Source organism: Oncorhynchus gorbuscha, unplaced genomic scaffold (assembly GCF_021184085.1).
Source record: "Oncorhynchus gorbuscha isolate QuinsamMale2020 ecotype Even-year unplaced genomic scaffold, OgorEven_v1.0 Un_scaffold_2063, whole genome shotgun sequence".
Lineage (NCBI taxonomy): Eukaryota > Metazoa > Chordata > Actinopteri > Salmoniformes > Salmonidae > Oncorhynchus > Oncorhynchus gorbuscha.
The window spans coordinates 1-72,089 of record NW_025746662.1 but is presented as its reverse complement, the minus strand read 5'-3'; the positions used below and the strand labels follow the sequence as shown (position 1 = coordinate 72,089).

Genomic DNA, 72,089 nt, shown 5'->3' with positions numbered 1-72,089 from the left:
GGCGCTACAGAGTGTGTGCGTATGGCCCAATACATTACTGGGGCCAAGCTTCCTGACATCCAGGACCTATATACTGGGCGGTGTCAGAGGAAAGCCCAACAAATTGTCAAAGACTCCAATCACCCAAGTCTGAGACTGTACTTTTATTTATTTTTTTCACCTTTATTTAACCAGGTAGGCCAGTTGAGAACAAGTTCTCATTTACAACTGTGACCTGGCCGCCCAGGCCACCCTGGCCGCAAGAGAAATGGTAGAGTGCCAACTCTAGGTCCAAAAGGCTCCTTAACATCTTCTACCCCCAAGCCATAAGATTGCTGAACAATGAATCAAATGGCCACCCAGACTATTTGCATTGACCCCCCCCCACCTTTGTTTTCACACTGATGCTACTCGCTGTTGTCATGACGTTGGCCTGGGGGGTAGGTTTATGACAGTCATAAATACCTCTTCCCCACTTTTTCCTTTAACATAGAGATTCTGGGAACATCAGAAGGTGGGGGAAAATTAACTATATTCTGGTAATCCGATCAATTGAGTTTATGCGGTGGTACTTAATGAATATGATGTCATGAATATGATGTCGTTATGGGATGAAATGTGATTTTAGCTTCTAAAATGTGAGATTTGGGGTTTCATAAGATTGGCCTCTGCTCAATCAGTGGCCCGCCCCTGTGAAGGGACATGGGCTATAAAACTTTTCAAACACGCCCTCCTCTCCCTTCCTATATAAGCCCTTGATGACAATATAACCTCCTGTTCCGAGGACGTGAGTACGACGGTCCGATGTCAGAATGGTTCAGATAATAACTACAAAACGAAGCCAACATCAGCGTGAGCTTTGGTTGCGAATGGTATGAACTTTGAACTCTTATTCACAACAGAAGGGATGCCTCCTAGCCGCTGAGTTAGCAACAGCAGCTGCAAACGAGGGCAAGGAAAGAACAGACAGTATCCCGTCTATCACCCAACGACGTTACTACAATGTATCCAATTGACAACCAGAGACATTCTTTAAAGGACTCGGTTGCGCAACACGGCCTTCCATCTACCACCAACCTACCGAAGCGCAGCTCAGAGTAATTATTTATTGCATTTTCCTTTTCCAAATGGCCTGTAATTTAGAATGCATATGATACTGTATTTACGATAGCACAGCTTCTTCCCTTTGTTCCTCAGTCTTCCCGCTCTTTCACTCAAACCCAGCCCCTTTGTGTAACAAGCTGTCATATCTGTTCCGCCTGCTAGGGACGTTTTCCTTTATGATGTAATTTGTAATCAAGTTATGATTTAATTATGTGTATGTGTAATTCTGTGTGATTAGTTAGGTATTTAGTAAATAAATAATTAAACCCAATTTTGTTCTTTATAGCTGATTCAAATTGTTAGCCAGGGTTCGTGCAGATAACCAAGAATTTACAACTTTCAGATGAGACTGAATTAAGATGACGATTGATATTGACTGCTATTGATGTAAAATATTACCAGGTTTATTCGGAAGATAACAGCTCTATAAATATTATTTTGTGGTGCCCGACTCTCTAGTTAATTACATTTACATGATTATCTCAATCAGGTAATATTAATTAGGGAGAAATTATTTTATAGAATAGCATGTCATATCACTTAATCCGGCATGTTTATTATCTATGCATAATCATTTTACCCCTACCTACAAATGACCTTAACTAACCTGGACCCCTGCACATTGACTCAGTACCTGTACCCCCTGTATATAGCATCATTATTGTTATTTTATTGTGCTACTTTTTGTATTTTTGTATTTTTTACTTTAGTTTACTTAGTAAATATTTTCTTAACTCTATCTTCTTAAAACTGTATTGTTGGTTAAGAGTTGTAAGTAAGCATTTCACTGTTAGGTCTACACCTGTTGTATTCGGCGCATGTGACAAATAACATTTTATTTTATTTGACTAAACACGGTAAAACTCTTCCTGAACCATGACATGAAAACTATAGGCTACCATGGTGTTGAGGGACCAACGTCTTATATCACCCTGAACAAGCTGGAATAGTGGAAACAACAGACAGTGGTGCAAACACTCCACAGACTGATCCTGAAACAGTCTATGATTCTGAGAAAATATGTTGCTTTAATTCTGATGCTTCTCTGGGTACGATATTCTGTTGCCAAACAGTATACTTAGCAAAACAAAATGTAGGAGGTGAATTAAACAGAATCTAAAATATTTATCTGATTATACTGTGGAACTGGATACTTGTTTTGTTGGCATTTTGCATCATTTCCTTTCCCATTGTGCTTGTATGCATGCAGGTATTTTCTATTCAATTGCATACCTCACATTAATAAAACCATCATTATCATTACCCCAACACTGAAATATATATGGTATCCACTCAACCACATATCTTAATGGGTGTATTCAGACAAATTATTTTGATATTTGGGAGTGGTAATATGGAGTGTAGTCTCTGGGGTAGTTAATCCACCATTTTAAAAAGTACAGTATAACCATGGCAACCTAAGGTGATTTTCGATGATCTTTTTCTCAGTCCTTGTATTTGTTGTTCCCCTGTGGTGATAGTTTAGGTTCACTGAAAGATCGCGGTAACAAAAAGACTGGTGAGCTATTTTAGGTAATTGTCTGGTGACGTATCCCTCATTCAACCATCTCATCACAGACACCACCTACAGTAAGGGTCATTCATATCGCTAAGAGGAGCTCAACTTTCAGTCATGTGCAAAGAAAGCCAGAAGCAATTAAGCACAGGAATATAAATGTTGTTTATCACATGGAATAAAATGACCAGTTAGAGCTAGGGTTAGGGTTAAGGTTAGGGTTAGGGTTGAGGCTAAGGTTAGGGTTGAACCAGGATATGAATATGAAGCTAGGGTTAGGGTTGAGGCTAAGGTTAGGGTTGAACCAGGATATGGATATGAAGCTAGGGTTAGGGTTGAGGCTAAGGTTAGGGTTGAACCAGGATATGGATATGAAGCTAGGGTTAGGGTTGAGGCTAAGGTTAGGGTTGAACCAGGATATGAATATGAAGCTAGGGTTAGGGTTAGGTTTGAGGCTAAGGTTAGGGTTGAACCAGGATATGAATATGAAGCTAGGGTTAGGGTTGAGGCTAAGGTTAGGGTTGAACCAGGATATGGATATGAAGCTAGGGTTAGGGTTAGGGTTGAGGCTAAGGTTAGGGTTGAACCAGGATATGGATATGAAGCTAGGGTTAGGGTTAGGGTTGAGGCTAAGGTTAGGGTTGAACCAGGATATGGATATGAAGCTAGGGTTAGGTTTGAGGCTAAGGTTAGGGTTGAACCAGGATATGAATATGAAGCTAGGGTTGGGTTAGGTTTGAGGCTAGGGTTAGGGATGAACCAGGATATGGATATGAAGCTAGGGTTAGGGTTGAGGCTAAGGTTAGGGATGAACCAGGATATGGATATGAAGCTAGGGTTAGGGTTGAGGCTAAGGTTAGGGTTGAACCAGGATATGGATATGAAACTCGGGTTAGGGTTAGGTTTGAGGCTAAGGTTAGGGTTGAACCAGGATATGGATATGAAGCTAGGGTTAGGGTTGAGGCTAAGGTTAGGGATGAACCAGGATATGGATATGAAGCTAGGGTTAGGATTGAGGCTAAGGTTAGGGTTGAACCAGGATATGGATATGAAGCTAGGGTTAGGGTTGAGGCTAAGGTTAGGGATGAACCAGGATATGGATATGAAGCTAGGGTTAGGGTTGAGGCTAAGGTTAGGGATGAACCAGGATATGGATATGAAGCTAGGGTTAGGGTTGAGGCTAAGGTTAGGGATGAACCAGGATGATGGATATGAAGCTAGGGTTAGGGTTGAGGCTAAGGTTAGGGATGAACCAGGATATGGATATGAAGCTAGGGTTAGGATTGAGGCTACGGTTAGGGATGAACCAGGATATGGATATGAAGCTAGGGTTAGGGTTATTATTGAGGCTAAGGTTAGGGTTGAACCAGGATATGGATATGAAGCTAGGGTTAGGGTTAGGGTTGAGGCTAAGGTTAGGGTTGAGCCAGGATATGCATATGAAGCTAGGGTTAGGGTTAGGGTTGAGGCTAAGGTTAGGGATGAACCAGGATATGGATATGAAGCTAGGGTTAGGTTTGAGGCTAAGGTTAGGGATGAACCAGGATATGGATATGAAGCTAGGGTTAGGGTTAGGATGGAGGCTAAAGTTAGGGTTGAACCAGGATATGGATATGAAGCTCGGGTTAGGATTAGTTGATCCCAAGTTTTATTTCTCAAGCCTTATGACAGACCTCGGGTGGAAAGCGCAAGTGGAAGTTATTAGCCCTCAGGATTCTGTACCCTTATGTCTTCCTGGTTGGGGACAGTCTATGGAGAAGACCCGTTCATAATTATACATATTTGAAATCCATCAAAACGCCTCAGCAGCACAAAGCATTTATTTACCCTTTCTCTCTACAAACATTAAACCCATTAAATCCAGCCACAGTCCAGAGCATCACATTTTCCATTTACCAGCTTTCTCTCTAGGAGCAACATTTACCCCCAAACTGTAAACCTCAACATTAAACCCATTAAATCCAGCCACCAGTCAGAGAATGAAGTGGCCCATCTCAGCGTCTGAGATGACACCTCCAAGGGAGGCCGTCATCATTAACTCTACTTGTCTCTCCCTGGCTCGGTGGTCTCTCTCCCACTCATCTGTTCTCTTAGCCTGTAATTAATAACATTACGCTAACATGGCCTCGCATGTTCCCATCCATCACTGTCTCCAGACTCAACCACCCAGCCACCCTCAAACCACGGCTCAATAGGACACCTACAAGAAATCCTGTTGGAGGAGAAAGGAATGGAGAAAAGGACCTCCTAACACACGTACACATTCTCATTCATCATCACACACACCCACACACAGCCAGCCAGTCGGCGGTCGTTGGAGAAGGGGATGGATGAAGTGTGTGTGTGTGTCAACCTGACACCTCTTCACGTGGTTGTGGCGCCTTGCTTCACCACAGAGAAACCCGATAGATGACACCTCCTAACACACTGAAACTCAACCTGGGTGCTGATTAGAAAGAACAATATCAACGCCTGTAGTGGCGGTGGTCTGAGATGACACAAACCACTAATGTGAACCAGCACTAACACACTGAGGAAACTCAACCTGACACCTCTTCAACGTCTGAGATGACACCTCCTAACACACTGAGGAAACTCAACCTGACACCTCTTCAACGTCTGAGATGACACCTCCTAACACACTGAGGAAACTCAACCTGACACCTCTTCAACGTCTGAGATGACACCTCCTAACACACTGAGGAAACTCAACCTGACATCTCTTCAACGTCTGAGATGACACCTCCTAACACACTGAGGAAACTCAACCTTCAACGACATCTCTGAGGAAACTCAACGACATCTCTTCAACGTCTGAGATGACACCTCCTAACACACTGAGGAAACTCAACCTGACACCTCTTCAACGTCTGAGATGACACCTCCTAACACACTGAGGAAACTCAACCTGACACCTCTTCAACGTCTGAGATGACACCTCCTAACACACTGAGGAAACTCAACCTGACACCTCTTCAACGTCTAAGATGACACCTCCTAACACACTGAGGAAACTCAACCTGACACCTCTTCATCGTCTGAGATGACACCTCCTAACACACTGAGGAAACTCAACCTGACACCTCTTCAACGTCTGAGATGACACCTCCTAACACACTGAGGAAACTCAACCTGACACCTCTTCAACGTCTGAGATGACACCTCCTAACACACTGAGGAAACTCAACCTGACACCTCTTCAACGTCTGAGATGACACCTCCTAACACACTGAGGAAACTCAACCTGACACCTCTTCAACGTCTGAGATGACACCTCCTAACACACTGAGGAAACTCAACCTGACACCTCTTCAACGTCTGAGATGACACCTCCTAACACACTGAGGAAACTCAACCTGACATCTCTTCATCGTCTGAGATGACACCTCCTAACACACTGAGGAAACTCAACCTGACATCTCTTCATCGTCTGAGATGACACCTCCTAACACACTGAGGAAACTCAACCTGACATCTCTTCATCGTCTGAGATGACACCTCCTAACACACTGAGGAAACTCAACCTGACACCTCTTCAACGTCTGAGATGACACCTCCTAACACACTGAGATGAAACTCAACCTGACACCTCTTCAACGTCTGAGATGACACCTCCTAACACACTGAGGAAACTCACACCTCTTCAACGTCTGCACCACACTCTTGACATCTCTTCAACGTCTGAGATGACACCTCCTAACACACTGAGGAAACTCAACCCAAATCTCTTCAACGTCTGAGATGACACCTCCTAACACACTGAGGAAACTCAACCTGACACCTCTTCAACGTCTGAGATGACACCTCCTAACACACTGAGGAAACTCAACCTGACACCTCTTCAACGTCTGAGATGACACCTCTGAGATGACACCTTCAACGTCTAACACCTCCTAACACACTGAGGAAACTCAACCTGACATCTCTTCAACGTCTGAGATGACACCTCCTAACACACTGAGGAAACTCAACCTGACACCTCTTCAACGTCTGAGATGACACCTCCTAACACACTTCAACATCTCTTCAACGACCTCCTAACACACTGATCAACCTGACACCTCTTCAACGTCTGAACACACTGAGGAAACTCAATCCGATACACACTGAGGAACTCAACATCTGAGATGACACCTCCTAACACACTGAGGAAACTCAACCACTCACCTCTTCAACGTCTGAGATGACACCTCTTCAACATCTGAGATGACACCTCCTAACACACTGAGGAAACTCAATCCGACACCTCTTCAACATCTGAGATGACACCTCCTAACACACTAAGGAAACTCAATCCGACACCTCTTCAACATCTGAGATGACACCTCCTAACACTTGCCACAAGGAACTTTCTCTGAACTTTCTCTGGTTCAGACTGATTGGCTGAAGGGGATGTGTGGGGCTCCAAGCCCGTTGAGGAAGCTATTGTTCAGATATTCTATATAATCTAACTGGTATTTGAGACTGTCTGGACTTTCAGTTGACTATCATTAACACCACTCAGGTGGTGTAGAATACGGCCAGTCCAACTACATCTGCCAGTTGTAAAGACCAGTCTCTATTCAGCCCCATGCCACTGATCAATCCCATGTCACTGTGGCAACCATGCTACTACAGTGTCTAAATAGAGGGCTCTGTGTCTGTAAACACAGAGTGGAGCCAGGCTGTCAGTCCAAGTACCATTAATGGTGTGCTAGCCATTGGTTATTGGTTTCTATACTGCTGCCACTACGCATGAACTACCAAAGACACTTCAATGACCAGGTTAGACCAGGGGCATTAACTACCATAGACACTTCAATGACCAGGTTAGACCAGGGGTATTAACTACCATAGACACTTCAATGACCAGGTTAGACCAGGGGTATTAACTACCATAGACACTTCAATGACCAGGTTAGACCAGGGGTATTAACTACCATAGACACTTCAATGACCAGGTTAGACCAGGGGTATTAACTACCATAGACACTTCAATGACCAGGGGTATTAACTACCATAGACACTTCAATGACCAGGGGTATTAACTACCATAGACACTTCAATGACCAGGTTAGACCAGGGGTATTAACTACCATAGACACTTCAATGACCAGGTTAGACCAGGGGTATTAACTACCATAGACACTTCAATGACCAGGGGTATTAACTACCATAGACACTTCAATGACCAGGTTAGACCAGGGGTATTAACTACCATAGACACTTCAATGACCAGGGGTATTAACTACCATAGACACTTCAATGACCAGGTTAGACCAGGGGTATTAACTACCATAGACACTTCAATGACCAGGTTAGACCAGGGGTATTAACTACCATAGACACTTCAATGACCAGGTTAGACCAGGGGTATTAACTACCATAGACACTTCAATGACCAGGTTAGACCAGGGTATTAACTACCATAGACACTTCAATGACCAGGTTAGACCAGGGGTATTAACTACCATAGACACTTCAATGACCAGGTTAGACCAGGGGCATTAACTACCATAGACACTTCAATGACCAGGTTAGACCAGGGGTATTAACTACCATGGACACTTCAATGACCAGGTTAGACCAGGGGTATTAACTACCATGGACACTTCAATGACCAGGTTAGACCAGGGGTATTAACTACTACCATAGACACTTCAATGACCAGGGGTATTAACTACCATAAACACTTCAATGACCAGGGGTATTAACTACCATAAACACTTCAATGACCAGGGGTATTAACTACCATGGACACTTCAATGACCAGGTTAGACCAGGGGTATTAACTACCATGGACACTTCAATGACCAGTTTAGACCAGGGGTATTAACTACCATAGACACTTCAATGACCAGGGGTATTAACTACCATGGACACTTCAATGACCAGGTTAGACCAGGGGTATTAACTACCATGGACACTTCAATGACCAGGTTAGACCAGGGGTATTAACTACCATGGACACTTCAATGACCAGGTTAGACCAGGGGTATTAACTACCATAGACACTTCAATGACCAGGGGTATTAACTACCATAAACACTTCAATGACCAGGTTAGACCAGGGTATTAACTACCATAGACACTTCAATGACCAGGGGTATTAACTACCATGGACACTTCAATGACCAGGGGTATTAACTACCATGGACACTTCAATGACCAGGGGTATTAACTACCATGGACACTTCAATGACCAGGGTATTAACTACCATAAACACTTCAATGACCAGGTTAGACCAGGGGTATTAACTACCATAGACACTTCAATGACCAGGTTAGACCAGGGGTATTAACTACCATAGACACTTCAATGACCAGGGGTATTAACTACCATGGACACTTCAATGACCAGGGGTATAACTACCATGGACACTTCAATGACATGGGGTATTAACTACCATGGACACTTCAATGACCAGGGGTATTAACTACCATAGACACTTCAATGACCAGGGGTATTAACTACCATGGACACTTCAATGACCAGGGGTATTAACTACCATAAACACTTCAATGACCAGGTTAGACCAGGGGTATTAACTACCATGGACACTTCAATGACCAGGGGTATTAACTACCATAGACACTTCAATGACCAGGGGTATTAACTACCATAAACACTTCAATGACCAGGTTAGACCAGGGGTATTAACTACCATAGACACTTCAATGACCAGGTTAGACCAGGGGTATTAACTACCATAGACACTTCAATGACCAGGTTAGACCAGGGGTATTAACTACCATAGACACTTCAATGACCAGGTTAGACCAGGGCATTAACTACCATAGACACTTCAATGACCAGGGGCATTAACTACCATAGACACTTCAATGACCAGGTTAGACCAGGGGCATTAACTACCATAGACACTTCAATGACCAGGTTAGACCAGGGGCATTAACTACCATAGACACTTCAATGACCAGGTTAGACCAGGGGCATTAACTACCATAGACACTTCAATGACCAGGTTAGACCAGGGTATTAACTACCATAGACACTTCAATGACCAGGGGTATTAACTACCATAGACACTTCAATGACCAGGTTAACCAGGGGCATTAACTACCATAGACTTCAATGACCAGGGGCATTAACTACCATAGACACTTCAATGACCAGGTTAGACCAGGGGTATTAACTACCATGGACACTTCAATGACCAGGTTAGACCAGGGGCATTAACTACCATAGACACTTCAATGACCAGGTTAGACCAGGGGTATTAACTACCATAGACACTTCAATGACCAGGTAAGACCAGGGGCATTAACTACCATAGACACTTCAATGACCAGGGGTATTAACTACCATGGACACTTCAATGACCAGGGGTATTAACTACCATAGGCACTTCAATGACCAGGGGTATTAACTACCATAGACACTTCAATGACCAGGTTAGACCAGGGGTATTAACTACCATGGACACTTCAATGACCAGGGGTATTAACTACCATGGACACTTCAATGACCAGGGGTATTAACTACCATAGACACTTCAATGACCAGGGTATTAACTACCATAGACACTTCAATGACCAGGTTAGACCAGGGTATTAACTACCATAGACACTTCAATGACCAGGGGTATTAACTACCATGGACACTTCAATGACCAGGTTAGACCAGGGGTATTAACTACCATAGACACTTCAATGACCAGGTTAGACCAGGGGTATTAACTACCATAGACACTTCAATGACCAGGTTAGACCAGGGGTATTAACTACCATAGACACTTCAATGACCAGGTTAGTGAGTGTTAGTGAGTGTTTCCTATAGCTGTCAGTCTGTCAGGGATTTACTGCCAGAGGAAACATCTGAACAAGGGGGTGTATTTGGGAGGTTGATTGGCCCATAGAGTGGGGTATTGGTTAGCAGTGGGGTATTGGTTAGCTTACTTGACATATAGTCATGATTGCACTTAAATGTAATGTGTTATTATGACATAGTTCTAATAGATATAATGGACATATGGAGATATACTGTTATATACGTATATAACAGATATACGGATATAACATTTATTTGTCACATCCCCTTTTGAGAGTTGAGAGGTGGCTTGAATAGGATCAAAATACATGCACTAATGCTGGCAATGTGCCTGATTGTCTGAAGAAATTATGAAATGTGTTCATTATGTTGCTACAAAAGCAATATTTCATTTCCTCATTTGTCCAGACATATTCTCTCATCGCCTAATGTATCGAGCTCTTATCTCAAAGCCAGGCATGGTCAGTGTTGTGTTTCTACCAGTGCTGAAAGCTATTAAGCTTTCCCAAATGAACTCCTTCCGTCTATTTCTTTACGGGCCGTTACGGTGTTCAAACATATAAAACCAACTGTTTAAAGATGTTTACAGACCTTACAGACAATATCAGTAGAACGAAAAGACAGGAAAAGTCAATGGTTTAAGATTGTAAAAACAGTATATTTAACAAATATAAGTAGAGGATGTGTACATGTTTTATGTAATGGTTTGGTCACACACAGTGCAGTTGATTAGTGGTTCGCTGACAGACACACATTTCAACAGCCAAGTATAGAACCTCTAATTGTTGCCACTTTCTAAAAAGGAAGGGAAATAAATATGGGAAAATATGGGAAAAATACATTGTGGTCAGTTCATTCACTCACAGTTAAACTTATTTGCTCCACTCTGGACCCAAAAGTTCCACTAAATCAAAAATCCAAGTTCCAGGAAGGAATTTCCAGAGGAGGCAGTTTGGTTTCTGGACCAACTAATAAATAGAAACATCAGCTCCCCTGGCTTGTTGGCCCTGGGTGGTTTCATCACAGGTCTCTGCAGTGTGCACCCCAGGACTGGCAGACCCTCATACAGCATGCCTCTAGAGGACAGTTCAGATCAGTTCAGACCAGTTCCATCCACCCAGTCCTGGCTTGTTGGCCCTGGGTGGTTTCATCACTGCTCTCTGCAGTGTGCACCCCAGGACTGGCAGACCCTCATACAGCATGCCTCTAGAGGACAGTTCAGATCAGTTCAGACCAGTTCCATCCACCCAGTCCTGGCTTGTTGGCTCTGGGTGGTCTCATCACAGCTCTCTGCAGTGTGCACCCCAGGACTGGCAGACCCTCATACAGCATGACTCTAGAGGACAGTTCAGATCAGTTCAGACCAGTTCCATCCACCCAGTCCTGGCTTGTTGGTCCTGGGTGGTCTCATCACAGCTCTCTGCAGTGTGCACCCCAGGACTAGCAGACCCTCATACAGCATGCCTCTAGAGGACAGTTCAGATCAGTTCAGACCAGTTCCATCCACCCAGTCCTGGCTTGTTGGTCCTGGGTGGTCTCATCACAGCTCTCTGCAGTGTGCACCCCAGGACTAGCAGACCCTCATACAGCATGCCTCTAGAGGACAGTTCAGATCAGTTCAGACCAGTTCCATCCACCCAGTCCTGGCTTGTTGGTCCTGGGTGGTCTCATCACAGCTCTCTGCAGTGTGCACCCCAGGACTGGCAGACCCTCATACAGCATGCCTCTAGAGGACAGTTCAGATCAGTTCAGACCCGTTCCATCCACCCAGTCCTGGCTTGTTGGCCCTGGGTGGTTTCATCACAGGTCTCTGCAGTGTGCACCCCAGGACTGGCAGACCCTCATACAGCATGCCTCTAGAGGACAGTTGCGAGAGGAAGGAGAGGAAGGGAGATGAAGGGAGAGGAAGGAGAGGAAGAGAGAGGAAGGGACAGGAAGGAGAGGAATGGAGAGGAAGGAGAGGAAGAGAGAGGAAGGGACAGGAAGGAGAGGAAGGGAGATGAAGGGAGAGGATGGAGAGGAATGGAGATGAAGGGAGATGAAGGGAGAGGACGCGAGAGGAAATCAAATCAAATCAAATTGTATTTGTCACATACACATGGTTAGCAGATGTTAATGCGAGTGTAGCGAACTGCTTGTGCTTCTAGTTCCGACAATGCAGTAATGACCAACAAGTAATCTAGCTAACAAGGAGAGGAAGAGAGAAAGGAACAGGAAGGAGGGGAAGGAGATGAAGGAGAGGAAGGGAGATGAAGAGAGAGGAAGGAGAGGAAGGGAGAGGAAGGAGAGGAAGGAGAGGTAGGAGAGGAAGAGAGAGGAAGAGAGAGGAAGGGATGGTAAGGAGTGGAATGGAGATGAAGGGAGAGGAAGCGAGAGGAAGGAGAAGGAAGGAAGATGAAGGGAGAGGAAGGAGAGGAATGGAGATGAAGGGAGAGGAAGCGAGAGGAAGGAGAGAAAGAGAGAGGAAGGGACAGGAAGGAGAGGAAGAGAGAGGAAGGGACAGGAAGGAGAGGAATGGAGAGGAAGGAGAGGAAGAGAGAGGAAGGGACAGGAAGGAGAGGAAGGAGAGAAAGGAAGATGAAGGAGAGGATGAAAGAGGAAGGAGAGGAAGAGAGAGGAAGGGAGAGGCAGGGACAGGAAGGAGAGGAAGGGAGAGGAAGGGACAGGAAGGAGAGGAAGGAGAGGAAGGGGGAGGAAGGGAGAGGAAGGGACAGGAAGGAGAGGAAGGAAAGGAAGGGAGAGGAAGGAGAGGAAGAGAGAGGAAGGAAGAGGAAGGAGAGGAAGAGAGAGGAAGGGACAGGAAGGAGAGGAAGGGAGATGAAGGAGAGGAAGGGAGAGGAAGGAGAGGAAGGGAGATGAAGGGACAGGAATGAGAGGAAGAGAGAGGAAGGAGAGGAAGGGAGATGAAGAGAGAGGAAGGAGAGGAAGGAGAGGAAGGAGAGGAAGGGAGATGAAGAGAGAGGAAGGAGAGGAAGGAGAGGAAGGGAGAGGAAGGAGATGAAGGAGATGAAGGAGAGGAAGAGAGAGGAAGGAGATGAAGGAGAGGAAGGGAGATGAAGGGAGATGAAGTGAGATGAAGGGAGAGGACCTTCACACAGTCATCCTTCTGTGTTTGATCTCCTTAATGAAGTCACTGGAACCTTACTGTCACACAGAGGCTAAAATCAACCCAAACATAAACCCACCACAGTCCATCAGTCTTCCTTTCAATCACATTTGGAGCCAGACAGGACAGGTTAGGGCAGTGCTTCGGTGGTTCTGACACATTTCACAGACATTTCTGTCACGTCCTGACATTAGTTCCTTTTTTATGTCTCTATTTTGGTTTGGTCAGGGCGTGAGTTGGGGTGGGCATTCTATGTGTTTTTTCTATGTTTTCTATTTCTATGTGTTTGGCCTGGTATGGTTCCCAATCAGAGGTAGCTGTCAATCGTTGTCTCTGACTGAGAACCATACTTAGGTAGCCTTTTCCCACCTGTGTTTTGAGGGTAATATTTTTCTGTGTCAGTGTTTGTTCCACACGGGACTGTGTCGGTTTTCATTTATTTCTCTTGCTCCTTTTGTTTTCTGTGTCCAGTGATATTTCATTAAAATATATCATGATCACAAACCACGCTGCACTTTGGTCCTCCTCTCCTTCCACCGAAGACAACCGTTACAATTTCATAGAACTTCAAATAAGCCAATTGTTCATGTGCTCAACTCAAGAAGCATTTCCTTTTCTTCTTTTTCTAATTACTCTGCTTTTTGACCCTGCAGTGACCCGTAGAAGCTGCAAAACGTTCCAATTAAGGGAGTTCCTACGATGGATTCATCAAAGATTTACTAAGATTTACTTCAGAAAGTAAGACGGCTTTAAACCCCTGACAATTAGCACTGAACTCTTTTGGCTCATTACCAGTCAGCTTCTGATGAGAGGGTCAAGTGTGTTCTGATATTAACCTGCAGACAAGGGAAAATAAAATCACATTATCAAATCAACTTTCACAGACAGGTAGAAGGAGAAAACAATCCACTCTGTTTCTCTGAATATGTTCTTCTGCCACACATTGTATTGTGTCTGATTCACAAAAGAAGAATGAAGCATTGCAGTAAGAAAACAATGATTCATTAAGCATATTCTGAACACCTTTGGTTTTAGCAAGCATCCAAAATATCAACAGGGCAGTGACAAAGGAGAGGTTAAGGAAACATTAAGAGAGAGAGAGACAGAGAGAGAGAGAGAGAGAGAGGGGAGAGAGAGAGAGAGAGGAGAGAGAGAGAGAGGGGGAGAGAGAGAGAGAGAGAGAGAGAGAGAGAGAGAGAGAGAGAGAGAGAGAGAGAGAGAGAGAGAGAGAGAGAGAGAGGGAGGAAGGGCACGGACATCTAGTCTCCATCTTTGATCTCCCCAAATGAACTACAGAGGGACGGAGATACTTGGGCTAATATATTTCAGTACCAGTATGAGGTCCCCCTTGGCAACAACAAGGCAAAACAATAAGTCAGAATGCCGCTGTCTCCCTACTGGAGGCCAGAGGACAGAAATGACAAGGTATAATAAATCAAACAAATATAGCCTACTAACTTCAGCTAAAGTGGAGAAATAACTAATAACAAAAAATTATCTAAATATGAGGTTCCTGTTTTGATCATACACCGTATAATATCTAACCTGTGTTTTGACCATAGACCGTATAATATATAACCTGTGTTTTGACCATAGACCGTATAATATATAACCTGTGTTTTAATATATAACCTGTGTTTTGACCATAGACTGTATAATATATAACCTGTGTTTTGACCATAGACTGTATAATATATCACCTGTGTTTTGACCATAGACTGTATAATATATCACCTGTGTTTTGACCATAGACCGTATAATATATAACCTGTGTTTTGACCATAGACTGTATAATATATCACCTGTGTTTTGACACCTGTGTTTTGACCATAGACTGTATAATATATAACCTGTGTTTTGACCATAGACTGTATAATATATAACCTGTGTTTTGACCATAGACTGTATAATATATAACCTGTGTTTTGACCATGGACCGTATAATATATAACCTGTGTTTTGACCATAGACCGTATAATATATCACCTGTGTTTTGACCATAGACTGTATAATATATAACCTGTGTTTTGACCATAGACTGTATAATATATAACCTGTGTTTTGACCATAGACCGTATAATATATCACCTGTGTTTTGACCATAGACTGTATAATATATAACCTGTGTTTTGACCATAGACCGTATAATATATCACCTGTGTTTTGACCATAGACTGTATAATATATAACCTGTGTTTTGACCATAGACCGTATAATAAATAACCTGTGCTTTGACCATAGACCGTATAATATATAACCTGTGTTTTGACCATAGACCGTATAATATATCACCTGTGTTTTGACCATAGACTGTATAATATATCACCTGTGTTTTGACCATAGACTGTATAATATATAACCTGTGTTTTGACCATAGACCGTATAATAAATAACCCGTGCTTTGACCATAGACCGTATAATATATAACCTGTGTTTTGACCATAGACCGTATAATATATAACCTGTGTTTTGACCATAGACTGTATAATATATCACCTGTGTTTTGACCATAGACTGTATAATATATAACCTGTGTTTTGACCATAGACCGTATAATATATCACCTGTGTTTTGACCATAGACTGTATAATATATCACCTGTGTTTTGACCTGAGTTTCAACACATTGGCCATGCTCCAGACTCTATGAGAGAACTGACGTGGTCTCAGTGTATATTTCTCCCTGATCTGATCTAATCAGGGAGAGATGTGACCTGGGTAAGCAGCATGGAGGTTATACACTAGCATTCAGGCAGGGTCACGGCGTTTCAACATATATCACATCCTACAGCTGTCCCTCTGAGGGAGATTTGCTAATGTCTTTTAGAAAGTTCATGGGAAAATATGGTTAGGTCAGTTGGAGAGACACTGGCCCATTTTAGCTTATCCAAAGACACACAGATCATCTTACTAAATTAGGTTTTGTCTACATGTTTAGAATATGTCAATTAACATTAATTTGGTTAAATAAAAAACATACAATATATAAATAACCAGAAGGAACTATTTTTCTCTCGGGTTGAAATTCCTCTCCCCAAATGTTGCCAGTAACAGACACTTTTAGATTACATCAACATCCGTTCAAACGTTGTAAAATACTTTGTTGTACCAATCCATCATTATAAATCTCTGAGAAGAGTCTCAACTGAGGACATTTTTACTCCGTAAACCCAAACACTGTGGCCACCAAAATAAATAATGTGACTTCCTCAATGGTCAGCAACCAGATTTTCTGTCAGCCAGTCAGTCAGTCAGTCAGTCAGTCAGTCACTCAGTCAGTCAGTCAGTCAGTCAGTCAGTCAGTCAGTCAGTCAGTCAGTCACTCACTCAGTCAGGCAGGCAGGCAGTCAGTCAGTCACTCAGCCAGTCACTCAGTCAGCCAGTCAGTCAGTCAGTCAGTCACTCAGTCAGTCAGTCAGTCAGTCAGTCAGTCAGTCAGTCAGTCAGTCAGTCAGTCAGTCAGTCAGTCAGTCAGTCACGCAGTCAGTCATTCAGTCACTCAGTCAGTCAGTCAGTCACTCACTCACTCACTCACTCACTCACTCACTCACTCACTCACTCACTCACTCACTCACTCACTCACTCACTCACTCACTCACTCACTCACTCACTCACTCAGTCAGTCAGTCAGTCAGTCAGTCAGTCAGTCAGTCAGTCAGTCACTCAGCCAGTCACTCAGTCAGCCAGTCACTCAGTCAGCCAGTCAGTCAGCCAGTCAGCCAGTCAGCCAGTCAGTCAGTCAGTCAGTCAGTCAGTCAGTCAGTCAGTCAGTCAGTCAGTCAGTCAGTCAGTCAGTCAGTCAGTCAGTCAATGCTGATCTTCTTTGCTCTGTGTACTATCTGCTTAAGTATATTACCCAAAACCCACCCGTCTTTCACCATCACCGCTGAGAAAAGAGAGGAACCCATGAGAACAGGCAACATGGCGGACATACGCAAATATCCCTTTTGTTTATCGGTTCAACATGTTTGAGCATTAATTCCATTAGTCGAGGATACAGCATGATTGTCTAATCTCGTGTGTGCCCAGTGGTGGATCCTGTGTGACTCTGCCTGATGGATGTTAAGGCACAAAATCATTTATAGTCAAACTGCCTCCACACATCATGTTCTGTGTGACTCTGCCTGATGGACGTTAAGGCACAACATCATTTATAGTCAAACTGCCTCCACACATCATGTTCTGTGTGACTCTGCCTGATGGACGTTAAGGCACAACATCATTTATAGTCAAACTGCCTCCACACATCATGTTCTGTGTGACTCTGCCTGATGGACGTTAAGGCACAACATCATTTATAGTCAAACTGCCTCCACACATCATGTTCTGTGTGACTCTGCCTGATGGACGTTAAGGCACAACATCATTTATAGTCAAACTGCCTCCACACATCATGTTCTGTGTGACTCTGCCTGATGGACGTTAAGGCACAACATCATTTATAGTCAAACTGCCTCCACACATCATGTTCTGTGTGACTCTGCCTGATGGACGTTAAGGCACAACATCATTTATAGTCAAACTGCCTCCACACATCATGTTCTGTGTGACTCTGCCTGATGGACGTTAAGGCACAACATCATTTATAGTCAAACTGCCTCCACACATCATGTTCTGTGTGACTCTGCCTGATGGACGTTAAGGCACAACATAATTTATAGTCAAACTGCCTCCACACATCATGTTCTGTGTGACTCTGCCTGATGGACGTTAAGGCACAACATCATTTATAGTCAAACTGCCTCCACACATCATGTTCTGTGTGACTCTGCCTGATGGACGTTAAGGCACAACATAATTTATAGTCAAACTGCCTCCACACATCATGTTCTGTGTGACTCGGACGGTTTCTTTACCTACTTTCCAAAACATGTCATATGGAAAATCTTCAACAATACAATAGTCTTCTGTTTTTAAAGGCTTGGTAGGAAAATGCTGCAGTATCTTTTCAGATGGTGTTTTGTTCTCAGGGCCCCTAGGCTGCTTATAGGAGGAGATCCCACAATCTGAACAGATCTGTTTTGTTCTCAAGGCCCCTAGGCTGCTTATAGGAGGAGATCCCACAATCTGAACAGATCTGTTTTGTTCTCAAGGCCCCTAGGCTGCTTATAGGAGGAGATCCCACAATCTGAACAGATCTGTTTCGTTCTCAAGGCCCCTAGGCTGCTTATAGGAGGAGATCCCACAATCTGAACAGATCTGTTTCGTTCTCAAGGCCCCTAGGCTGCTTATAGCAGGAGATCCCACAATCTGAACAGATCTGTTTTTTAAAAAGAGGCCCTCTGACTTAAAACACTTAAAGCCACAGAGCTGTTTGAGGTATACAGACTCAAACAGAGACAGCAGTTTAGGGCCAGGCGACACAGCAATATGTGAGAGGAGGAAGTACCAGTGAGCTCTATCTATTAAGCCAAACATCCTTCCATCTCTAAATGGATCAACGCTGTTTCTGGAGTGCGATGGACATGCCATTATGGTCTATATATATTTGTCTGTGTATCAAAATAAAAAGAAGGGAGAAAAAGGACAGGCATGGGGATGAATGACTCTGTAAACTGACACACAATAAATGAACACAATAAAAATCCCAGTGAGAGCCTGGTAAAACCAACCTCAATCAAAGTTGAGAGATCTAGGCTGGCATCACTCTGGCGCCAGGGAGGCCCCTGGATGGAAACTCCATTCCCGGGGACTGAGGGGACGCCAGTGGCTCCAGGCGGGCACAGTGTGGGCCAGGGCCTCACAAGCAGGGGTGAGGGCTCACACGCTGGGGCTGGCACAGTAAACAATGACACTACTAGGCAACCACATTCTCACGCCTTCCGCCCAGCAAGGCAGGCAGGCAGGCAGGCAGAGTAGGGGCATGGGAATAATAACTGGACTGGGCAACCTGGACTCAGGGGTAGACATAACATAGTAAATGTAAATCCAGTCATTTATTTGTGACTGTCCATCATCCATTTTGTATGATCTGTTACTTTTACAATTCATATGATATGTTATGAATTCCAATGTGTTGTGGCTAACACTAATTAGGGCTCATGGTTCCACCTGTCACCAGAGGATGGCAGAGACCGTCCTAGAGACATTAACGCCACTCAGGTGTGTCCAATTTACTCATTATGAATTCCCTGTGTTTTCTGTTGTCCTTTGCAGAAGCTTGAAATATTTCCTGAGTGAGTTTGAGACTTAGTGTTTGCTTTTTTTCCCTTTCCAGTGTACTGTGAAATATTATGTTTATCCTTAAATACTGATTACTCATCTGGACTCTTTGCACCTGGGTCTAACCTTACCACGTCACATTAGGAGGCTAGGTGGCTAACGTTAGCTAGGTGGCTAACGTTAACTAGGTGGCCTAATGTTAGCTAGGTGGCCTAATGTTAGCTAGGTGGCTAACATTAGCTAGGCTAGGAGTTAGGGTTAGGGTTAAGGTTAGGAGTTAGGTTAAGGGTTAAGGTTAGGGTTAGGGTTAGCTAACATGCTAAGTAGTTGCGAAGTAGCTAAAAAGTAGTAAGTTGTTGCAACATTGCTAATTAGCTAAAGTTAGCTAATCTCAACCGAGATCAGATTTGAACACTCAACATCTAGGTTGCTAAATGTTCTCATAATACGCCTACCTATTCACCCTGACCAACCACCCTACTTTTGTTTTAGCCTTTAGCCTTCTTAAGTAACCTTCAGTCTTATGTAACCATATCAATCGTAACATATCATACAATTTTGAGTGTTTACTATGTTACGTCTAGTTTATGAGACCAGGCTGGACTGGGAGTACTCCTTCATGTTCAGTATTTTTAGAGCCAACCTCAATGCTCTAGAAGTGTTTAACCTGGAAACAAACCACCACTGAATAAAAAACGGTTTATTTTGACAGCTAGTCTAGTAAATAAAGGATGTTGCTGAAAAGATTAGATAGGGGCTTCCTGAAAGACCTTGGAGGGTTGTGAACTTGTGACCTAACATTGTGTCATGAGCGTTATGTAATGCCCAAAGGACATTTTCAAGCAGACAGAACAGAAAGTCATATTCAATAGTCCAGAAGCTTTTCATGATTCAAGTGTGAGTCCTGCAAACATGAAACTCGTCAGGATTGAGGGACGAGAACCACCGTATTCCTTCCGAAGGGATTACTGAGCCATAAAGGTTGGTAGAGAGATCACTACTAATTTGATGCCTCCTTTACCCCTGTTGGGTTGGGAGTCAACTATTTGTCTTTTAACTGTCTAATGAATATACACATTTATTTGGGAGATTCATGATTCAACTGACTTCAGCCGGCTGAAATGGGAGCTGTAGTGTAATATTCCGTTTCAGACATCTGAAAGAGTAACTGCTGTGACAAGATTCTACAGTATGTTGTGTCTTCTCTGGGAAATAAAACAACCATTTCTCAAGAAGTAACGGGACAACAAATAACACTCTGTTGCTACGTCTGTTGGGTATCAAGATAACATCTAAAAATTATTTTTAAAATGATCTTCGTAATGACGTAACATTTTAGTACTGCCAAATACACACTCCATCCACCCTCCATCATGAATGTCATACCAGTTTGATAAATGAACACCAAAGCCATGTTAAAATAACATAACATGTACATGTGTCCAGAGGCAAGAGAGAAAGGTCAGGCTAGAGAAGGAAGCTAACCTTTAACCTGACTGGTGTGAGAACAGAGAGATAAGACTTTAACCCTCTTCTCTCCATGGCCATGGTCTGTGGGAATGGCCACAGTAAGATCACATCCCTGCATTGTCCTCTACCACACGATACACACACACACACACACACACACACACACACACACACACACACACACACACACACACACACACACACACACACACACACACACACACACACACACACACACACACACACACACACACACACACACACACACACACACACACACACACACACACACACACACACACACACACACACACACACACACACACACACACAGACACAGACACAGACACAGACACACGCCAGGTCGCAGTTGTAAATGTGAACTTGTTCTCAACTGGCGTACCTTGTTAAATAAAGGTGAAATAAATCTAAATAAAACACAGTCGGTAGAAGGACTTTGGTGAAAGGGCAGTTTACTGTCAGGGCCGTATACACAAAGTGTCTCAGGGTAGGAGTGGGGATCTAGGATCTGTTCATATAATATTATTAATTATGATCTAAAAGGCTACACTGAACCTAGATCAGCACTCTGAGACGGTTTGTGGACAAGGGCCCAGGTTTCCACGTTTCAATCACTTCTATTTCTCTTGATGAGTGGCAACGTTGATGTCCTCCTCTTCTCTCTCCCATTATAAAACCAACATGGAAACGTTCTGACATGTATATTAATTGACCGTGGGATAAGCACTGAGAACAGAGCTGAACAGAACAAAACAGGGTAGGACCCTCAGAATGGCATAATGTCTCAAAGTGGACCTGGATTTACAGGGAATTAAACACAGTCTCAGAGACAGAAAGGGTGTTTATACAAGATGGCGGGCTAAGGCTGACCTTTCCTGCTGCCCAGTTCCTGTTCCTGCCCAAGTCCTGTGCCTGGGCTGAGGCCTAGGATCCTGTTGCTGCCCATATTGGTAGTCCTGTGCCTGGGCTGAGGCCTAGGATCCTGTTCCTGCCCATATTGGTAGTCCTGTGCCTGGGCTGAGGCCTAGGATCCTGTTCCTGCCCATATTGGTAGTCCTGTGCCTGGGCTGAGGCCTTCCTGTTCCTGCCCATATTGGTAGTCCTGTGCCTGGGCTGAGGCCTAGGATCCTGTTGCTGACCATATTGGTAGTCCTGTGCCTGGGCTGAGGCCTAGGATCCTGTTGCTGCCCATATTGGTAGTCCTGTGCCTGGGCTGAGGCCTAGGATCCTGTTGCTGCCCATATTGGTAGTCCTGTGCCTGGGCTGAGGCCTAGGATCCTGTTCCTGCCCATATTGGTAGTCCTGTGCCTGGGCTGAGGCCTAGGATCCTGTTCCTGCCCATATTGGTAGTCCTGTGCCTGGGCTGAGGCCTAGGATCCTGTTCCTGCCCATATTGGTAGTCCTGTGCCTGGGCTGAGGCCTAGGATCCTGTTCCTGCCCATATTGGTAGTCCTGTGCCTGGGCTGAGGCCTAGGATCCTGTTGCTGCCCATATTGGTAGTCCTGTGCCTGGGCTGAGGCCTAGGATCCTGTTCCTGCCCATATTGGTAGTCCTGTGCCTGGGCTGAGGCCTAGGATCCTGTTGCTGCCCACATTGGCAGTCCTGTGCCTGGGCTGAGGCCTAGGATCCTGTTCCTGCCCATATTGGTAGTCCTGTGCCTGGGCTGAGGCCTAGGATCCTGTTCCTGCCCATATTGGTAGTCCTGTGCCTAGGCTGAGGCCTAGGATCCTGTTGCTGCCCATATTGGTAGTCCTGTGCCTGGGCTGAGGCCTAGGATCCTGTTCCTGCCCATATTGGTAGTCCTGTGCCTGGGCTGGGGCCTAGGATCCTGTTGCTGCCCATATTGGTAGTCCTGTGCCTGGGCTGAGGCCTAGGATCCTGTTGCTGCCCATATTGGTAGTCCTGTGCCTGGGCTGAGGCCTCCTGTTGCTGCCCATATTGGTAGTCCTGTGCCTGGGCTGAGGCCTAGGATCTTAATTTGATCCAGTTTGCTACAGCAGGAAAATAATCTTGCCTCAACAGGAAATGTGAATTATTATGTGAATGACAATTAATGGACATTCTTTGTAGGGGCTGATACATTTTTCATTGGGGCGAATCAAGTCTGACATATTAAAGTGGAAATCACAAACTTTACAATCTTTTTCAAACCTCAAAATACACTATAGGTTTGCATTTCCTTCTGTACAGGAACATTCTCAAAACAAAAGTGTGATCAAATGAAGATCCTCTGCCAGTAGGTCCTGGGCCTCCTTCAGCCACTTATCCTCCCCACGTCAGTCCCCATCATTGTGTTTCCACACACAACAGCACAATGGATCATTCATTTTGTCAGGGCTCTGACACGGCGATGGGACAGCTGATATGTATCTGAGTGGCACCACAGAGGAAACATACATTTCATTGTTTATCTTTGATTGTCACAAGAACACAAACATCCTCTCAGCTTACTGAGTCTCATTGGATATGTCATTGTTCCATAGGGGGGGAAACAAATTCATTTAGTTTCCAAACAACTGACATTTAAGGGTGTGTTTGTTTATGTGTCTGCATCTGTCTGTCTCTGTGCATATGTCTGTGTGGAAAAAAGTAGTCAGTCTCTCAGACCCAGTCACGCATCATGCCAGTAAGGCGGTCAATGCTACAACTTGTCTCATCAGATAAATAAATGGTAAGGTTCGCCATCTAGTGGTTCGTTTCATGACTGACTATTTACCTTGGTAACCCGGGACACACTGATGATGTCATAGAAGAGTTGACACAATGTTTTTAGCAATGTGTACATAAGGCTCTCATGACACACTGTTAAAGCAACTGTCAACTAATCGAGTAGTTGTCCACCGCATTCAACAGTTGGTCCTGGGTTCCCAGATAAAACAAATAGAATTCAGTGATAAAGTGATCAACAAGAAACAGAAACAAACACAAACAACAACAACATGCATATTACATAACCACATTCTCGGTCTAGCCTGGAGTTTGTTCTGTTTCATCCATATACGTTTGGATTCCAGGCTAGGTTTCATTATTAGTGCCAGTCAGTGGAGGCTGGTGGAAGGAGCTATAGGAGGACGGACTCATTGTAATGGATAGAATGGAATCGATGGAATGGAGTCAAACATGTGGTTTCCAAACTTTTGATGTGTTTGATACCGTTCCATGTATTCCATTCCAGACATTACAATGAGCCCGTCCTCCCGTAGCTCCTCCCTCCCTCATCCACTGGTGCCAGTGGCCTTGGCCTGTGATGCGCCTGCTGACATTTTGAGGAGTGTGACCCTTCACCCCGCCACTGGTCTCCTGGAACCACACATGTATATCTCTCTGAAGTACACTGTCTACCCTGTCTGCTCCCTTCCACCAGTCCCATAGCACCACCCACTGCAGGACCAGGCAGCACATGACTCTGTCTCTCAACATTACTGGAAGGGCTGGGACAGGCAGGTTCAGAGAAGTCTTGCATCACCACAACCTCATGCGTTTGTTGTGGTACTCTAGGGATGCTGGAGTGGTCAGTTACATGGCTGTTGATATACTCAAACTGTGAATGTATATTTTATGAGTGTTTTCTGGGGTGAACAGATGAAAGGATGGATGATCTATTCATGATTCAACATCAAATGTTGTGTACTAGAAAGCACCATTCAGTGATGATATCATATGCACAAGATAATAAGGAAGGTGTGATATCGGGCACAGCATCCACAGGTGAGCTATCTGGGCTACAGGTGAACTAAACTACAGTACCTGTGAACCAGTGCAGGTAGAGATGACAGTCAGTATACTGTGTGTCTGTCCTAAACTACAGTACCTGTGAACCAGTGCAGGTAGAGATGACAGTCAGTATACTGTGTGTCTGTCCTAAACTACAGTACCTGTGAACCAGTGCAGGTAGAGATGACCGTCAGTATACTGTGTGTCTGTCCTAAACTACAGTACCTGTGAACCAGTGCAGATAGGATGACAGTCAGTATACTGTGTGTCTGTCCTAAACTACAGTACCTGTGAACCAGTGCAGGTAGAGATGACAGTCAGTATACTGTGTGTCTGTCCTAAACTACAGTACCTGTGAACCAGTGCAGGTAGGATGACAGTCAGTATACTGTGTGTCTGTCCTAAACTACAGTACCTGTGAACCAGTGCAGGTAGGGATGACAGTCAGTATACTGTGTGTCTGTCCTAAACTACAGTACCTGTGAACCAGTGCAGGTAGGGATGACAGTCAGTATACTGTGTGTCTGTCCTAAACTACAGTACCTGTGAACCAGTGCAGGTAGGGATGACAGAGTATACTGTGTGTCTGTCCTAAACTACAGTACCTGTAACCAGTGCTGTGACAGTGTCTGTCTGTCCTAAACTACAGTACCTGTGAACCAGTGCAGGTAGGGATGACAGTCAGTATACTGTGTGTCTGTCCTAAACTACAGTACCTGTGAACCAGTGCAGGTAGAGATGACAGTCAGTATGCTGTGTGTCTGTCCTAAACTACAGACCTGTGAACCAGTGCAGGTAGGGATGACAGTCAGTATACTGTGTGTCTGTCCCATCCATCTTCTTCTCTACGCCATATCCAGCATGTTGACATGATTACACCCACGTGACTAATGTCCCCCTACACCTCCAACGTGGCACAACCTGACACAACACTCCTCCATGGTGGAAATGTTTGGGATACCACCCCTGCAACCAAGCCCATGTGCATGAGTACACCCCCCTGTGTACAGCACCTGTTATTTTGTTGTTGCTGGTTTTCAGAGCGGCTCAATGAGTACCATGGATGTTCTTTGTTGTGGTGTGTGATGTGGACAGTGTTGCACAAGCTGCTGTGATCACCCGGACTGGGTCGACCGTGTCCTACTGGGGTGTCAATGAGGGCACATAACTTTTAATGTTTACAACCCCCAAACTTTCCAGAGTTGTGCAACACACACACACACACACACACACACACACACACACACACACACACACACACACACACACACACACACACACACACACACACACACACACACACACACACACACACACACACACACACACACACACACACACACACACACACACACACACACACACACACAATCTGTCTTTTAGGCTATGCAGGGGTACAGGGTAAAGGAAGAGGGGGAGGGGAACCTGGCAGAGGATAGGACATGACATTCTATTTCTATAATGTACTACCAGCTCACTACATATAGTAGAGCAATATGGCAGCTCAAACTATGTCTACAACTTGTGTTCATTCTATTTCTATAATGTGTACTACCAGCTCAGTCACTAGACATATAGTAGAGCAATATGGCACATTCTACCTGCTCTATTACAAACTATGTGGATTCTACAACTTGTGTTCATTCTATTTCTACGTTGTTTACTCTGTCAAATCTGTATTTTTTCTGTCAGCCACGGATTACATTTACAGTCTGCTAGAGCATCTTCAAGAAAACCAGCATGTTTACAATTTCTCTGTATAACAGCAGAATGTGGACATGTTTATGTTATTACTAATCTCCATTAACCCAGAAGCATAATTTGGTCAGATGCTTATTTTTATGTTGACGTAGTCTGTCCACGAGAGATGAATTTATAACATACCTGATGTCTGGCTATGAGAAGGCATATGCATTACGTCTGACCTATTTCTGCAGAGGCCGAAAGGGGTCAATCTAAGATGTAAACAGATGTGAACGACCCTAATCGTGTTTTGTGGTGTGGTGGGTGACCTGTTGTTATTGGGGGTTGTTTGGCCAGTTGTCTATTGATTTAGCCCCTCCCACAGAAAGAGAGAGAGAGGGGAGGGCGGGACGGTGGGTGTTGCTAAGTATGACGTGCCGGGGCCAGAAGGGGTTAATTATCTCAGAATTGAGCCTTGCAAACAAGCAAAGGGTGGGACCCGTGCCTCAGACCGCGTGGAGGCTCGGGTGTCACGGCCAGCCCAGCAGTATAAATTGTCAGCTGTGGCCCGGAGAGTGGCTAGATCAAAATAAACCAAGTGGAGAAAGCAGTCACTATACCAGACTGCAACAGAAGGAGAGACAGACAGAGAAAGAGCCACACCACCTAAGACAAAGCGCCTAGGCCACCCACTCAGAACATTAAGGACTTATACCTTGTAAGAACAGAGAAACACATCTATCCAGACATGGATATCCAGACCGGCCAGGTGACGCACCAGCCCAGCCCCAGGGAGAGCCTGGAGAGCCAGCTGAGCTGCCCCATCTGCCTGGAGATGTTCCAGAAGCCCGTAGTCATCCTGCCCTGCCAACACAACCTGTGCCGCGGCTGCGCCAGCGACCTCTACGACTCCCGCAACCCTTACCACTACTCCGGGGGGCATCTTCCGCTGCCCCACCTGCCGCTTTCGAGGTCGTCCTGGACCGCCACGGCGTCTACGGCCTTCAGAGGAACCTGCTAGTGGAGAACATCATTGATATCTACAAGCAGCAGCCGGAGAGCGGCGGCGGAGAAGTAGGAAGTAACGTTGCAGACCCACCGCTGAAGGACAAAGACACCAAGGAGCCCATGTGTACGGAGCACGAGGACGAGCGCATTAATATTTACTGTGTGACCTGCCAGACGCCCACCTGCTCCATGTGCAAAGTGTTCGGCCAGCACAAGGACTGTGAGGTGTCACCCCTGCAGAGCATCTACGATACCCAGAAGGCCGAGCTGCGGAACGCCGTAGATCTCCTTGCGGCGGGTAACAGCTGTGTCCAGGCCGTGATGGCTCAGATGGAGGACACATGCAAGAGCATCGAGGAGAACAGCCAGCTTCAGAAGAGACGTCTGGGGGAGAGCTTCGACTTGCTCTATGCCATCCTGGAGGAACGTAAGGGCCAGCTCCTGGAAAAGATCACCCAGGAGGAGGAGAGGAAGCTGGGGTTGCTGAGGTCCCTGGTGGAGAGGTACACGGAGCAGCTCCAGGCTAGTATCAACCTAAAGGAGAAGGCGGCCCAGACCATGGAGAAGGGCAATGCAGCCGAGTTCCTGATTAGTGGGAAGGAGCTGATTGCACAGGCCAAAGAGGCAGCTAAAGGCTCCAACTTAGAAAGGCCCGAGCCTGGGTTCGAGAACATGGAGCACCTTACACTGTGCACAGAAGAAGTGGAGGTCATCTTGTACCAAATGGGCTTTGGACTGGGGGATGATGATGATGATGATGTGGTGACAGAGGAAGAAGAAGGGGAGGAGGAAGAAGAAGAGGAGGAAGAAGAGGAGGAATAGTAAAACTCTAACTCAAGACTGTATTAGAAGTACTGTATTATTGCAGTTGAGGAGAGGTTTGGGCTAAGAGATAAGGATTGGTTTGATGAACAAGCTGCTTTTTAGAAAGAGTAACTAGTTATTTATCAACTAGTTATAACTAGGATATTCACTGTGGTGAATACACAATTTAGAGCCAAGGTGGAAAGTGCAATTCTGAAACGTAGATTTTTTTCACTAACAAAATGCAACATTTTGTTTAGACTTGTTCTTTTTTTTATACTTTTGTATTTCTCCGTTTAACCGGTACTGTTTGTTGATATCTACTGAAATCTCATGGAAATAACTAAGTTTACACTTGAACTCTTTTCACATAATGTACATTGCTCAAGTCTAGACTAGATTGAAAAATAAAATCAAAAAATATAGCAAAGCATTATTCATGTTGTGTATAATAATATATCGTTGTCTGTCAAACTATTGAAAACTTGAATTGCTGCAAAATGCACTTAATTCACTTGGTGTTGTTTTTTTAACACAACTGTAATTTTTCTAATGTAATTAACAGTTTAAATAAATAAAGTGTTGTGGAAATACTTTGCTCGTCCTGTCAATATCCCACACCTCACCGACAGGGCTTTATTTAGATCTACACATTTACATGGCTCATGAATTTAGACCGTAGCCTTACTTAGTGTTCTTGCTAGTGAAAAATAGGGTCTATTTTTACAGGGCTAGAATGGGAGAGGTGGTGAAGGGCCTTAAAGGTCTGGAATAGATCAGTGTAGGGTGGGTAGAGGATTGGTGGGGGTCTCATGTTTCCCTCTCTGACCTAGCCTCTTTTCCACTTGTCTTGATCATTCCAGTTGCTGTCTGACTCTGTCTGGTATGCCTATAGGTCAGAGGTCAAGCCTGATACCATTATCGGACATGAATGGAAAATAAAAGGGTAGCAGCAGCACTTCACACAAACGGTCTGCGAGTCGAGACCACTTTGACCAGGGGTTATTTCTGATGGACAACGTACATGTTAAGCTGGTCACATGAATCCTTTGGTACATGCTCTGCATGCTAGTGCGATGACAATGTATTGAGTCAATAGGAGATGTTTGTGGTTTCGAAGCAATGTACTGTAATCCGTTATCACTGTGGATCCTCTTCTGCAGATCGTCTATAAAACGATGACTTCAAATGATAGACGATGTTTAATCCATTCGCCATTCAACACCAACGACACATTTCTCTACAGTACAGTTCCCAGCGTGTGAATAGACTTGTGGGTCGTTCCATTTGACTCCAATCCCTTTTTGACACAGCCCTTTAGTTTGGATGTAACTTCCCAGACATATTTACCCCTGTTAGAAGTGTCCGAAAGGGGCCTTTTGAACCAGAATGACTCAACATTTAGGAGATAGAGGTGCTTGAAGTTGAGCCATTTTGCAGACGCCTCCCTACCATGAGACATCCATGTCTATATTCTAGAGTCTACTGTGTCTCAACCGATGACTGGAACAACACAAACACATCAGATGACGTAAAATAGGATCTAAGCTACAACATGAAAATGAAAAGAATCGGAGTTTACGTGTTTTTAGATATTTGATGTTAAAGGAAAAATCATTTTAATAAAAACATTGTTTTTTAAAGAAAATTATTACATTTTTTGACAACCCTGTTTGTAAGCTTTTAAATTATATTAAACTCAACAGTTTATATTTTCCAGTGATGAAGACATGGATGTCTCATGGCATAGTGGAGTATGAGACATGAGTCAACTTTGAGCACCTCTTATCTCCTAAATGCTTTGGCATTCAGGTCTGAAAGTTGCAAATATGTAGAGAAAATTGAGTTCAAATCAAAAAGGGTGCAGTCAAAAAGTGATTGAAATCAAATGGAACGACCCTTTTATGTAAGTAGCTGACATCAACATCAACAGCAGTGAAACTGTGTGGAACCAAAGCCTGTATCACCATCTCTAGTGGAACTAGAATTCATTTCTCTGACGTTGGTAGGGCTGTATCTTTATGGGAACGACCTGACTGCCCTCTGCTCTGGAGCCATCCATCTGACTGCTATCAGCCTCTCACTGACCCTGTGGTGCTGGTGAAGAACTGATAAAGACAGTCAACAGGCTGTCAGGCTGCACTCACTGAGAGAGCACAGAAACCTCACCACCACCACTCACTGAGAGCACAGAAACCTCACCACCACCACTCACTGAGAGAGCACAGAAACCTCACCACCACCACCACTCACTGAGAGAGCACAGAAACCTCACCACCACCACTCACTGAGAGAGCACAGAGCACCTCACCACCACTCACTGAGAGAGCACAGAAACCTCACCACCACTCACTGAGAGAGCACAGAAACCTCACCACCACTCACTGAGAGAGCACAGAAACCTCACCACCACTCACTGAGAGAGCACAGAAACCTCACCACCACCACTCACTGAGAGAGCACAGACACCTCACCACCACTCACTGAGAGAGCACAGAGCACAGAAACCTCACCACCACCACTCACTGAGAGAGCACAGACACCTCACCACCACTCACTGAGAGAGCACAGAAACCTCACCACCACCACTCACTGAGAGAGCACAGAAACCTCACCACCACCACTCACTGAGAGAGCACAGAAACCTCACCACCACTCACTGAGAGAGCACAGAAACCTCACCACCACTCACTGAGAGAGCACAGAAACCTCACCACCACCACTCACTGAGAGAGCACAGAAACCTCACCACCACCACTCACTGAGAGACCTCACCACCACTCACTGAGAAAAACCTCACCACCACCACTCACTGAGAGAGCACAGAAACCTCACCACCACTCACTGAGAGAGCACAGAGCACAGAAACCTCACCACCACTCACTGAGAGAGCACAGAAACCTCACCACCACCACTCACTGAGAGAGCACAGAAACCTCACCACCACCACTCACTGAGAGAGCACAGAAACCTCACCACCACTCACTGAGAGAGCACAGAGCACAGAAACCTCACCACCACTCACTGAGAGAGCACAGAAACCTCACCACCACCACTCACTGAGAGAGCACAGAAACCTCACCACCACTCACTGAGAGAGCACAGAGCACAGAAACCTCACCACCACCACTCACTGAGAGAGCACAGAAACCTCACCACCACCACTCACTGAGAGAGCACAGAAACCTCACCACCACCACTCACTGAGAGAGCACAGAAACCTCACCACCACTCACTGAGAGAGCACAGAAACCTCACCACCACTCACTGAGAGAGCACAGAAACCTCACCACCACTCACTGAGAGAGCACAGAAACCTCACCACCACTCACTGAGAGAGCACAGAAACCTCACCACCACCACTCACTGAGAGAGCACAGAAACCTCACCACCACCACTCACTGAGAGAGCACAGAAACCTCACCACCACCACTCACTGAGACAGCACAGAGCACAGAAACCTCACCACCACTCACTGAGAGAGCACAGAAACCTCACCACCACTCACTGAGAGAGCACAGAAACCTCACCACCACCACTCACTCACTGAGAGCACAGAAACCTCACCACCACCACTCACTGAGAGAGCACAGAAACCTCACCACCACTCACTGAGAGAGCACAGAAACCTCACCACCACTCACTGAGAGAGCACAGAAACCTCACCACCACTCACTGAGAGAGCACAGAAACCTCACCACCACCACTCACTGAGAGAGAAACACAGAGAGAGCACCTCACCACCACTCACTGAGAGAGCACAGAAACCTCACCACCACTCACTGAGAGAGCACAGAAACCTCACCACCACTCACTGAGAGAGCACAGAAACCTCACCACTCACTGAGAGAGCACAGAAACCTCACCACCACTCACTGAGAGAGCACAGAAACCTCACCACCACCACTCACTGAGAGCACAGAAACCTCACCGCCACTCACTGTAGTGACTGTACAGTACCAGCCAATGTAGGCAGAGCCCAGAACCCCCCCCACCACCATCACCACCACCACAACCACTCTACTCTACCATGCAGCTACTGAGCCAGGAGGCACACAGTGTTATGTAGGGAACCAAATATTTTGTGTGTTGCCGCTGGCTAGCAGTTTATGTTAAATGTCTGTCACCAAAGACTATGTACGGTTAGTTATGTCCTACCACATTAGACTGCAGGCTACTGTAAAACAACCCATACTGTCCTACCATATTAGACTGCAGGCTACTGTAAAACAACCCATACTGTCCTACCATATTAGACTGCAGGCTACTGTAAAACAACCCATACTGTCCTACCATATTAGACTGCAGGCTACTGTAAAACAACCCATACTGTCCTACCATATTAGACTGCAGGCTACTGTAAAACAACCCATACTGTCCTACCATATTAGACTGCAGGCTACTGTAAAACAACCCATACTGTCCTACCATATTAGACTGCAGGCTACTGTAAAACAACCCATACTGTCCTACCATATTAGACTGCAGGCTACTGTAAAACAACCCATACTGTCCTACCATATTAGACTGCAGGCTACTGTAAAACAACCCATACTGTCCTACCATATTAGACTGCAGGCTACTGTAAAACAACCCATACTGTCCTACCATATTAGACTGCAGGCTACTGTAAAACAACCCATACTGTTCTGCCGTATTAGACTGCAGGCTACTGTAAAACAACCCATACTGTCCTACCATATTAGACTGCAGGCTACTGTAAAACAACCCATAATGTCCTACTGTATTAGACGGTAGTCTACTGTAAAAAAAAAGAACTGTACTACCGTATAAGACTAAAGTCTACTGTAAACCAACCCATACAGTCCTACTGTATTAGATGTTAGGCTTCTGTAAAACAACCCATACTATACTGCCATATTTGATGGTGGGCAAAAAAAAGACATACTGTCCTACCGTATTATACAGTAGACTACTGTAAAACAACCCATACTGTTTTACCGTATTAGATGGTAAGCTACTGTAAAACAACCCATACTGTATTACCGTATTATACAGTAGACTACTGTAAAACAACCCATATATTGTGTATTAGACAGTAGGCTACTGTAAAGCAACCCATACTGTAATACAGTATCATATGTAGGCTACTTAAACAAACCCATGCTTTACTCTCATATTACATGGTAGGCTACCGTAAAACAACTCATACTGTACTAGACGGTAGGTTACTGTAAAACAACCCATACTGTACTAGACGGTAGGTTACTGTAAAACAACCCATACTGTACTAACATATTAGACGGTAGTCTAATGTAAAACAAGCTAGACATGACGAAGGCGACGGCTGCGTTTCCTGACTCTGCAAACAAAACTTCACACATCTGTCTTCAAGCTTCTACTCTTTAGACCACTCAGCCCAGGCAGAGTGTGAATGTGAACTGACTGTATGGAATTTAGATCAGCTGGAATTGTACACCATAACTTGTCAAAGTAATAATAATAATAATAATATATGCCATTTAGCAGACGCTTTTATCCAAAGCGACTTACAGTCATGTGTGCATACATTAGCATTGACATGATCTGAGATGATAAGTATATTTGAGATGGTGGTGTATTCTTGGCTCTCTGCCACGTCCAGGTGGTCAGTTATAGACCTATGGAAACCTGCCAACGTGTGCAATGCCTATAGCTGTATGAAGCCTATAGGTCTCACGTGTCTGGTATGTGAGAGTGCATGGCCTAGGGCCTAGGGCCTCATATTACAGACGGTGTATGTGGATGTACAGTGAGGGCCACGACAGGCACCAGACAATGTGGTCCTGTCAATCTCAATCTAATGCAGTGTACAGCATGGTTTACATAGGAGAGGAAAAGTCGTTTTGCTGTTATATCATCGTACAAATGCAAATTTGTTACAGCTCACCTTAGGTTGGCAAACTGGGCATCAATGACTAGTCAATTCACTAAAGCTCAAGTAAAACTGGCCCTTGACTCTTACATGTGTACAGTCACTACAGTACAGCTGGCCAATCAGCTAACCTTTGCCTTTCATTTCTAATCTTAGATCTTTCTAAAGGTCTGCTCTCTACTGTAACCTTAAAGTGTATTGACCTGCTCCACATTTGGGCTTGATTGGGCTGCAAGGTCGATCGACTTTGTGCTGCAGTGGCCAGCTCTTTCTAAGTGTAGCAGCCAGCAATGCAGCAATGTTTTACTAGGTAAGAGTAGTGCCAAAGTATGAGTGCTGATCTAGGATCAGTTTGGCTTTTTAGATTATAATGAGTAACATGATATGGACAGAGGGGTCCTGATCATAAATCAGCACTTCTAAGTGTAGCAGCCATAGCAATGCAGAGTCTTACTAAATAAGAGTAGGACCAAAGTAAGAGTGCTGATATACGATCAGTTTGGGATTTTAGATTATAATGAGTAATATGACATGGACAGAGGGGTCCTGATCATAGATCAGCACTTCTAAGTGTAGCAGCCATAGCAATGCAGAGTCTTACTAAATAAGAGTAGGACCAAAGTAAGAGTGCTGATATACGATCAGTTTGGGCTTTTAGATTATAATGAGTAATATGACATGGACAGAGGGGTCCTGATCATAGATCAGCACTTCTAAGTGTAGCAGCCATAGCAATGCAGAGTTTTACTAAATGAGAGCTGGACATCCCCTGAAAGGCTACCAGTGCCCTGCCGGCTGCTAATTTTAGAGCCTTGAATCAGACTGCCCCTGTTAAGCCAGGAAGTGGGCCAATGCTTTAGTTAGACGGATGGTTGCAGGGAGTCGGGGACTAAAAGAGGACCACATAATGTGTAAGGACCTTTCAGACCTTCAAGGCTTGTGTTTGGCCCTTGAAACGACAACTACAGCATACTGTCTCAATGACCAAACCTAGCCAGCATGCATGGTTGAGTCCTTTACTGATAAAATATCATACAGTACATTTATATGAATTACTGTCGAAGGAATTATTTTGTTGAAAAACTATATTTTTGTATTTTAGTCCCAAAATCTTTTGCATGTCAGCGGTGAAGCGAATTGTCAGTTGCCACATCATGATGATGATGCGTTTTGAGACAGTTTGCTACAGCAGGAACATAATCCTGCAGCAACAGGAAATGTGAATGATTATGTGGATTTCATACATTTTCCGTAAGGGAAAATCAAGTCTGAAATTTCTGTCTGAAAAGTGGAAATTACAAACATCAGAAGCATTTTTAAAACTTCAAATGAACTACAAGTTGTATATTTCCTGTAGGAAAGTTCTCTTGCAACAGGGTGATCAGATTAAGATCTTACATCTGTATCCTGTCCACCACAATAAGTTGCCATCAAATACAGGGAAAGGAATCAAGTTTCCAGAAACAAAGTCTTCCTGACTGGGCTAATGTGCCCTCTTCCCTCTGTGTGGACAGCCAGTGCTATCTTTATGCTGCTAAGGGCACCTTTCTCCAGCACACTGTCAACAATAGAGGCCTTCATGTTGTTGATGCTCTATTTGATGGTTGTAACTTATCACTGTTCAAAATAGCTTTTCACACCAAGAGTGCAGTGAGAGTGCAGTCACCAATGTGCAGTGAGAGGTAAAAATGGGATTAGGAGTGAGTGAAACTCAAGCCTAGACGTTTGGTGAGTATTATAGCAACACAAGGTGTCAGTGGTCTGTGTTGAAACAGGTAGAATAATGCAGACATTTAATGAAGTGATAAAGCCAGAGAAGTCTGTGTTTGGAGGATATATTGGCATGGGCAAAGTTGGCAAACCGTGCTAATATATCCTCCAAACACCGGCTTCGAGGGCATTATTGCTTATTTAAATATACAACGGGTTAAAGAACATATTCAAATAATGATTGACATATTTTCATTAAAAAAATATTCTGATGTATTTATTCATATTCACATAATAACACATGCTATTTAAAATATTACACAACTCTTCAGTGTCCTTATTCATTTATCAGGAAAATATTTTGTTTTCTAATAGCTGTACTCATATTTACTCTGTTGGGGAAAACATACTTACTGATATGATGTTATTTTGGTATCTTTTGGGGTTACTGCCATCCGAGGCCCTTACATCAGTATATTATGACTGAATTCAAATTTGGCAAAAATACAGGCCATTTTGACCTGTTATTTAGTTGTTAAAACTACTTGGGGTTGGAGGAGGGGTGAGAAGCTCGCTCATCCTCTCTCTTCTGTGAGACTCAGAGCATGTGATGAACAACCGACTTCTTCAGGCCATTCGCAGATGTGTTGCCTCAACTCCAGGGAATTAACAGCTGACCTCACAGCTGTCTGCTCTGCGCCGGGCGTAAAGGTAATTCATGATATTAATATGCTAAATCAAAGATTATGGTTTTTGTAGCATACGTGATTTCATTTCCATGCAGCGTATTTTTCTCTAGAAAAGTAAGTACAAGAAAATGTATAAACATGAATTAGAAAATCTATTCAGAAGTTGCTTTTTAAATCAATCTGGTGATATATTCTGGTTGACTAGACTGACCGCTGGCTGCACTCACAGTAAAACGATGTTAAGATGAGGGGTCAGTCTAGTCAACCGGGCTAATCTGGTCCACCCTGTGGAGTAAGTGGACATTTATCAGGGGTGTCAATGTATCCTTATGTTGTGTTAGCTTGGGTACATGGGTGATAAACCCATATTCTCACTAGTTTTGGTTACTTTACAGGGACCATATTCTCACTAGTTTTGGTTACTTTACAGGGACCATATTCTCACTAGTTTTGGTTACTTTACAGGGGCCATATTCTCACTAGTTTTGGTTACTTTACAGGGACCATATTCTCACTAGTTTTGGTTACTTTACAGGGGCCATATTCTCACTAGTTTTGGTTACTTTACAGGGACCATCTCTGTGTTGCTGTAGAGTACTGGTTCATATTCTCCATAACCATGGACCTGACCGCGCTTTCAGACGACGAGGCCAAGCACGTCTGGGAGGTCATACAGAGAGACTTCACCCTCAGGAAGATAGAAGAAGAGAGACTGGGGTAGGTCACTTTTCAAAAAGGTTCAATATCATATTTCAGAGGTTTAGTGAGAAAATATTAAATTGAATCAATGTTGAAGGGTGGAAGGCTTGGATGTGTTTTTCAATAGCATATCTGACATAACAAACCCCTTGTCTGTATGTGACATATAAAATCATGAAGTCTTACGCTGACAGCATTTAGGACTCTACAACATTGGATACTTATTGTCTGTCTTTTATCTGAATGCCAACACTATAGATTCCATACGAGTCGATCACACTGAGGTCCTCAGCGAACTATATATTAGCCATATGTTTTCCACTGTGTGTGTGTGTGTGTGTGTGTGTGTGTGTGTGTGTGTGTGTGTGTGTGTGTGTGTGTGTGTGTGTGTGTGTGTGTGTGTGTGTGTGTGTGTGTGTGTGTGTGTGTGTGTGTGTGTGTGTGTGTGTGTGTGTGTGTGTGTGTGTGTGTGTGTGTGTGTAAGTGTGTGTGTGTAAGTGTAAGTGTGTTCAGGCTTCTGGAATGTAAGTGTGAAACAGGCCTGCTGTTGTGAGTCAGCTCATCACAGTGATCATGGCTTAGTCACAAGGCCCGTTCTGCCTGTACTGTGTCCCAGGGAAAACAAGTTGCCAAGAGGCCTATTCTCTCTGGGACACAAAGACTCCTCTGTCTGTCTTCCTCATCTTGTCATACTTTTAAAGGAAAACAGACTTCCTGCCAGACATCACTTTATTTTATTCACAAACTGTCAGAAGGACATTGTGTTAAATGTTCTCGATAAGTTATGTAATGTAGTCCCTGCTGAAACTGACCAGAACAGAATGGTACATTATAAGTGTGATTCTGCATGCATGATTCCACAGAGCCAATTTTAAACTGATTTATTATAATCCCTGGAGTTAACAGGGACTTAATGTTATCTTCTTAATGCTATATACTAATCTACTGTATACTGATTTAATGCTATATACTAATCTACTGTATAATGATTTAATGCTATATATTCATCTACTGTATAATGATTTAATGCTATATACTAATCTACTGTATACTGATTTAATGCTATATATTAATCTACTGTATAATGATTTAATGCTATATATTCATCTACTGTATACTGATTTAATGCTATATACTAATCTACTGTATAATGATTTAATGCTATATACTAATCTACTGTATAATGATTTAATGCTATATACTAATCTACTGTATAATGATTTAATGCTATATACTAATCTACTGTATAATGATTTAATGCTATATATTAATCTACTGTATAATGATTTAATGCTATATATTAATCTACTGTATAATGATTTAATGCTAATATTCATCTACTGTATACTGATTTAATGCTATATACTAATCTACTGTATAATGATTTAATGCTATATATTAATCTACTGTATAATGATTTAATGCTATATATTAATCTACTTTATAATGATTTCATGCTATATACTAATATACTGTATAATGATTTAATGCTATATACTAATCTACTGTATAATGATTTAATGCTATATATTAATCTACTTTATAATGATTTCATGCTTTTTTTGTTAGTCTATTTGCGTTGTTTGTAACTTATTTCTTGACTTATTTTATACATAATGTTGCTGCTACAATGTCTTATGACTGAAAATAACTTCTAGACAACAGGACTGCGATTACTCACCACGGACTGGCAGAATCCTTTTTTCCCTTTCACGACGCCTGGTTATACGATGTACCGGCAGGATAGAACAGTGGTGTCTGGTAAGACAAGGGGCGGCGGACTATGTATTTTTGTAAATAACAGCTGGTGCACGATATCTAAGGAAGTCTTGAGCTATTGCTTTCCTGAGGTAGAGTTTCTCATGATACGCTGTAGACCACACTACCCACCAAGAGAGATTTCATCTGTATTCGTCGTAGTTGTTTACATACCACCACAGTCAGAGGCTGGCACTAAGACAGCATTGAATGAGCTGTATTCCGCCATAAGCAAACAAGAAAACACTCACCCAGAGGCCGCGCTCCTAGCAGCCGGGGACTTTAATGCAGGGAAACTTAAATCCGTTTTACCAAATTTGTATCAGCATGTTAAATGTGCAAACAGAGGAAAAATAACAATAAAGTGGTCAGATGAAGCAGATGCTAAGCTACAGCACTGTTTTGCTAGCACAGACTGGAATGTGTTCCGGGATTCCTCCGATGGCATTGAGGAGTACACCACATCAGTCACTGGCTTCATCAATAAGTGCATCGATGACTTCATCCCCACAGTGACCGTACGTAAATACGCCAACCAGAAGCCATGTATTTCAGGCAGCATCCGCACTAAGCTAAAGGCTAGAGCTGCCGCTTTCAAGGAGCGGGACTCTAACCCTGAAGCGTATAAGAAATCCTGCTATGGCCTCTGACGAACCATCAAACAGGAAAAGCGTCAATACAGGACTGAGATCAAATCGTACTACACCGGATCGTCGCTCGTCGGATGTGGCAGGGCTTGCAAACCATTACAGACTACAAAGGGAAGCACAGCCGAGAGCTGCCCAATGACACAAGCCTACCAGACGAGCTAAACTACTTCTATGCTCGATTTAGGCAAATAACACTGAAACATGCATGAGAGCACCAGCTGTTCCGGAAGACTGTGTGATCACGCACTCCGCAGCCGACGTGAGTAAGACCTTTAAACAGATCAATATTCACAAGGACGTGTACTGCAAGCATGCGCTGACCCACTGGCAAGTGTCTTCACTGACATTTTCAACCTCTCCCTGTCTGAGTCTGTAATACCAACATTTTTTAAGCAGACCACCATAGTGCCTGTGCCCAAGAACACTAAGGTAACCTGCCTAAATGACTACCAACCCGTAGCACTCACTTCTGAAGCCATGAAGTGCTTTGAAAGGCTGGTCATGGCTCACATCAATACCATCATCCCAGAAACACTAGACCCACTCCAATTTGCATACCGCCCCAACAGATCCACAGATGATGCAATCTCTATTGCACTCCACAATGCCCTTTCCCACCTGGACAAAAGGAACACCTATGTGTTTCCAAGATGGCGTAGCAATCAGATGTCTTTGTCCTCGTCTTGTCATGTCCCGTGTATATATATTTATATTTTTTTCTTTGCATATATTTTCTTTTTTTCTAAACCTCAACTTCAAAATACTCTCCTGCAACACGCCTCACCCAATTTGGTGTGGATCTGCTTTGTTTCTAAAGTATTTTTTCTTTACTTCTGAACCGGAATCCCCCAACAGAAGCAGCCAGCTAACTAACTACTAGCTAGTAGTCAGCTAACCACTGCTAGTGGTCATCAGCTAACCTATAGCTCGGAAAACTCTCGGCAGTTTGCACAACTCGATTCAAACCAGAGCATAACGGACCTATTTTCTCTCCATATCCCCGGATTCAAGCTCTGAATGGAACCCTACTAATCCATCACGACTGGTCTATCGACGTAACCGCACGAGGAGGCTATAACAGACTTCCTCCGTCATGACGTCCCTCTAAGGCCTTCTGCTAGCTTGCTAGCCCCCGGCCTGCTATCTGTCTGAATCGCCGTCTCTCCAGCCAGCCTATCTACTCACTGGACTCCTATGATCACTCGGCTATGCATGCCTCTCCCTAATGTCAATATGCCTTGTCCATTGATGTTCTGGTTACTGATTATTGTCTTATTTCACTGTAGAGCCTCTAGCCCTGCTCAACATGCCTTAGCCAACCCTTTAGTTCCACCTCCCACACATGCGGTGACGTCAGCTGGTTTAAATGTTTCTAGAGACAATATCTCTCTCATCATCACTCAATGCCTAGGTTTACCTCCAACGTATTCACATCCTACCATACCATTGACGGTACATTATGCCTTGAATCTATTCTATCGCGCCCAGAAACCTGCTCCTTTTACTCTCTGTTCCGAACATACTAGACGACCAGTTCTTATAGCCTTTAGCCTCTGTTCCTCTGCTGATGTAGAGGTTAATCCAGGCCCTGCAGTGCCTAGCTCCACTCCTATTCCCCAGGTGCTCTCATTTGTTGACTTCTGTAACCACAAAAGCCTTGGTTTCATGCATGTTAACATTAGAAGCCTCCTCCCTGAGTTTGTTTTATTCACTGCTTTAGCACACTCTGCCAACCTGGATGTCCCAGCCGTGTCTGAATCGTGGCTTAGGAAGACCACCAAAAACACTGACATTTCCATCCCTAACTATAACATTTTCAGACAAGATAGACCTGCCAAAGGGGGCAGAGTTGCAATCGACTGCAGAGATAGCCTGCAGAGTTCTGTCTTACTATCCAGGTCTGTACCCAAACAATTCGAGCTTCTACTTTTAAAAATCCACCTTTCTAGAAACAAGTATCTCACCATTGCCACTTGCTATAGACCACCCTCTGCCCCAGCTGTGCCCTGGACACCATATGTGAACTGTTTGCCCCCCATCCATCTTCAGAGTTTGTGCTGCTAGGTGACCTAAACTGGGACATGCTTAACACACCGACCATCCTACAATCTAAGCTTGATGCCCTCAATCTCACACAAATTATCAGTGAACCTACCAGGTACAACCCCAAATCCGTAAACACGGGCACCCTCATAGATATCATCCTAACCAACTTGCCCTCCAAATACACCTCTGCTGTTTTTAACTAAGATCCCAGCGATTACTGCCTCATTGCCTGCATCCGTAATTGGTCAGAGGTCAAATGACCACCCCTCATCACTGTCAAACGCTCCCTAAAACACTTCTGCAAGCAGGCCTTTCCAATCGAACTGGCCCCGGGTATCCTGGAAGGATATTGATCTCATCCCGCCAGTAGAGGATGCCTAGTTATTCGATAAAAGTGCCTTCCTCACCATCTTAAATACACATGCTCCATTCAAAAAAATGTAGAACCAGGAACAGATATAGCCCTTGGTTCACTTCAGGCGTGACTGCCCTCGACCAGCACAAAAAACATCCTGTGGTGTACTGCATTAGCATCGAACAGCCCCCCGTGATATGCAACTTTTCAGGGAAGTTAGGAACCAATATACCCAGGCAGTTAGGAAAGCTAAGGCTAGCTTTTCAAACAGAAATTTGCATCCTGTAGCACAAACTCAAAAAACGTTCTGGGACACTGTAAAGTCCATGGAGAATAAGAGCACCTCCTCCCAGCTGCCCACTGCACTGAGGCTAGGAAACTCTGTCACCACCGATAAATCCACTATAATTGAGAATTTCAATAAGCATTTTTCTACGGCTGGCCATGCTTTCCACCTGGCTACCCCTACCCCTGTCAACTGCCCTGCACCCCCCACAGCAACACTCCCAAGCCTCCCCATTTCTCCTTCACCCAAATCCAGATAGGTGATGTTCTGAAAGAGCTGCAAAATATGGACCCCTACAAATCAGCCGGGCTAGACAATCTGGATCCTCTCTTTGTACAATTATCTGCCAAAATGATTGCAACCCCTATTACTAGGCTGTTCAACCTCTCTTTCGTATCGTCTGAGATTCCCAAAGATTGGAAAGTTGCCGCGATCTTCCCCCTCTTCAAAAGGGGAGACACTCTAGACCCAAACTGCTGCAGACATATATCTATCCTACTCTGCCTTTCTAAGGTCTTCGAAAGCCAAGTTAACAAACAGATTACCGATCATTTTGAGTCCCACCATACCTTCTCCGCTATGCAATCTGGTTTCAGAGCTGGTCATGGTTGCACCTCAGCCACGCTCAAGGTCATTAAATTATATCATAACCGCCATCCATAAATGACATTACTATGCAGCCGTATTCATCGACCTGGCCAAGGCTTTCGACTCTGTCAATCACCACATTCTTATCGGCAGACTCAACAGCCTTGGTTTCTCAAATGACTGCCTCGCCTGGTTCACCAACTACTTTCATTGTGTCAGTGTGTCAAATCAGAGGGCCTGTTGTCCGGACCTCTGGCAGTCTCTATGGGGTGCCACAGGGTTCAATTCTCGGGCCGACTCTCTTCTCTGTATACATAAATGATGTCGCTCTTGCTGCTGGTGAGTCTCTGATCCACCTCTACGCAGACTACACCATTCTGTATACTTCTGGCTCTTCTTTGGACACTGTGTTAACTAACCTCCAGATGAGCTTCAATGCCATACAACTCTCCTTCCGTGGCCTCCAACTGCTTTTAATTGCAAGTAAAACTAAATGCATGCTCTTCAACCGATCGCTGCCCGCACCTGCCCGCCCGTCCAGCATCACTACTCTGGATGGTTCTGACTTAGACTATGTCGACAAGTACAAATACCTAGGTGTCTGGCTAGACTGTAAACTCTCCTTCCTGACTCACATTAAGCATCTCCAATCCGAAATTAAATCTAGAATAGGCTTCCTATTTTGCAACAAAGCATTCTTCACTCATGCTGCCCCAAAGCCAATTCCCCTTTGGCCGCCTTTCCTTCCAGTTCTCTGCTGCCAATGACTGGAACAAACTGCAAAAATCATTGAAGGTGAAGACTCATATCTCCGTCACTAGTTTTAAGCACCAGTTGTCAGAGCAGCTCACAGATCCCTGCACCTGTATTGCTTGCCTCACTTCTAGGGAGTTTTTCCTAGCCACCGTGCTTCTACATCTGCATTGCTTGCTGTTTGGGGTTTTAGGCTGGATTTCTGTACAGCACATTGAGATATCAGCTGATGTACGAAGGGCTATATAAATACATTTGATTTGATTTGATTTTATCTGTAAATAACCCATCCAACTACCTCATCCCCTTACTGTATTTATTTATCTTGCTCCTTGCACCCCAGTATCTCCTCTTGCACATTCATCTTCTGCACATCTGTCACTCCAGAGTTTTATTGGTATATTTTAATTACTTCGCCACTATGGCCTATTTATTGTCTTAACTTGCCTCATTTGCACACACTGTATATAGACTTTTTCTACTGTATTATTGACTGAATGTTTTTTTATTCCACTTGTAACTCTGTGTTGTTGTATGTGTCAAACTATTTTGCTTTATCTTGGCCAGGTCGCAGTTGTAAATGAGAAATTGTTCTCAACTAGCCTACCTGGTTAAATAAAGATGAAATAAATCAAATCAAATAAAAATGTGAGAATGTTATTCATTGACTACAGCTCAGCACTCAACACCGTCGTGACCTCAAAGCTCATCAATAAGCTAAGGACCCTGGGACTAAACACCTAAACACCACCTCTGCAACTGGATCCTGGAGACTCCTGAATATCTAGTCAAATGGCTATTTGCATTGCCCCCCCCCCCTTACACCACGGCTACTCTCTGTTGTCATCTATGCACAGTCCCTTTAATATCTCTACCTACATATACATACTTCCTCAACTAACCAGTGCCCCCGCACATTGACTCTGTATCGGTACCTCCTTGTATATAATCTGGCTATTGTTATTTTACTGCTGCTTTTGTTATTTTACTTACTCTTTAATGACGTGTTACTTTAACTCTTATTTTTATCTGTATTTTGTTTAAACTGCATTGTTGGTTAGGGGCTCGTAAGTAAGCATTTCACTGTAAGCTCAAGTACACCTGTTGTATTCGGCGCAAGTGACTAATAGAATTAGATTTTACTTGATATATACTAATATACTGTATAATGATTTCATCACTTCTCTATCCCCTCCCCTCCTCCTTCTCCTCTCCTCTTCTTCCCCCTCTCTCCCCTCTTCTCCGCTCTTCTCCTCCTCCCTCCCCTCCTCCTTCTCCTCTCCTCTTCTTCCCCTCCTCTCCCCTCCTCTCCCCTCTTCTCCGCTCTTCTCCTCCTCCCCTCCCCTCCCCTCCCCCCTCTCCTCTAGGGACCTAAAGACTAAGATAGAGAAGGAGGACACTAAGATTGAGCTGCTGGGTACTCAGACCACCCTGGTAGACTCTCACTGTATCCGCTGTCTGCAGCCCTTTAAGTTCCTGGTCAACAGTAAGCGACAGTGCATAGACTGTAAGATGTACACCTGCAAGGCATGCAGCCGCTACAACAAGAAGGATCACGGCTGGGTGTGCGACCCCTGTCGTATGACAAGGTGGGGGCCGTGGGTGTCAGGGCATCCTGAACACACAGCATTAAGAGATTCTCCTGAACACATAGTAATAACAGATGAGTTTGGAAACATTTGCAATCGTGTTTGACTGACCAGGTCTTGAACCCAGATCGTCTGTATCATTATGAAGCTTCAGGCAGTCAGAGAAGAGGGCCAACTCTTAAAAGGCTAGTGATAATATATAGTTAGAGAAGAGGGCCAACTCTTAGAAGGATAGTGATAATATATAGTTAGAGAAGAGGGCCAACTCTTAGAAGGATAGTGATAATATATAGTTAGAGAAGAGGGCCAACTCTTAAAAGGCTAGTGATAATATATAGTTAGAGAAGAGGGCCAACTCTTAAAAGGCTAGTGATAATATATAGTTAGAGAAGAGGGCCAACTCTTAAAAGGCTAGTGATAATATATAGTTAGAGAAGAGGGCCAACTCTTAAAAGGCTAGTGATAATATATAGTTAGAGAAGAGGGCCAACTCTTAAAAGGCTAGTGATAATATATAGTTAGAGAAGAGGGCCAACTCTTAGAAGGATAGTGATAATATATAGTTAGAGAAGAGGGCCAACTCTTAAAAGACTAGTGATAATATATAGTTAGAGAAGAGGGCCAACTCTTAAAAGGCTAGTGATAATATATAGTTAGAGAAGAGGGCCAACTCTTAAAAGGCTAGTGATAATATATATTTAGAGAAGAGGGCCAACTCTTAGAAGGATAGTGATAATATATAGTTAGAGATGAGGGCCAACTCTTAAAAGGCTAGTGATAATATATAGTTAGAGAAGAGGGCCAACTCTTAAAAGGCTAGTGATAATATATAGTTAGAGAAGGGCCAACTCTTAAAAGGCTAGTGATAATATATAGTTAGAGAAGAGGGCCAACTCTTAGAAGGATAGTGATTATATATAGTTAGAGAAGAGGGGCCAACTCTTAAAAGGCTAGTGATAATATATAGTTAGAGAAGAGGGCCAACTCTTAGAAGGATAGTGATAATATATAGTTAGAGAAGAGGGCCAACTCTTAAAAGGCTAGTGATAATATATAGTTAGAGAAGAGGGCCAACTCTTAGAAGGATAGTGATAATATATAGTTAGAGAAGAGGGCCAACTCTTAGAAGGATAGTGATAATATATAGTTAGAGAAGAGGGCCAACTCTTAGAAGGATAGTGATAATATATAGTTAGAGAAGAGGGCCAACTCTTAGAAGGATAGTGATAATATATAGTTAGAGAAGAGGGCCAACTCTTAGAAGGATAGTGATAATATATAGTTAGAGAAGAGGGCCAACTCTTAGAAGGATAGTGATAATATATAGTTAGAGAAGAGGGCCAACTCTTAGAAGGCTAGTGATAATATATAGTTAGAGAAGAGGGCCAACTCTTAAAAGGCTAGTGATAATATATAGTTAGAGAAGAGGGCCAACTCTTAGAAGGATAGTGATAATATATAGTTAGAGAAGAGGGCCAACTCTTAGAAGGATAGTGATAATATATAGTTAGAGAAGAGGGCCAACTCTTAGAAGGCTAGTGATAATATATAGTTAGAGAAGAGGGCCAACTCTTAAAAGGATAGTGATAATATATAGTCAGAGAAGAGGGCCAACTCTTAGAAGGATAGTGATAATATATAGTTAGAGAAGAGGGCCAACTCTTAGAAGGCTAGTGATAATATATAGTCAGAGAAGAGGGCCAACTCTTAGAAGGATAGTGATAATATATAGTTAGAGAAGAGGGCCAACTCTTAGAAGGATAGTGATAATATATAGTTAGAGAAGAGGGCCAACTCTTAGAAGGATAGTGATAATATATAGTTAGAGAGAGGGCCAACTCTTAGAAGGATAGTGATAATATATAGTTAGAGAAGAGGGCCAACTCTTAGAAGGATAGTGATAATATATAGTTAGAGAAGAGGGCCAACTCTTAGAAGGATAGTGATAATATATAGTTAGAGAGAGGGCCAACTCTTAGAAGGCTAGTGATAATATATAGTCAGAGAAGAGGGCCAACTCTTAGAAGGATAGTGATAATATATAGTTAGAGAAGAGGGCCAACTCTTAGAAGGATAGTGATAATATATAGTTAGAGAAGAGGGCCAACTCTTAGAAGGATAGTGATAATATATAGTTAGAGAAGAGGGCCAACTCTTAGAAGGATAGTGATAATATATAGTTAGAGAAGAGGGCCAACTCTTAGAAGGATAGTGATAATATATAGTTAGAGAAGAGGGCCAACTCTTAAAAGGCTAGTGATAATATATAGTTAGAGAAGAGGGCCAACTCTTAGAAGGATAGTGATAATATATAGTTAGAGAAGAGGGCCAACTCTTAAAAGGCTAGTGATAATATATAGTTAGAGAAGAGGGCCAACTCTTAGAAGGATAGTGATAATATATAGTTAGAGAAGAGGGCCAACTCTTAGAAGGATAGTGATAATATATAGTTAGAGAAGAGGGCGAACTCTTAGAAGGCTAGTGATAATATATAGTTAAGAAGAGGGCCAACTCTTAGAAGGATAGTGATAATATATAGTTAGAGAAGAGGGCCAACTCTTAAAAGGCTAGTGATAATATATAGTTAGAGAAGAGGGCCAACTCTTAGAAGGATAGTGATAATATATAGTTATAGAGAATAGAGCCAAGAGTCCTGTTCAGGTGACATGGTCAGGAAACTATTCTAGCTCTATAGGGGTTCATATATATTCCATTGATGATGGGGTTCATATTGAGACTGGAGTGACTCTCCTAGCTCTATGGGGTTCATATTGAGACTGAAGTGAAGTAATATATGGGGTTCATCTGGATAGTGACTCTAGCTCTATGGGGTTCATATTGAGACTGGAGTGACTCTCCCTAGCTCTATGGGGTTCATATTGAGACTGGAGTGACTCTCCTAGCTCTATGGGGTTCATATTGAGACTGGAGTGACTCTCCCTAGCTCTAGAAGGTTCATATTGAGACTGGAGTGGCTCTCTAGCTCTATGGGGTTCATATTGAGACTGGAGTGACTCTCCTAGCTCTATGGGGTTCATATTGAGAGACTCTCCTAGGGGGTTCATATTGAGACTGGAGTGACTCTCCTAGCTCTATGGGGTTCATATTGAGACTGGAGTGACTCTCCTAGCTCTATGGGGTTCATATTGAGACTGGAGTGACTCTCCCTAGCTCTATGGGGTTCATATTGAGACTGGAGTGACTCTCCCTAGCTCTATGGGGTTCATATTGAGACTGGGTGACTCTCCTAGCTCTATGGGGTTCATATTGAGACTGGAGTGACTCTCCTAGCTCTATGGGGTTCATATTGAGACTGGAAGTCTATGGGGTTCATATTGAGACTGGAGTGACTCCTCTAGCATATTGAGACTGGAGTGGGGTTCATATTGAGACTGGAGTGACTCTCCTAGCTCTATGGGGTTCATATTGAGACTGGAGTGACTCTCCTAGCTCTATGGGGTTCATATTGAGACTGGAGTGACTCTCCTAGCTCTATGGGGTTCATATTGAGACTGGAGTGACTCTCCTAGCTCTATGGGGTTCATATTGAGACTGGAGTGACTCTCCTAGCTCTATGGGGTTCATATTGAGACTGGAGTGACTCTCCTAGCTCTATGGGGTTCATATTGAGACTGGGGTTCATATTGAGACTGGGTGACTCTCCTAGCTCTATGGGGTTCATATTGAGACTGGAGTGACTCTCCTAGCTCTATGGGGTTCATATTGAGACTGGAGTGACTCTCCTAGCTCTATGGGGTTCATATTGAGACTGGGTGACTCTCCTAGCTCTATGGGGTTCATATTGAGACTGGGTGACTCTCCCTAGCTCTATGGGGTTCATATTGAGACTGAAGTGACTCTCCTAGCTCTATGGGGTTCATATTGAGACTGGAGTGACTCTCCTAGCTCTATGGGGTTCATATTGAGACTGGAGTGACTCTCCTAGCTCTATGGGGTTCATATTGAGACTGGAGTGACTCTCCTAGCTCTATGGGGTTCATATTGAGACTGGAGTGACTCTCCTAGCTCTATGGGGTTCATATTGAGACTGGAGTGACTCTCCTAGCTCTATGGGGTTCATATTGAGACTGGAGTGACTCTCCTAGCTCTATGGGGTTCATATTGAGACTGGAGTGACTCTCCTAGCTCTATGGGGTTCATATTGAGACTGGATTGACTCTCCTAGCTCTATGGGGGTTCATATTGAGACTGGAGTCTCTCTAGCTCTATGATTGAGACTGAAGTGACTCTCCTAGCTCTATCTATAGGGTTCATATTGAGACTGGAGTGACTCTCCTAGCTCTATGGGGTTCATATTGAGACTGGAGTGACTCTCCCTAGCTCTATGGGGTTCATATTGAGACTGGAGTGACTCTCCTAGCTCTATGGGGTTCATATTGAGACTGAAGTGACTCTCCTAGCTCTATGGGGTTCATATTGAGACTGAAGTGACTCTCCTAGCTCTATGGGTTCATATTGAGACTGAAGTGACTCTCCTAGCTCCATGGGGTTCATATTGAGACTGGAGTGACTCTCCTAGCTCTATGGGGTTCATATTGAGACTGGAGTGACTCTCCTAGCTCTATGGGGTTCATATTGAGACTGGAGTGACTCTCCTAGCTCTATGGGGTTCATATTGAGACTGAAGTGACTCTCCTAGCTCTATGGGGTTCATATTGAGACTGAAGTGACTCTCCTAGCTCCATTTCATATTGAGACTGGAGTGACTCTCCTAGCTCTATGGGGTTCATATTGAGACTGGAGTGACTCTCCCTAGCTCTATGGGGTTCATATTGAGACTGGAGTGACTCTCTAGCTCTATGGGGTTCATATTGAGACTGAAGTGACTCTCCTAGCTCTATGGGGTTCATATTGAGACTGGAGTGACTCTACTAGCTCTATGGGGTTCATATTGAGACTGGAGTGACTCTCCTAGCTCTATGGGGTTCATATTGAGACTGAAGTGACTCTCCTAGCTCTATGGGGTTCATATTGAGACTGGAGTGACTCTCCAAGCTCTATGGGGTTCATATTGAGACTGAAGTGACTCTCCTAGCTCTATGGGGTTCATATTGAGACTGAAGTGACTCTCCTAGCTCTATCGGGTTCATATTGAGACTGGAGTGACTCTCCTAGCTCTATGGGGTTCATATTGAGACTGAAGTGACTCTCCTAGCTCTATGGGGTTCATATTGAGACTGAAGTGACTCTTGTGTTTACCTTGCAGGGTCCTGAAAATTGGAACAGTGGGATGGTACCATGACAACGTGCGCACCCGTTTCAAGCGCTTCGGCAGTGCCAAGGTGATGAAGTCTCTTTACAAGCGACTCAATGGAGAGGGTGGGTTCTTTTTGTTTGATTATTGATTCATTGTGCATACTTCTAAATGTAATCACATGTTACAGTTGTGGTTGTTGTTGAGAGTGTCCAAGTGTCACATTTTGGTCACCAAATGATCAGGAGTGTGACACATGGCTGGCTGTAATGAAGAGTCACATGGTAGGGCCTGTAATTGACACCGGGGTGACACAGCCATGCTATGATGACATATGGTCACCACTGGCAGCTGGTGGGAGGAGCTATAAGAGGACGGGCTCATTGTAAACAGAATGGTATCAAACACATTAAACATATGGAAACCACATGTTTGACTCCGTTCCATTGATTCCATTCCAGCCATTACAATGAGCCTGTCCTCCTATAGCTCCTCCCACCAGCCTCCACTAATGGTTACATGTAGCGTTCTAGAACTGGGAACAGTGTTCTAGAACTGAGTGACTGTTGTCTGTTCTGTATTCTAACAGTCCTCTTGACCCAGACCTCACATAGGACGAAGAGATGATTTGAAGTACAGTACCAGTCAAAAGTTTGGACACACCAACTCATTCAAGGGTTTTTCTTTATTTTGACTATTTTCTACATTGTAGAATAGTGAAGACATCAAAACTATGAAATAATCTAGAATCATGTAGTAACCAAAAAGTGTTAAACAAATCAAAATACATTTTCGATTCTTGCCTTGAAGACAGCTTTGCACACTCTTGGCAGCTTTGCACACTCTCAACCAGCTTCACCTGGAATGCTTTTCCAACAGTCTTGAAGGAGTTCCCACATATGCTGAGCACTTGTTGGCTGCTTTTCCTTCACTCTGCGGTCCAACTCATCCCAAACCATTTCAATTCGGTTGAGGTCAGGTGATTGTGGAGGCCAGGTCATCTGATGCAGCACTCCATCACTCTCCTTCTTGGTCAAATGGAGGTGTGTTTTGGGTCATTGTCCTGTTGAAAAGCAAATGATGGTGCCACAAAGGGCAAACCAAATGGGATGGCGTATTGCTGCAGACTGCTGTGGTAGCCATGCTGGTTAAGTGTGCCTTGATCATCCATTCATCCAGATCATCCAGATCATCCATTCACCTAGTCTGCGTCTCATAAAGACGTGGCGATTGGAACCAAAAATCTCACATTTGGATTCAACAGACCAAAGGACAGATTTCCAACGGTCTAATGTTCAGTGCTCATGTTTCTTGGCCCAAGCAAGTCTCTTCTTATTATTGATATCTTTTAGTAGGGGTTTCTTTGCAGCAATTCGACCATGAAGGCCTGATTCACGCAGTCTCCTCTGAACAGTTGATGTTGAGATGTGTCTGTTACTTGAAGTCTGTGAAGCATTTATTTGGGCTGCAATTTCTGAGGCTGTTAACTCTAATGAACATATCCTCTGCAGCAGAGGTAACTCTGGATCTTCCTTTCCTGTGGCGGTCGTCATGAGAGCCAGTTTCATCATAGCGCTTAATGGTTTCTGTGACTGCACTTGAAGAAACTTTCAAAGTTCTTGAAATGTTCCGGGTTGACTGACCTTCATGTCCTAAAGTAATGATGTCCTCTCGTTTCTCGTTGCTTATTTAAGCTGTTCTTTCCATAATATGGACTTGGTCTTTTACCAAATAGGGCTTCTGTATACCACCTCTACCTTGTCAGAACACAACTGATTGGCTCAAATGCATTAAGAAGGAAAGTAATTCCACAAATGAACTTTTAACAAGGAACCCTGTTCATTGAAATGTATTCAGGTTACTACCTCATGAAGCTGGTTGAGAGAATGCCAAGAGTGTGCAAAGCTGTCATCAAGGCAAAGGGTGGCAACTGAAGAATCTCAAATATAAAATATATTTTGATTCCATATGTGTTATTTTATAGTTTTGATGTCTTCACTATTATTGTAATATGTATAAAATAGTAAAAATAAAGATCTTGGAATGAGCAGGTGACTGGTACTGTCTATATAACTATTAATAACAGAATATCACTTCTCTCTGTCTGCACAGGCGCCCGTCGTGACAGTGACACACAAAGCATGCCTGATTTCCGCAGTAAGTAGAATAGACGAAGGCAATGGGAAAAATATATCAATATTTCAACACCTGAAAACTGCTTAACCCTGTGGTACTTTTGCATATCATAGTGGAGTTGACAACACCAGCATAAGCACTATGATATGCAAACGTAACAAGGGGTTACACAATTTGAGAAGAAAAGAAGTCACCCCTTCTTCTCCCTCTCTCCCCTGTAGATGACAGGTACAATGGTCATGATGAGGACTATGCAGAAGCAGAAGCTCAGCGATACAAAATGGTAAACAGTTTCTCCTCTCAATATCGTTCTGGAGAAACTGGATATCATATCCCAGACTCACCACTTCTCTTTATGTCTCCATCCTGTTGTTCTGTCAGATGCGAAAGAACAAGCGCCTGCTCTCTGTTCATCCCATGGACTTGGATGTGGATATAGAAGAGTATTTTCCACCCCACTCTCGCACTCACTCTCGTCGACAATCCTACCAGGTAGACGGACAAAACAGTCCTGGTTTCTACTAGCCAAAAGTAGTGTATTGTGGGAATAGGGGTTATTTAAGGTTGTGATGGTTATGTCACCTACAGCAGATCCAGGAGGAGCGAGGTGGTGGTCACCGGGGTGACATGGAGTTCATGGATTCCATGCAGCAGCAACAACACCGCATGAACCGTAGGAAGAGCCTGGATAGGTACAACATGCGCCCTGGTAAGCAACAAGCACACACACACTCCCACACAAACACAGACATTAAATCAGAGCTGGTTAGTTTGCGATGTAATGGCATTACAATACTAAAACAACAGTAATCTCACGCCAAACCGACATTTTGTAATATAACCTGAGCTAAAGCGATGGTCCTCAAACCGATGGGCAGTATGGGATGGTGCGTGCCCGCTCCCTATCCAAGATCAGCTCCTCTATGAACCGCCAACACTATGTGGACACGTCAGAAGAGGAGGAGGGAGGCGCAACACCATGTACCAGACCCCCTATCGCCGACGCCCTTCCTACAGCCGAGTTGGCTCTCACGAGAACCTGCAGGCCCCAACACAACAACCGGTAGGATGTGTGTTGGTGTTGTGTGTGTGTGTGTGAGAAGGAGAGAATGAAATAGAGCTGAAACAGAGATGAGACAGATGACGTCTCTCTCCACTATTAAACTACCCTGACATGAGACAGATGACATCTCTCTCCACTATTAAACTACCCTGACATGAGACAGATGACGTCCTCTCCACTATTAAACTACCCTGACATGAGACAGATGACGTCTCTCTCCACTATTAAACTACCCTGTCTGACATGAGACAGATCGTCTCTCCCACTATTAAATACCCTGACATGAGACAGATGACTATCTCTCCACTATTAAACTACCCTGACATGAGACAGATGAGCGTCTCTCTCCACTATTAAACTACCCTGACATGAGACAGATGACGTCTCTCCACTCTCTGACTTGAGACAGATGACGTCTCTCTCCACTTTAAACTACCCTGACATGAGACAGATGGCGTCTCTCTTCACTATTAAACTACCCTGACATGAGACAGATGACGTCTCTCCCCACTATTAAACTACCTGACATGAGACAGATGAGTCTCTCTCCACTATTAAATTACCTGACATGAGACAGATGACGTCTCTCTCCACTATTAAACTACCCTGACATGAGACAGATGACGTCTCTCTTCACTATTAAACTACCCTGACATGAGACAGATGACGTCTCTCTCCACTATTAAACTACCCTGACTTGAAACTCTCTCTCCACTATTAAACCCCTGACATGAGACAGATGACGTTTCTCTCCACTATTAAATTACCCTGACATGAGACAGATGACGTCTCTCTCCACTATTAAACTACCCTGACATGAGACAGATGACGTCTCTCTCCACTATTAAACTACCCTGACATGAGACAGATGACATCTCTCTCTTCACTATTAAACTACCCTGACATGAGACAGATGACGTCTCTCCACTATTAAACTACCCTGACATGAGACAGATGACATCTCTCTCCACTATTAAACTACCCTGACCATAGAAAATGAGCCACATTAACTGAGAAACAAGGGTGGGCTTGTCCTTCCACTCAAGCCTGGGAAGATGGATTTCAAACACTGTTGGGCTGATTTACATTGTACATGTATTTATTGGAAGTTTTGTGTCTCAAGTGATGCATGCTGGGGTTTTTAGTGGATTGAACTTCAGAGAGCAGAACAAAGACAACTTTGTTTCTTGATTTGGATAATTAAAGATTTTTTAAATTTGTATTTTATTTTATTTTACCTTTATTTAATTAACCAGGAAGGCAAGTTGAGATCAAGTTCTCATTTACAATTGCGACCAGGCCAAGATAAAGCAAAGCAGTTCGACACATACAACAACACAGAGTTACACGTGGAGTAAAACAAACATACAGTCAATAATACAGTAGAAACAAGTCTATATACGAGCAAATGAGGTGAGATAAGGGAGGTAAAAATAAAAAGGCCACGGTGGCGAAGTAAATACAATATAGCAATTAAAAACACTGGATTTGCAGTAGGTGAATGTGCAAAGTAGAAATACTGGGGTGCAAGGGAGCAAAATAAATAAATAAATACAGTAGGGGGTGAGGTAATTGTTTGGGCTATTTATAGATGGGCTATGTACAGGTGCAGTGATCTGTGAGCTGCTCTGACAGCTGGTGCTTAAAGCTAGTGAGGGAGATAAGTGTTTCCAGTTTCAGAGATTTGTGTAGTTCATTCCAGTCATTGGCAGCAGAGAACTGGAAGGAGAGGCGGCCAAAGGGGGAATTGGCCCTGGGGGTGACCAGTGAAATACACCTGCTGGAGCACATGCTACGGGTGGGTGCTGCTATGGTGACCAGCGAGCTGAAATAAGGCGGGACTTTACCTAGCAGTGTCTTGTAGATGACCTGGAACCAGAGGGTTTGGCGACAGGTATGATGCGAGGGCCAGCCAACGAGAGCGAACAGGTCGCAGTGGTGGGTAGTGTATGGGGCTTTGGTGACAAAACGGATGGCACTGTGATAGACTGCATCCAATTTGTTGAGTAGGGTGTTGGAGGTTATTTTGTAAATGACATCGCCAAAGTCGAGGATCGGTAGGATGGTCAGTTTTACAAGGGTATGTTTGGCAGCATGAGTGAAGGATGCTTTGTTGCAAAATAGGAAGCTAATTCTAGATTTAACTTTGGATTGGAGATGTTTGATGTGAGTCTGAAAGGAGAGTTTACAGTCTAACCAGACACCTAGGTATTTGTAGTTGTCCACATATTCTAAGTCAGAACCGTCCAGAGTAGTGATGCTGTATGGGCGGGCAGGTGTAGGCAGCCATCGGTTGAAGAGCATGCATTTATTTTTACTTATATTTAAGAGCAGTTAGAGGCTACGGAAGGAGAGTTGTATGGCATTGAAGCTCACCTGGAGGGTAGTTAACACAGTGTCCAAGAAGGGCACACTGAACTCTATAGGAAAAGTAGTTGGTGAACCAGGCGAGGCAATCATTTGAGAAACTGAGGCTGTTGAGTCTGCTGATGAGGATGTGGTGATTGACAGAGTCGAAAGCCTTGGCCAGGTCAATGAATACGGCTGCACAGTATTGTTTCTTATCGATGGCGGTTATGATGTCGTTTAGGACCTTGGCGTGACTGAGGTGCACCCAGCTCTGAAACCAGATTGCATAGCAGAGAAGGTGCGGTGGGATTCAAAATGGTCGGTAATCTGTTAACTTGGCTTTTCGAAGACCTTAGAAAGGCAGGGTAGGATAGATATAGGTCTGTAGCAGTTTGGGTCAAAAGTGTCCCCCCTTTGAATAGGGGATGACCGCAGCTGTTTTCCAATCTTTGGGAATCTCAGACGACACGAAAGAGAAGTTAAACAGGCTAGTAATAGGGGTGGCAATAATTTTGGCAGATCATTTTAGAAAGAAAGGTCCATATTGTCTAGCCCGGCTGATTTGTAGGGGTCCAGATTTTGCAGCTCTTTCAGAACATCAGCTGACTGGATTTGGGAGAAGAGAAATGGGAAGGCTTGGGCGAGTTGCTGTGCTGGGTGCAGTGCTGTTAACCGGGGTAGCGGTAGCCAGGTGGACAGCATGGCCAGACATAGAAAAATGCTTATTGAAATTCTCAATTATGGTGGATTTATCGGGCGGTGACAGAGTTTTCTATCCTCAGTGCAATGGGCAGCTGGGAGGAGGTGCTCTTATTCTCCATGGAATTTACAGTGTCCCAGAACCTTTTTGAGTTTGTGTTGCAGGAAGCAAATTTCTGCTTGAAAAAGCTAGCCTTGGCTTTTCTATGCCTGTGTATATTGGTTTCTTACTTCACCGAAAAGTTGCATATCACGAGGGCTGTTTGATGCTAATGCAGAACGCCACAGGATGTTTTGTGCTGGTTAGGGCAGTCAGGTCTGCAGAGAACCAAGGGCTATATCTGTTCCTGGTTCTACATTTTTGAATGGGGCATGCTTATTTGAGATGGTAGAAAGGCATTTTGAAAGAATAACCAGGCATCCTCTAACTGAAGGGATGAGGTCAATATCCTTCCAGGATACCCCGGCCAGGTCGATTAGAAAGGCATGCTTGCTGAAGTGTTTCAGGGAGCGTTTGACAGTGATGAGTGGAGGTCGTTTGACCACTGACCTATTACGGTGTCTTTGTAGGGCAAGTTGGTTAGGTTGATATCTATGAGGGTGCCCGTGTTTATGGTTTTGGGGTTGTACCTGGTAGGTTCATTGATAATTTGTGTGAGATTGATGGCAACAAGCTTAGACTGTAGGATGTAGAATAGGGTGTCTCTCCTGTCATTTTGTATTGGTCTCACCTCACTTGGTCTCACCTCACTCCTCTCCTGTCATTTCGTATTGGTCTCACCTCACTTGGTCTCACCTCACTCCTCTCCTGTCATTTTGTATTGGTCTCACCTCACTTGGTCTCACCTCACTCCTCTCCTGTCATTTTGTATTGGTCTCACCTCACTTGGTCTCACCTCACTCCTCTCCTGTCATTTCGTATTGGTCTCACCTCACTTGGTCTCACCTCACTCCTCTCCTGTCATTTTGTATTGGTCTCACCTCACTTGGTCTCACCTCACTCCTCTCCTGTCATTGTGATACAGGTCAACGCGCTAAACAAGCGAATGTCAGCCATAGAGAGTCTCCTGAACCGGCTGGAGTCCAAGATGACTCTACCCCCCGACGATGAGGTAAGAAAGGGTTAAAAACCTTACTACTGCTCTCCTAACAGAGCTTCTTATTGCTTATTGCCTAACCCTTTCTTGGAATAATCATATTAGAGAGAATCACAGCTGTTCATCAAAGGGTAACTTGTTAGCTAACTCTGGCCTTAACCTGTTGTTGCCCAACTAGAGTTGGGACATAAGCAATTCAACTCCTAAACATTCAAGTCTTAAACTGACGAGAACCTAGATGGAACTGACCCCAACCCTGTTTCTGTCCACCTGGAATAAAGTCAAGAAAACTGCCCAGAACAGAGTTCACTGGAGATGCACTGTTGAGGCTCGAGGTTCCAATAGCAGCAAAATGGAAAATAGTCTAGTAGTCAATCCTGTTTGTATCCACAGGAGACGCCCCCGACCGCTGCACAGATAGAGGAGGAGAGCTGAGGAGGAAGCTGAGGCGAGCTGGCAGGGAACATCAGTGTTCCGTCCTCCGACGAGGAAGCAGGAGGGGGAAGAAGACCCCCTTTATTAAAGAGGGCCGCTGTGAAGAGTAACCTCCCAGTCCTCCCCTAGAGCCCCTCAGTTCCTCCAGCGATGAGGGCCCACCGAAACTCAGCAGGTGAATTTTGGGGGTCCTGTTACCCTGTTACATCTCAGACACACACCAAAAAGCTGTAGCGGAGGTGATAGGATCAACCACTGATGTGTATAAACCCTGGATTGCTGATGCTATGTAATGGCCAATGAGATGTTTTCAAGCCCCTGCTCCATATTGGGACTCTTCCATGGGAGAACTACATGGAGAACTACTTAGGAGAACTCCATGGGAGAACTACAGGAGAACTACATAACTACATGGAGAACTACATGGGAGAACTACTTAGGAGAACTACATGGGAGAACTACATAGGAGAACTACATGGAGAACTACATTAGGAGAACTACATGGGAGAACTACTTAGGAGAACTCCATGGGAGAACTACATGGAGAACTACATGGGAGAACTACATGGAGAACTACATGAACTACACAGGAGAACTACATGGGAGAACTACATGGGAGAACTACATGGGAGAACTACATAGGAGAACTACATGGGAGAACTACATGGAACTACATGGGAGAACTACATAACTACATGGGAGAACTCCATGGGAGAACTACATGGGATAACTACTTAGGAGAACTCCATGGGAGAACTACATGGGAGAACTCCACTACATAGGGAGAACTACTTAGGAGAACTCCATGGGAGAACTACATAGGAGAACTACATGGGAGAACTACATGAACTACATAGGAGAACTACTTGGGAGAACTCCATAGGAGAAAACTACATGGGAGAACTACATGGGAGAACTACATGGGAGGAGAACTACATGGGAAAACTACATGGAGAACTACATTACTTAGGAGAACTCCATAGGAAAACTGGGAGAACTACATGGAACTACATGAGAACTACATTACATGGGAGAACTACATAGGAGAACTACATGAGAACTCCATGGGGAAAACTACATAGGGAGAACTACATGGGAGAACTACATAGGAGAACTACATGGGAGAACTACATAGGAGAACTACTTAGGGAGAACTCCATGGAAAACTACATAGGAGAACTACATGGGAGAACTACATAGGAGAACTACTTAGGAGAACTCCATGGGAAAACTACATGGGAGAACTACATAGGAGAACTACTTAGGAGAACTCCATGGGAAAACTACATAGGAGAACTACATAGGAGAACTACATAACATGGATAACTACTTAGGAGAACTCCATAGGAAAACTACATAGGAGAACTACATAGGAGAACCACATAGGAGAACCACATAGGAGAACTAATTAGGAGAACTACATAGGAAAACTACATAGGAGAACTACATAGGAGAACCACATAGGAGAACCACATAGGAGAACCACATAGGAGAACTAAATAGGAGAACTACATAGGAGAACTACTTAGGAGAACTCCATAGGAAAACTACATAGGAGAACTACATAGGAGAACTACATAGGAGAACTCCATAGGAGAACTCTTCCATGGGAATGAATGGAATTCTACAGTATTTCAATAAAATGTATCAAGAACAAAATAACATGTATTTAGGTATTTCTTTGTTGTAGTGGGGACAATATCATTAGTACAACAACAACAATAAACATTTTAAGGAATACATTTTGTATTTTTATGTTCAGTTCACATGAAATAAATGTGTTTTGTTTTTGTATTTTTTTACCCCTTTTTCTCCCCAATTGTTGGTAAGTCTTGTCCCATCGTTGCAACTCCCCTACGGACTTGAGAGGTGAAGGTCGAGAGCCATGCGTCCTCCGAAACTTCGACCATGCCAAGCTGCACTGCTTCTTGACATACTGCTTGCTTAACCCGCCACAATGAGTCACGAGACGCAATGGAACAATGACATCCCGGCCTGCCAAACCCTCCCTGAACCCGGACGACTGAGCCAATTGTGCGCCGCCTTATGGGTCTCCCAGTCACGGCCGGCTGCAACACAGCCTGGGATTGATCCCGGGTCTGTAGTGACGCCTCAGCATTGTGATGCAGTTCCTTAGACAGCTGCGACACTTGGGAGGCCCCACATAATGTCATTTAAACGTATGCATTAAAGTGTCTGTAATAGAATATACTTGTCAAAAACCAATGTAGACATTAATAAATGCAGGGGAGTACCAAAATGGCCGTATGGTGGCATCAAAACAACACCCCCTGTCAGTCATCTAGGGTTTACATCATTGGCTCCAACCAGGGACCTCTCGTACGCAGAGCTAACATCTTAAAACAATCCCTATCACTCTTTCTAGCACTAATACTCACACTTGTCTTTTCTCACTCGCACTTCAGCACTTTGCTGATAGCTGCTTTACTGAGGAAAAGTTGGACTTACTATGACTGTGATATGTGGTTGCACCAACCGTCAGTCCCTCTGGATAAGAGTCTCTTGCTAAATGACCGCAATGTCAATGTAAATGTCTTCACCATTAGACCAAGACAAAATTCTTGTGGTCTCAGGGTGACATGTGGAGCTAGCAAGTCTCAGGCAGGGCTACCTGATCACGAAAGTGTGATTCCAAATCACCTCCGCTACATATAGGAGACGTTAGGTACTTTCCCACCGGCTAATTTCTGTTCCCTTACATGGCTTTCAGAGATCCACCGCGGCGGCCCTCTGTGACATCACCAAAGAGTTTCTAAGAACCATTAATGCCGCTGAAAGCGCATGAGCAGTACTTCCCCTCAATAACGTCTAATGACAGCCCTATGATAACTGACGTGGCTGACGTAAGGAAAGCAGCTGAGTCTTACAGAGAACTTGAGGAAAATGTAAGCTTAAAAATCACACTCTTTTCCTCCTAAGCAATCATAATCCAATCAAAATAGCTGTGTGTCAAGTGTAGGTCTGGAGCCTTTTGTTTAAAGCATGCGAAGAGACGTCTTGTGTTGTCTTAAAGCAGAGATTCGCTTTGTATTCCAAGCAGTCTGGAAACTGTTAGCTTGCTAATGGTGTTTGGTTAGCAGCTCGTCTGTAAGGGTACATTTGTGGTGGTTGTCCTGTGCCCTGTTCCAGGTGTACATGACCTCAGGCAAGTCCTTTGATCTGGAGAAGAAGCTGAGGCATCTGGAGCAGAGTGCCAAGAACCGCTTCGGAGGGGCCACAGACTCGGGCTGTCTGACCTGGAGGACGTGGTGGCTCTGACTGCACATCGGGTCCAGAGCACTGAGAGTGAGGTAGGTGACGAGGCTCTACTGCGGATTCTACTGAGCAGGCTTTCTACTCAACAGGGATGTGCTGTATGGACTGAAAAGCACACTGTGAACTGTAGATTTCAAGAACCATTGTGGCCTACAGAGACGCATGAAGAAATAACAATAAAACACAAGAGCTCGTTTAGTTGATCTATTATTTTCAGATAACTTGTTTTCCTTCAGAAGGGGTGTAATTTGTACTTTCTGTCTTTTCCTTCTCTCTTAGGTGTCTGATTTGGAGAACAAACTTGCTGCTCTAAGGGCCTCAGGGAAGAAAAAGGTGAGTATGTTGTGCAGTTCAATAATTCTCTTCAGACCCTCTTGGCTTGCTTTGATGCTTATTGTTGTCGCATGCTGTTGTCTAAAACAACTATTCTATCTGACAGATATCAGGTTCACAGAACAGGAAAAGGTTTAACCAAGACTTCCCCACAAGTAAGGCCCAAAGCATATTGTGATGCCCCTAATATGTTGTCTTTCAGTCCTGACCAACTGTGCTTATGACCATCTCCTCTTGTTTCCACCATCAGAACCCAGCAACGGCTCAGGATCCCTACGGAAATCCAATCACATGTAGAATGACTGTACGACGAATACGCCCAATGAAACTGTCTGTATTGTCTTAGTTACTGAAATATACCTTCAACCTTATCTGTCACTGATCCACTGTATATCTGATGTAAATCTCATATTCACATTGTTACAGTATGTTAATGGTATAACCACACCCACAATGCACAGTAGTTCTGTGCTGTAAAAACAGGCTACACCATAGCTGTGTTCAATGCAAAAACAACCCTGGTTTACTGCCTGAAAGTCATACGCATTATAAAGTATCCTCTCAGTCTCAATGTCTCTGATGTCTAAACTCATGAAATGCTCTGATGTGATTGGTCAAAAGGGCAATTTGTGGGGAAAAGATATCAGAATTGGGCTTCCTGCTGCAAAACAGTCTAAGTTTCCTGATTTAAAAGATGAATCTGTGCCATATAGGCTACCAATATTCAAGCAGAGGCCAAGGTGACTTTCTGTGTTAAAATGGAGTTTGATTAGTGAACACTGGTAAAGTGGTAGTTACTGTAGACTATCATGACCTAGTCTAATAATGACCTTTTGGGTTGCATGGGATTCTGGGAAACAAGCACCACGACTTACTATCTTACATCACCAACTGTGTTACATTCAAATAACAGAGTGTCTGTTACATATTGTCTTAGTACATATCTTTCTGAAAAAAGTGAAATGTTGTCTTGACACTGACCAGACAAATATGATATGAAATAACAAGTTATCTAGTCTGGATAATGATCTCTGTTTTCTCTCAATTCATATAAAAAATATGTCTGAAACCGTTTTCAAGACAATTATAAATATTGCAGTAGGATGAATATATATATATATATACTGTATCATTTGAAAAGCTGCAGTGCGTTGTGTTGTCACTGGGCTTCTGCTTCTAATAAATTGTATCACATCTGTTTGAGTGTTTCTATTCTGGGGATCTTAACATACACTACAGGTAAGAAGGCCCGTTCTGCCATGCCCATATTGGTATAGTGATTGCAGGCAGACACGTGCTGCCACCTAGTGACACAGCGTTTTCACATTCATACATTATTGCTTTTTAAACAAACACGTGTACTTTTAAGATTTCGATTAGACTGTAATAACATATCAATGACACTAAAAACATCAATTAAACTGTAAGACCATATCAATGCACTCCACACTGCCCTTTCCCACCTGGACAAAGCGTTTTCCTATGTGAGAATGCTGTTCATTGACTACAACTCAGCGTTCAACACCATAGTGCCCTCAAAGCTCATCACTAATGGTCCTGTAGCTCAGTTGGTAGAGCATGGCGCTTGTAACGCCAGGGTAGTGGGTTCGATCCCCTGGACCACCCATACGTAGAATGTATGCACACATGACTGTAAGTCGCTTTGGATAAAAGCGTCTGCTAAATGGCATATATTATTATTATATTACTAAGCTAAGGGCCCTTGGACTAAACACGCCCCCAGGTGGTAGGGTAGGTGACAACACATCCGCCACGCTGATCCTCAACACAGAGGCCCCTCAGGGTGCATGCTCAGTCCCTCCTGTACTCCCTGTTCACTCATGACTGCACTGCCAGGCATGACTCCAACACCATCATTAAGTTTGCTGATGACACAACAGTGCTATGCCTGATCAACGACAACGATGAGACAGCCTATAGGGAGGAGGTCAGAGACCTGGCAGTGTGGTACCAGGACAACAACCTCTCCCTCAATGTGAGCAAGACAAAGGAGATGATTGTGGACTACAGGAAAAGAAGGACCGAGCACGCCCCTATTCTCATTGACAAGGTTGTAGTGGAGCAGGTTGAGAGCTTCAAGTTCCTTGGTGTCCACATCACCAACAAACTAACATGGTCCAAGCACACCAAGACAGTCGTGAAGAGGACACGACAAAACTATTCCCCCTCAGGAGACTGAAAAGATTTGGCATGGGTCCTACAGCTGCACCACCGAGAGCATCCTGACTGGTTGCATCACTGCCTGGTATGGCAACTACTCAGCCTCAAACGCAAGGCACTACAGAGGGTAGTGCGTACGGCCCAGTACATCACTGGGACCCAGCTTCCTGCCATCCAGAACCTCCTCTCTATACCAGGCAATGTCAGAGGAAGGCCCTAACAATTGTCAAAGACTCCAGCCACCCCAGTCATAGACTGTTCTCTCTGCTACCGCATGACAATCAGTACTAGAGCGTCAAGTCTAGGTTCAAGAGGCTCCTAAATAACTGCTACCCCAAAGCCATAAGACTCCTGAACAGCTAATCAAATGGCTACCCAGACTATTTACATTACCTCCCCTCCCCTCTGGCGCTGCTGCTACTCTCTGTTATTATCTATGCATAGTCACCTTAATAACGCTACCTCCATGTACATATTACCTCAATTACCTCGACACCGGTGCCCCTGCACATTGACTCTGTACTGGTACCCCCTGTATATAGCCTCCACATTGACTGTGTACTGGTACCCCCTGTATATAGCCTCCACATTGACTCTGTGCGGTACCCCCTGTATATAGCCTCCACATTGACTGTGTACTGGTACCCCCTGTATATAGCCTCCACATTGACTCTGTGCCGGTACCCCTGTATATAGCCTCCACATTGACTCTGTACCGGTACCCCCTGTATATAGCCTCCACATTGACTGTGTACTGGTACCCCCTGTATATAGCCTCCACATTGACTCTGTACCGGTACCCCCTGTATATAGCCTCCACATTGACTCTGTACCGGTACCCCCTGTATATAGCCTCCACATTGACTGTGTACTGGTACCCCCTGTATATAGCCTCCACATTGACTCTGTGCCGGTACCCCCTGTATATAGCCTCCACATTGACTGTGTACTGGTACCCCCTGTATATAGCCTCCACATTGACTCTGTGCCGGTACCCCCTGTATATAGCCTCCACATTGACTCTGTGCCGGTACCCCCTGTATATAGCCTCCACATTGACTCATTGACTCTGTGCCGGTACCCCCTGTATATAGCCTCCACATTGACTCATTGACTCTGTGCCGGTACCCCCTGTATATAGTCTCCACATTGACTCATTGACTCTGTGCCGGTACCCCCTGTATATAGCCTCCACATTGACTCATTGACTCTGTGCCGGTACCCCCTGTATATAGCCTCCACATTGACTCATTGACTCTGTAATGGTACCCCCTGTATATAGCCTCCACATTGACTCTGTGCCGGTACCCCCTGTATATAGCCTCCACATTGACTCATTGACTCTGTGCCGGTACCCCCACATTGACTCATTGATAATGGTACCCCCTGCCTCCACATTGACTCTGTAATTGACTCTGACTCAACTCTGGGTACCCCCTGTATATAGCCTCCACATTGACTCATTGACTCTGTGCTCTGGTACCCCCTGTATATAGCCTCCACATTGACTCATTGACTCTGTGCCCCTGGTACCCCCTGTATATAGCCTCCACATTGACTCATTGACTCTGTAATGGTACCCCCTGTATATAGCCTCCACATTGACTCATTGACTCTGTAATGGTACCCCCTGTATATAGCCTCCACATTGACTCATTGACTCTGTGCCGGTACCCCCTGTATATAGCCTCCACATTGACTCATTGACTCTGTAATGGTACCCCCTGTATATAGCCTCCACATTGACTCATTGACTCTGTGCCGGTACCCCCTGTATATAGCCTCCACATTGACTCATTGACTCTGTAATGGTACCCCAAGTATATAGCCTCCACATTGACTCATTGACTCTGTAATGGTACCCCCTGTATATAGCCTCCACATTGACTCATTGACTCTGTAATGGTACCCCCTGTATATAGCCTCCACATTGACTCTGTAATGGTACCCCCTGTATATAGCCTCCACATTGACTCATTGACTCTGTAATGGTACCCCCTGTATATAGCCTCCACATTGACTCATTGACTCTGTAATGGTACCCCCTGTATATAGCCTCCACATTGACTCATTGACTCTGTAATGGTACCCCCTGTATATAGCCTCCACATTGACTCATTGACTCTGTAATGGTACCCCCTGTATATAGCCTCCACATTGACTCATTGACTCTGTAATGGTACCCCCTGTATATAGCCTCCACATTGACTCATTGACTCTGTAATGGTACCCCCTGTATATAGCCTCCACATTGACTCATTGACTCTGTAATGGTACCCCCTGTATATAGCCTCCACATTGACTCATTGACTCTGTAATGGTACCCCCTGTATATAGCCTCCACATTGACTCATTGACTCTGTAATGGTACCCCCTGTATACAGCTCCACTATTGTTATTTACTGCTGCTCTTTAATAATTTCTTATTCTTATCTCTTACTTTTTTATATGTATTTTCTTTAAAACTGCATGGTTGGTTAAGGGCTTGTAAGTAAGCATTTCCCTGTAAAGTCTACTACTGTTGTATTTGGTGCATGTGACAAATACATTTAATTTGATCTGAATGACACTAGAAAACATCAATTCAACTGCAGTAACATATGAATTACACTAAACAAACAATCATTCAGGACAAATCTGTCATCTGTCCTCACTACAGGATGGGAGACCAGATGCTGCTGGAAATGGTGTTGGAGGGCCAGTAAGGAGGCATTCTTTCCTCTGGTCCAAAAAAATATCCCAAATTCCCGCCCTCAGGAGACTGATTGGGGACACTGCCCTGTGTAGGGTGCTGTATTTTGGATGGGACGTTAAACGGGTGTCCTGATTCTCTGAGGTCATTAAAGATCCAATGGCACTTATCGTAGGAGTGTTAACCCTGGTGTCCTGGTTAAATTCCCAAGCTGTCCCTCATACCATCACGGTCACTTAATCATCCCCAGCTTACAATTGGCTCATTCATCCCCCTCCTCTCCCCTGTAACTATTCCCCAGGTCGTTGCTGTCAATGAGAACATGTTTTTAGTCAATTTACCTGGTAATGAAAAGGTAAAAGTGGTTAGAGCATTAGGCCAGTAACTGAAAGGTTGCTAGATCAAAACCCTGAGCAGACAAGGTCAAATCTGTCGTGAACTGTTCCTAGGCTGTTCCACTGTTCCTAGGCCGTCATCGTAGTTAAATGAAATATAGGAAGTGATTTCCCCGCAGTAGCTATGGATTGGCACTGAGCTCTCAGGTCTTATCTTTCTCCACTAGAGGGAGTAATTTCCCACCAGTTCCTATGGATTGGCACTCAGCTCTCAGGTCTTATCTTTCTCCACTAGAGGGAGTAATTTCCCACCAGTTCCTATGGATTGGCACTCAGCTCTCAGGTCTTATCTTTCTCCACTAGAGGGAGTAATTTCCCACCAGTTCCTATGGATTGGCACTCAGCTCTCCGGCATAAACAGAAGGCGTTCATCTAGTTTACTGACTAGACATGAGGTCAGAGTTAACGTTACAGATTAAAATAGTCTGATATTATAATTCAGGTTTGAATCAGAAATGCATATAAATAAAGGAGTAAGATGAACACAGCTATTCAGAGAATTGCCATACAGTCCTATGCCACAATTTTGACATGGCAAGTGAGATTTATTTGGTTGAACTCAGTGCTGACCTTCCTTCTAAAATAGCAGTAGGATAATAGTCTGTTCGCATCGAGACTATTGGAGACGTCTAAAAGACCGTCAACTGAACGCCCTGCTTCGTGCATTCCAGGGTAATTCCATTCGGGTCATTAGACTACAGAATATTTGTTAAGGCATCACACCATTCTCAAACTATACGATACATTCTGAACGAAAACACCACAAAGGAACTGCTTTGACTATTGTATGACCAGTAAAATTCGACTGTTTGGAGGACACCCATCCCGTCCATACTGCGGCCACCATCTATCTCCAGCAGGCTCGAGGCTCTGCCCCGGAACGTGTATTCATCCCGCTGTGGTCATCATCCGGGATTGCGCTGCAATAAAACTTTCGTCCATCTGCTTTGACATCTCGGCGACTCCCGCGTTCTCTGCTAAAGCGAAGAACGAGGACATTATTCATTCAATGGCTATTAGGTCTACCTACAGAACGATTATTTATCAGGCTCGTTTGTGTTTTTTTTTTTTTGTTTCATACCGAAACTATGATATGATGACAATTGCATAGGATTAGCTAGATGACAATTCGTTTTCTAATGTTCCCAAAGAGGGAAGCATGATGCTATGAGGTGTTTTGACACATCAAAGTGACGCGTGTGATGTTAGTTGTTTATCAGCAACAGGAATCAGGATATTCGTAATGCAGTTTGTTACGTTTGAAGGCGGTTACATTGAAACAATGTACCATAATGGCATCACGTCTCGTGCCTGGGAAGCGAATTGATGATGGATTGTTGTTACATTGTAGCTACCCGATTGTAATAGTTTACTTCTTTTGCGTGTTATTGGTGAGCTATTTTTCCATTACGTGGAGATGGTGATTATATTTTTCCAGCGTGCCCTTCATCGTCATCATTCGACTCCTGTGTTCCATTTTTGAACTTCTTCGAGGCTGACACGTATGCTACAGTAAGGATTTTATCACAGAATACACAAACATGGGAACTCAGATTACTGGCACTGGAAGAAAAGAATCCCCAACAGGGAGAGACTGACCGCAGAGGACGATGCCCTCAATCAAATCGCTCGAGAGGTAAGTTTTGGGATATGTTTTTCTTTCTTATTTTGGGAGGCAATGCTCGTCATACTGCGCCAAACCTATTCCACGGAGTGCCTTCAATTTAAGCCTATGTTATACATATAGATATTATGTCAACATAAAGACACGAGCATGTCTATCATACATGTAAAGTATAGCCTAGACCAGACGTTCCCGACCTGGGGTAGTATAGGACCCCTGGGGGTACTTGGCCTATCCACAGGGGTATTTAAGAAGACCCTTGAGACTATAACCTTACTGGTAAAATGCACACGAGGGGTACTTCAGGGGTACTCCGGACAGAGCTAAATTTAGTTGGTGGTATAGTAACCGAAAAAGGTTAGGAACCACTAGCCTGGGCTACACTAGGACTATTCAAAAAGCATGCATCAGTTGCTGCAGCCCCACACCCTCCTCAACTGACGAACACAGCGTGGTAATTATTATTCACTGGGGGTAATGGATGTGGCTCGTGCTGCCTCTCCGATGCTGTATGCAAGACATTCCCTAGACTAACAGACAAAGACGCATTATTTGTAAAAGGAAACACGGACATTGTTTGCTTGGCCTACATAAACTGGCATGTGGCTGGACAGTGGATCAAGTGACACAATGAATGGGGGATTGTTGAGGTAAAATTGCTTGATAAAGACAGATGGGGATGACCTTCGTGGCAAGGACACGTTTGCACGTTGAAATGGGTACCAACTGTAATGTCAGACTTCCTAGCTATTGATCCATGTCCTATTCATCTTTCACCTATCATCTATCACCTGTCATCTGGAGGGCGATAAATGATAAGGATGTTAAGCTTGAAAGGGCTAGTAACTGTGACAGCATGGAATTCAAAGGAGGCGATAGACAGATGGGTAAGGGGAGAAAGAGAATGACCACTTGGGAGAGATGAGGATCTGCCACCACCCCGCTGACCAGACGCTCTCGGGGTGTGCGGGAACACGTGGGCGGACAAAGAGAGAGCAGTAGGAGTAGCAGTGTTGTCTGTGGTGATCCATGTTTCCGTCAGGGCCAAGAAGTCGAGGGACTGGAGGGAGGCATGGGCTGAGATGAACTCTGCCTTGTTGACCGCAGATTGGCAGTTCCAGAGGCTACCGGAGACCTGGAACTCCACGTGGGTCGTGCGCGCTGGGACCACCAGAGTAGGGTGGCCGCGGCCACGCGGTGAGGAGCGTTTGTATGGTCTGTGCAGAGAGGAGAGAACAGGGATATCACCTGTCACCTGTCATCTATCACCTATCACCTGTCATCTGTCACCTATCATATATCATCTATCACCTATCACCTGTCATCTATCACCTATCACCTGTCATCTATCATCTATCATATATCATATATCATATATCATCTATTCATCTATCATCTATCATATATCATATATCATATATCATCTATTCATCTATCATCTATTCATCTATCATATATCATATATCATATATCATCTATTCATCTATCATATATCATATATCATATATCATATATAACATATCATATATCATCTATCATCTATTCATCTATCATCTATTCATCTATCATCTATTCATCTATTCATCTATCATCTATCATATATCATATATCATATATCATATATCATATATCATCTATTCATCTATCATCTATTCATCTATCATCTATTCATCTATTCATCTATCATCTATCATCTATCATATATCATATATCATCTATCACCTATCACCTATCATATATCATCTATTCATCTATCACCTATCATCTATTCATCTATCATATATCATCTATTCATCTATCACCTATCATCTATTCATCTATCATATATCATATATCATCTATCACCTATCATCTATCATATATCATCTCTTCATCTATCACCTATCATCTATTCATCTATCATATATCATCTATTTATCTATCACCTATCATCTATTCATCTATCATATATCACCTATCATCTATTCATCTATCATCTATTCATCTATCACCTATCATCTATTCATCTATCATATATCATATATCATCTATCACCTATCACCTATCATATATCATCTATTCATCTATCATATATCATATATCATCTATCACCTATCATCTATTCATCTATCATCTATTCATCTATCACCTATCATCTATTCATCTATCATCTATTCATCTATCACCTATCACCTATCATATATCATCTATCATCTATTCATCTATCATATATCATATATCATCTATCACCTATCATCTATTCATCTATCATCTATTCATCTATCACCTATCACCTATCATATATCATCTATTCATCTATCACCTATCATCTATTCATCTATCATCTATTCATCTACAGAGATCATCTATTCATCTGTCACCTGCTCCTTATACTATTCATCTATTCATCTATCATCTATTCATCTATCACCTATCATCTATTCATCTATCATATCATCTATTCACCTATCATATATCATCTATACCTATCACCTATATATATCATCTATTCATCTATCATCATATTCATCTATCATCTATCATCTATCATCTCATATATCATCTATTCATCTATCACCTATCATCTATTCATCTATCATATATCATCTATTCATCTATCATATATCATCATCTATCATCTATTCATCTATTCATCATATATCACTATCATCTATTCATATATCATTATATTATTATCATATATCATCTATTCATCTATCGGCCTTATTCATCTATTTGATATGTCATCTGTTCATATATCATCTATATCATCTATTCATTTGCCTATCACCTATCATCTATTCATATATCATCTATTCATCTATCACCTATCATCTATTCATCTATCACCTATCACCTATCATCTATTCATCTATCATATATCATCTATTCATCTATCATATATCATCTATTCATCTATCACCTATCACCTATCATCTATTCATATATCATCTATTCATCTATCACCTATCACCTATCATCTATTCATCTATCACCTATCACCTATCATATATCATCTATTCATCTATCACCTATCATCTATTCATCTATCACCTATCACCTATCATATATCATATATCATCTATCACCTATCATATATCATATATCATCTATTCATATATCATCTATTCATCTATCACCTATCATCTATTCATCTATCATATATCATATATCATCTATCACCTATCACCTATCATATATCATCTATTCATCTATCACCTATCACCTATCATCTATTCATCTATTCATCTATCACCTATCATCTATTCATCTATTCACCTAT

The 72,089-nt window shown here is 43.6% G+C and overlaps 2 pseudogenes across 1 annotated transcript; both read left to right on the top strand.

Moving 5' to 3' along the window:
- The first annotated feature begins 27,093 nt into the window (after positions 1 to 27,093).
- On the top strand, positions 27,094 to 28,927 carry LOC124024907 (annotated as a pseudogene). Its single transcript, XR_006837102.1, has one exon. The product of XR_006837102.1 is annotated as an E3 ubiquitin-protein ligase TRIM63-like (transcript).
- Positions 28,928 to 36,392: 7,465 nt separating this feature from the next.
- On the top strand, positions 36,393 to 62,883 carry LOC124024906 (annotated as a pseudogene).
- Positions 62,884 to 72,089: the final 9,206 nt, after the last annotated feature.